Consider the following 72,089-nt stretch of genomic DNA (forward strand, 5'->3'; position numbering starts at 1 on the left):
CTCTTGGATTACTTGCTCTGGGAGAAGCCAGCTGCCATACTGTAAGCTAGCCTATGGAAAGACTGATGTTGTCAGGAACTGAGGGAGGCTTCAGACCAACAGCCATTGAGTATCTGAGACCTCCTGACAACAGCTACATGAGTGGGCCATCTAGGAAGCAACTCCTCCAGCCTAAGTCAAGTCATCAAATGACTGAAGCCTCGGCTGACAGCTTGGCTACAACCTCGCGAGAGACCCTGAGCCAGAACCACTGGCCAAACTACTCACATATTCCTGACCCTTAGAAACTATGTGATAATAAATTTTTGTTAAGTCACTAAATTTTGAGGCAATGTGTTACACAGCAACAGATAACTAAGACTCTCCAAATGTAATTCTGAGTAAATGATTCTGAACTCTGGGATTCCATCTCATTTTGAAACACACACACACACACACACACACACAGCCTTGAATACAATTCTCTGGTCATGATATCTGGTGAAACCAGGATTAAGATCTCCCAATTCTATTATATCACAACTACATTTCTTGCATTTATTCCCATATTCATTCATTCAGCAAACATGATCAAGCACTTACTATGTGCCAGGCAATGTTCTAGACACTGAGGATACAGCAGTAAGCAAGACAGGTGAAAACCTCTGCCATCATGGGACTTCCATACTCGTGAAGGATAAACAAACAACAATATATAGAATGTTAGGTAGCAATAAAAGCTAAGGAGGTAGAACAAAGAGTGAGTTCAATCAATCAAATTTCACTTCTAGCTCTCAAAATAGTCTAGGGCAGTTTCCCTCTGGGCGGTGATCCAGAGACAGGCTCCTTCCATCTTCTGGTTCTACCTCCGCAGGGTCTCAGGATCCTCTGAAGATGACCAGCCAATGAGGACGGGAAGGGAGGAGAAGGTACACTTGTTTCTCAATCGCCTCCAACCGAGAGTGGCCACATCCTTTCCACTCACAAACCACAACAGTAAAATGTTACGTTGTCCCACCGAGATGCAAATCACTCTGGGACATGTAGCCCCAACGAAATCTCTTTGCTACAAAGGGGAGCCGAATCTCTACTAGGGAGCCATTTTTCTCCACTCCAGTCTCATTGATCTACTCCAGCTCTGCCTGTTCTACCTGCTGGGCCAGACTTAAGCCCAGGCCCAGTCACGCCAAAAGGAGAAAGTGTCTCCCACCTTGATATCGAAAATCCCACCACAGAAAATTCCATTCTTTTTCTGAGTCATGTCTCTATTCTTTAACACCTTGCCGAAAATGCAGTCACCTGGAGTGGTGATGTATGGCGTTCTCAAGCCTTAGAGAGGCTTATCGGATTTCCTTTTTCATTCCCTGAGATAAGAAATACCAGCTTAGCTGGGAACTCCGTGAGTTTTAATGAGGGAAGAGAACAGAGGCAGAGTGGGCCAGTGCCAATAACCACTCACAGCTTTGCTGTGAGTGAGTGGTTGGGTTCTCCATCACCAGCTTGAAACTACTCCTGGCATCACCTTAACTGCTTAGCCACAGCTCCTCTCCCAAGTCCAGGGAACACTTGACAAACGTATATTAGCTGCATATAGTTCTCCTCAAAGAGAAAAGAAGGGCCCCAGTTAATTGCACAAGCAGCCAAATGTCAGGGGTAATCACTGAGATGAGAGTGGTTCATCAAAGCAAGTCCGGAAAAGAGTCTATTTAAAAGCTAAATGCGACTTCCGGGCTGATTTTATTTTAATGCAAAGATCCATTCTTTCCTCTCACTCCCTATGATTACTTTATACAAATCGCATTACATCAGTCGCTTGGGAAATACAGGTGTAAGCTTCATTTCCACTTCCTGGGACTGAAAATGACTTTGAAGGGGCCAAATTCGATTTTTTTTGCTTTAACATTCTTTAAACCTTCCTATGTTCTGCAAGTAACAGATGCAAACGCAGAGACGCATTGCCTTAGGTGACATTCTCAGTGTATCTAACTTCAACCTGTAACCTTCTATGCTAAAGAAATTTGTTCACCCAAAACAATTTACCAACTTCCCCTTGAAAAGGCAAATCATCAGCATATTTCTATAAAAGTGAATTAATTTGTTAACCCACAAGAATAAAAAAAAAACACCCTGGGTTTTTATTAGCAATCACATCTGTTCCAATTCTGTCTTGGGAACTGAATGTGTAAAATGTCACTACACAGACAGAACACTGTAGGCATTTTAACCCAGGCGACACTAGAATACATGCTGGTCTTGGTGTTTCTGTCTGTGACATTAGAATCAGACACTGCGCAAGGACAATACTCTCATCCCAATGATGCTTCTTCAAGCCATTCAAGGGCTCTTCCTTGGAAACAAGTTTGCAACTTGGTCAGGACTGTGTTTACCATTGACGAAGGCTTCAAGAGGGGATATGTCTAAAGAATGAGGCTGATTTTCCTTAGGTGGCTTCAAAACCATCTTTGAAAATGTATTAGTTTTCTAGGACTTCTGTAAAAAAAAAAAAAAGTACTACAAACTTGGTGGCTTTTTTTTTTTTTTTCAATCAAAGTACTGTAATGGGACCCATTGTAAAGCGGATGTAATCCTACGTAATTGAAACTGCCAAACAAAAGAGAACATTCCAAGTTCTTAATGCTCAAAATCATGTTATATTTTGGTGTTCAATACGTAGTCTATGAGTTTCCTATTCAGCTTTTTGTTCTCTAAAGAGTCTCTAATTCTATTTCTTATTACTGGCAGCAAAACACCCCCTTGGTGGCTTTCAACAGCAGAAATTTATTCTCTTCCAGTTCTGGAGGCTCGAAGTCCAAAATCAAGATGTCAGCAAGGCCATGCTCCCTCCGCAGTCTGTAGCAGAGAATCCTTCCTTGTCTCTTCCAGTTTCCAGCAGCCCCAGCTGCTCCTTGGCTTATGGCAGCATCACTCCAACCTCTGCTTCCATCTTCACCTGGCCGTCTTCTCCCTGTGTGTCTTCGTTCTTCACTGTTTTCCCCTTCTTATCAGGATGCCAGTCCTAATGGATTAAGGCCTGCCCTAATGACCTCATCTTAACTTCCTTAGATCTGCAAAGACCCTATTATCCACACATTCCAAACCCTATTTCCTCACAATCACAGGTACCAGGGATTAGGACTTCAACCTATCTTTTTAGGGGGACACAATTCAACTCAGAAGTTACTCCAGAGAAGGGGTTCAAAGCAGTGTTGGAAGATCATAAACCCCTCCAAGCTACTACAAGGACTTTGCGAAGTAAAATTTGCAGAGCCTGGAAGCAAGAATACAAATGGAAGGCCACATTCCATAACCCTAAAGAAACAGCACTTACAAACCAAGCTAGAGCCACAGCCTGGCCCACGTTCCCACCCAACGCCCCACGGCCTGGGGGCCTCTGTTTACCTCAGGTAGGCTGACGGAGCTGAGGTTCCTCCAGCAGCAGCCCTACTGTCTGAGTCTACACAACAGAATGGTTCTCACGGGGTAGGGCGCAGTGGGAGCCAGACCCAGGGTTGACTGGACCTGCCCCAAATCGACCAAGTCCCCAAGGAGCCAGGGGGCCGTTCTAAGAATTTCCCAAAACTCCACCAGCTGAGCAGAAGGGAAGGAGGGAACACAGTTACCTGGGGAATCCTGTTTGCCTAATCACCCACATGGAATGACTGAGGGTGGTCAACTTTAAATGAAAGCAGCCACCCTTCTTCAGGTTTCCTGGGGCAGAGGCAGTGTTTCCCACATAAACCCCACCACACACACACACACACACACACACACACACACACACTTACAGGCTCTCAGCCTACCATTCTCTGGCCCGGGGCTTGCGGGGGGGTGGTCTTTCTGGCCTGGGGAGCCTGGGTCAGCCAGTGCATCTCTCCCATAATTCCCAGTAACTTAATCAGTTACCACACTTTTTAAAATGTTCTTAAACCTGTAAAATTCATAAAACTTGTTTAAACTTTCAAATTTTATGAGTTCAGAAAAATTCCAAAAGTCATTGCCTTTCATTGCTTATGATGTGGGGCACAGAGCAGGGGCCCCTCGTGCCCTAGTCTGAGGGCAGCACTGAGGCCCGGTTGTTATGCATTTGTTTAAGAGAAGAATCCTTGGGCTTCCCTGGTGGCGCAGTGGTTAAGAATCCGCCTGCCAATGCAGGGTACACGGGTTCGAGCCCTGGTCTGGGAAGATCCCACATGTCGCAGAGCAACGAAGCCTGTGCATCACAACTACTGAGCCTGTGCTCTAGAGCCCGTGAGCCACAACTACTGAGCCCACGTGCCACAACTACTGAAGCCCGCGTGCCTAGAGCCCGTGTTCCACAGCAAGAGAAGCCACCGCGATGAGAAGCCCGTGCACTGCAATGAAGAGTAGCCCCCACTCGCTGCAAGTGGAGAAAGCCTGTGCGCAGCAACGAAGACCCAACGCAGCCAAAAATAAATAAAATAAGCTTAAAAAATAAAAATAAATAAATAAATAAATAAAAAGAACTAGGCTAGGCTTGATATAGTTCACTGTAAGAAAAAAAAAAAGAAGAATCCTCGTTCCTTTATAAGCCCCAGAGGGAGGTACAAATCCTGCCAGGCCCCCACTTTGGCGGGAAGGCAGGCCACACTCATCTCACCACTAGGGGGCGAGGTGGTTACTGAGGCACTTCTGACCCCACTGACAACTGCCACCAGCCAAGCCGGCCAGGTTCTTCAACTATCCAAAAGCAAAACACCTGTTCCACTTATTTCCTGGGCAACCCCGGTTGGAACACTTTAGCGGAGGCAAGAAAGTTCAGACTGGGCCAGGTTGTGAGGCTGTGACATCCGAGGCTGACAGAAGTTATCTTTGAGGGGACTCTCGGTTTTCCTTTGGTTTCTCTCTTAACCAGCCTCATCACCCTGCTTTCTGCTCCCGAACTCATTTCTTCTCCCCCAATTCCCACCCCTTCCTGGGCCCAAGGCCTTTTGGGCTTCTCATCTCCTGTCAGGAAAGTACGCTGTCTGATAAACACATTTGTACTGACATGTTAGTAAATTTACACATTATTCTTTCCAAGGTTAATGACTTTTAAAGCAGAACATGGGAAGAGGGGCAATGCTTAACCCCAAGGGAAAATTCTGGTGATTGAATTGTAGACATCAGAAGATGTATTATGTTTATATTGGGAATTTTCCCAGCACTTCTCCCTTTATGGCATGTAAATCATTACCCACTCCACTGAAGGTAAAGCCTGTCCTTGTTTTATTATTATTATTTCAGTATTTACATAAAATATTAACTAATTGATTATATTATTATCATATAAGCTTGAATTTATTAGGCTTAGAGGGTAAGCCATTTTAAAACTCTAACTCCTTAGAGGAAGTTATATCTCTTTAATGACAGCTACAAAATGTTACCCAACACACACAGGGGATGGTGTAAGAGCAGAAGCAATAGTTCTTCTCATCTAATAAACCTTGCATTTCTAGTTTACACTTGGACATCTGATCCTGGGAGCAACCCTGTATAACGTATGCTGGATACTTAGTATGATATGTATTCCCATTTTACAGAAGAGGAAATTGAGGCTCAGGGAACTTAAGTGCCTTGCCCACGTTCATATAACTTAATGAGGGGAAGAGGTGAGGTAGGGCTCCAACTGGTCTCTTCACTTCAAGCCTGGGAGATATATACTAGCATACAGATCAGAAGGGAGAAATTAGAAAATATGATGTAAATAGGTAACTCCTAAAAAGTAGGCATCACAATGTGAACATTGTAGACAGGATTTTCAGAGGCCTAATAATATCTCACAAAGAAACTGAGGCATCCTCTTGAACTTTATCTGAAAGGAAAGTCTTTCCAGTTATAATAAACTTACAAACTAGAAGAGCTCAAAAAGTTCTCCAGCTTTTTTAGTGAAAATAGATCTGTCTTTAAGTGGCACAGGCCATGTCCTCCTCTCTCAACTCAAAGTACTCCAGGACAAGCAGGAAAAAACGGATCTGCAATCTGATTACTTTTTTTCAAAAGAGAGAAAATCAAAAAGAAATGTGAGAGTAGCTTGCTGGGAGTCCTTTACAGAGTAGTTCCTCTTAGAGATGGAAAATGAGAAGAAAGTTACTGTCATCTGACACACATTAGCTTAGACCAGACACAAATGAAACTCCTGCTCCTCCTGAAAGGTACATTTCACCTATAGTGCCCTCAGCCACATGATTAGAGCCTGTGGTAGACTGATTGCACCAATTCTCCACGACTTTTGTCATGTGGTTTTGTAGTTCATCTCACTAAAGACACAGAGTCTATTTCCTCACTCCCTTCAATCTGAGCTCACCCAAGGGCTTTGGACAATAGATGAGGCTTAGACCACAAACAGGAAGCCTTGCATGTTCCCACTTGCTCTGAAATTGCCATGAGAACCTGCCCAGGATAGCCTGCTGGAGGATGAAAGACTCATGGAACACAACCACAGTCAACCTGGCTGAGGTCAGCCTAAATCAGCCAAGAGTCAGCAGACCCCCAGACAAGAGAGCAAGGTCTCAGAACTCTCAGATATGTGGGTGAGCCAAGCCCAGCCTACAGGAACCTACAGCCAGCCAAGCTCCAGATGTGGAAGTGAGCCCAACCAAGAGCAGGAGAGCCACCTGCCCAACCACCCCAGGTGTGCGAGCAACAGCTCTTGTTGTTGCTTAACGACTAAGGTTTGGTGGTGGTTTGTCATGCAGCATTACTGGAGTAATAGATAACTGATACAGACTCCTAGCTTTTTGGCTCCACTCTTATTAGAGGAGAGTCTAGAAAGCCAAAGACAGCTTCATGATACCTGACCACTCAAAAGTTTCACGGGGCAGCCAACCAATCCACTTCTTGTAGCATCCTCCCTTTGTCCCTGAAAGGATGCAAGCCTGTGGGTAACTCTGTAGGTAACCTCCCTTGGTATCTTTCATTAGTAGGCCAGCCCTGACCACATGAATCATGTAGATATAAAACAATGAGGAAAGTCTATGCCTGTTAAAGATACCTGGTGGTAGCACAACATAGTTTCGTTTATGTAAAAAAATTATAATAAAATATATACATATGCATAGAAAAAAACCTCATACGACCTTACATACTGAGGCTTCCAAAACGTTTTTTTCCTGGGAAGCTAGGTGGGATTATACGTTAATATTCTTCTTTTGCTTATCCAATATCTGATTTTCCTGAAATGAACATGAATTTGTTTATAATTTTAACAAGGAGAAATATAAACCATGACAGAAACAATAAAACTTTAAAAGAAAAAGAATATTTAAATTTATTTTCAGGGGTTGAGCAGGTTATTATTTATAGTTTGCCAATTATGCAGAACTCTCAGATGAAAATTAGCTGAGACTTTAAAAGCAGAAATCAGGGGGAAATTCTGAAAAGCAGACAAAATTACTTGCAGACATATAAATAGTTGCCAGGTGCACCCAAATTAGCAATGCTAAAAAAAAAAAAAAAAAAAAAAAAAAAAAAAACCAGGGGCTGGGTATAAGCCTTTTCCGATAAATTTCTGCCTAGAGCAGGGGTGAGAAAACTATTTCTGTAAAGCGTCTGATAGGAAATATTTGAGGCTTTGTGGGCCAGACTGACTGTTACAACTACTCTGCCACTGTTACACAAAAATAGCCACAGACACTCTGTGAATGAATGAGCGTGCATGTGTCCCAATAAAACTTTATTTATAAAAGCAGGTGGCAGGCCAGATTTGGCCTTCTGCCATAGTTCGTCTACCTTTGGCGTAGATAAACCGCTGCCATAACAGTAGTAGCTAATGATCATATTGACCATAACTTACTATGTCATCGTGATGAAGTGTTCTCTGCACCGGCAGGCCCTGACCACCTTTGCCTGATGTCAAATCCTTTTCCTTCTTTATGTCTCAGCATCCTCTTCAAGAAGCCTGAGACTGTTTATCTTAGAAGAATGTTCTAGTCACCTATTTACTTGTCCTTCTCCTCCATTAGGCTAAGAGCACCTAACAGCAAGATAATATCTAAATCACTTTTATATCTCCAGAGCCTTGTGGAGAACCTGGACCACAGTAGATGCTCAATAAATGAATGTGAAGTGAATGATTCAGCAAAACAACAGTCATGTCAAGAGAATGAGAAGACAAGCCACAGCCTGGGAGAAAATATTTGCAAAAGACATCTCAGATAAGACTGTTACCCAAAACATACAAAGAACTCTTAAAACCCAACAATAAGAAAATGAACAACCCAATTAAAAAATGGGCAATAGATCTGAACAGACACCTCACCAAAGGAGATAGACATATGGCAAACAAGCATAAGAAAAGATGCTCAACATGCTATGTCTTTAGGGAATTGCAAATTAAAACAACAGTGAGATACCACTACACACCTATTAGGATGGCCAAAATCCAGAATACCAACCACACCAAATGCTGGTGAGGAAGTAAAGCAACATGAACTCTCATTTATTGCCGGTGGACATGCAAAATGGTACAGCCTCTACGGAAGACAGTTTGGCAGTTTCTTACAAAACTAAACGTACTCTCCAAACAATCCAGCAATACTCATTGGTATCTACCCAAAGTATTTGAAAACTTACGTCCACACAAAAACCTGCACACAGATGTTTATAGCAGCTTTATTCATAATTGCCAAAACTCTGAAGCAACCAAGATGTCCTTCAGTAGGTGAATGGATAAACCGTGGAACATCCAAACAACGGAATATTAGTCAGTGCTAAAAAGGAATGAACTATCAAGCCATAAAAAGATACGAAGGAACCTTAAATGCATATTACTAAGTGAAGGAAGCCAGTCTGAAAAAGCTACATACTATATGATTCCAACTATATGACATTCTGAAAAAGGCAAAACTATGGAGACAGTAAAAAGATCAGTGGTTGCCAGGAGTTGGGGACAAGGGGGAAGGATGAATAGGTGGAGAACAGAGAATTTTTAGGGCAGTGAAAATATTCTGCATGATATTATAATGATGGATACATGTCATTATACATTTGTCAAAATCCATAGAATGTACAACACCGAGAGTGAACCACAATGTAAACTATGGACTTTGGGTGATGATGATGGGTCAGTGCAGGTTCAATGATTGTAACAAATGTACCTCTCTGGTGGGGGATGTTGATCATGGGGGAGGCTGGGCATGTGTGGGGGAGGGGGTCTATGGGAAATCTCTGTACTTTCCACTCAATTTTGCTGTGAACCTACAACAACTTTAAAAAATAAAATCTACTTAAAACACACACACAATCACATCATTATTGCAAGTGCTTACTCAGGCTCTTCTATGTCCTTTAGGAGACATTAAAAGCTAATTACCTGTAGGCAATGGTTTTGTAGATCTAACACCAAAAGTATAAATAACAAAAGAAAAAAATAGATAAATTGGACTTCATTAAAATGTAAAACTTTTGTGCTGCAAATCAAGAAAGTCAAAAGACAACCCATGGAACTGGAGAATATTTTTTACAAATCATGTATCTAATAAGGGACTGGTATCCAGAATATGTAAAGAACTCTTACAACTCAATAATAAAAAGGCAAATATGTCGATTTTAAAGTGGACAAAGGATTTAAATAGACATTTCTCCAAAGGTATACAAATCCACATTTCCTAGTACAAGAGTGAAATACCGCAATAATAACAATGACTGATAATACTATTAATTTTATGTTAAAAAGCAATTATTAAAATCTTTCAAATAAATAAATAGGGAAAGGGATTGACAATAAAACTGACTACTGGGAGAATGCATTAACTGGATACGTTTAAGAAAACCTTTATAATGGTTTATCCCCACCAATGTTATACAGTTTTAATAGTGATTAGATTATACGTAATTCTAATTTTTGCAGAATTGTTCGATGGACATTCAGTCATAACATTAACCAAAATAAGCTTTAAGAATTGTATGTAGGGACTTCCCTGGTGGTCCAGTTGGGTAAGACTCCCGCTCCAAATGAAGGGGGTCCAGGTTCGATCCTTGGTCAGGGAACTAGATCCTGCATGCTGCACCTTAGATCCCACATGCTGCAACTAAGACCAGGCACAGCCAAAATGAATAAATAAATATATATTTTTTAAAAAGTTGTATTTAATTTTCTGTTATTTAAATGATGTCTCAAACCACTGCAGATATGAAAACACAGTGGGGAACTTCCAGGCCAATTTCTGCAGGAAAGCTTGACACTGAAGAGGTAAGTGGAAAAGCAAAGCCTCAAGCTACTTTAGTCCTTTGACTCCTAATTACTAACACAAACACTTGCCCTCAATTCCAAGACCATTCCAGTCCAGATGAACTGAGCCGGAGCCCCGGGCACAGAGAAAGGGGGACTTGTGGTAGGTAAGAGTGGGACCTGCCCGTCCCTCCCTTCCCCCACACCGTCACCAAACCTCTGCAAACGGCATGGATCTGAGCCAGAGGAGGAGAGGGAAGACATCCCAAATATTAAATCAAGATTGGAGGAGCCAGCTCTGGGGGATAATCATCTACTTAAAATTGTGGATGTTTTAAAAATACTTGAAATTAAAGTTATCACCTATAATCCCTTCTCAGCCATCTGAAATCCTTTTTGGACTAAGACAGGTTTAAATGGATCATTAAAGTAAAAATTGTTCGTTATATATATACATTTTTTAATTTTAGAAATGACAATATCAAAAGTTCAACTTTTGGAGAGAAACCAAGATGGCGGACTAGAAGGACATGCTCTCTCTCACTCCCTCTTGTGAGAACACCAGAATCACAACTAGCTGCTGGACAATCATCGACAGGAAGACACAGGAACTCACCAAAAAGGATACCCCACATCCAAAGACAAAAGAGAAGCCACAATGAGATGGTAGGAGGGGCACAATCACAGTAAAATCAAATCCCATAACTGGTGGGTGGGTGACTCACAGACTGGAGAACACTTATACCACAGAAGTCCACCCACTGGAGTGAAGGTTCTGAGCCCCACGTCAGGCTTCCCAACCTGTGGGTCTGGCAACTGGAGGAGGAATTCCTAGAGAATCAGACTTTGAAGTCTAGTGGGAATTGACTGCAGGACTTCGACAGGACTGGGGGAAACAGAGACTCCACTCTTGGAGGGCACACACAAAGTAGTGTGCACAAAGGGACCCAGGGGAAGGAGTAGTGGCCCCAAGGGAGACTGAACCAGCCCTACCTGCTAGTGCTGGAGGGTCTCCTGCAGAGGTGGGGGGGTGGCTGTGGCTCACTGTGGGGACAAGGACACTAGCAGCAGAAATTCTGGGAAGTACTCCTTGGTGTGAGCCCTCCCAGAGTCTGCCATTAGCCCCAGCAAAGAGCCCAGGTAGGCTCCAGTGTTGGGTCACTTCAGGCCAAACAACCAACAGGGAGGGAACCCAGCCCCACCAATCAGCAGTCAAGTGGATTAAAGTTTTACTGAGCTCTGCCCACCAGAGCAACAGTCAGCTCTACCCACCACCAGTCCCTCCCATCAAGCCTCTTAGATAGCCTCATCCACCAGAGGGCAGACAGCAGAAGCAAGAAGAACTACAATCCTGCAGCCTGTGGAACAAAAACCACATTCACAGAAAGATAGACAACATGAAAAGGCAGAGGGCTATGTACCAGGTGAAGGAACAAGATAAAACCCCAGGAAAACAACTAAATGAAGTGGAGATAGGCAACCTTCCAGAAAAAGAATTCAGAATAATGATAGTGAAGATGATCCAGGACCTCGGAAAAAGAATGGAGGCAAAGATCAAGAAGATTCAAGAAATGTTTAACAAAGACCTAGAATAATGAAAGAACAAACAAACAGAGATGAACAATACAATAACTGAAATGAAAACTACACTAGAAGGAATCAATACCAGAATAACTGAGGCAGAAGAACGGATAAGTGACCTGGAAGACAGAATGGTGGAATTCACTGCTGTGGAACAGACTAAAGAAAAAAGAATGAAAAGAAATGAAGACAGCCTAAGAGACCTCTGGGACAACATTAAACGCAACAACATTCGCATTATAGGGGTCCCAGAAGGAGAAGAGAGAGAAAGGACCAGAGAAAATATTTGAAGAGATTATAGTCGAAAACTTCCCTAACATGGGAAAAGAAATAGCCACCCAAGTCCAGGAAGTGCAGAGAGTCCCATACAGGATAAAGCCAAGGAGAAACACGCCGAGACACATAGTAATCAAACTGACAAAAATTAAAGACAAAGAAAAATGATTGAAAGCAACAAGGGAAAAACAACAAATAACATACAAGGGAACTCTCATAAGGTTAACAGCTGATTTCTCAGCAGAAACTCTACAAGCTAGAAGGGAGTGGCATGATATATTTAAAGTGACGAAAGGGAAGAACCTACAACCAAGATTACTCTACCCAGCAAGGATCTCATATAGATTTAACGGAGAAATCAAAAGCTTTACAGACAAGCAAAAGCTAAGAGAACTCAGCACCACCAAACCAGCTCTACAACAAATGCTAAAGCAACTTCTCTAAGTGGGAAACACAAGAGAAGAAAAGGACCTACAAAAGAAACCCAAGACAATTAAGAAAATGGTAACAGGAACATACATATCGATAATTACCTTAAACATGAATGGATTAAATGCTCCAACCAAAACACACAGGCTCGCTGAATGGATACAGAAACAAGACCCATATATATGCTGTCTACAGGAGACCCACTTCAGACCTAGGGACACATACAGACTGAAAGCGAGGGGATGGAAAAAGATATTCCATGCAAATGGAAATCAAAAGAAAGCTGGAGTAGCAATACTCAAATCACATAAAATAGACTTTAAAATAAAGAATGTTACAAGAGACAAGGAAGGACACTACATACTGATCAAGGGATCAATCCAAGAAGAAGATATAACAATTATAAGTATATATGCACCCAACATAGGAGCACCTCAATACATAAGGCAACTGCTAACAGCTCTAAAAGAGGAAACTGACAGTAACACAATAATAGTGGGGGACTTTAACACCTCACTTACACCAACGGACAGATCATCCAAAATGAAAATAAATAAGGAAACACAAGCTTTAAATGACACAATAGACCAGATAGATTTAATTGATATTTATAGGACATTCCATCCAAAAACAGCAGATTACACGTTCTTCTCAAGTGTGCACGGAACATTCTCCAGGATAGATCACATCTTGGGTCACAAATCAAGCCTCAGTAAATTTAAGAAAATTGAAATCATATCAAGCATCTTTTCTGACCACAATGCTATGAGATTAGAAATGAATTAAAGGGGAAAAAACGTAAAAAACACAAACACATGGAGGCTAAACAATACATTACTAAATAACCAAGATATCACTGAAGAAATCAAAGAGGAAATCAAAAAATACCTAGAGACAAATGACAATGAAAACACGATGATCCAAAACCTATGGGATGCAGCAAAAGCAGTTCTAAGAGGGAAGTTTATAGCTATGCAAGCTTACCTCAAGAAACAAGAAAAATCTCAAATAAATAATCTAAACTTACACCTAAATAAACAATCTAACTAGAGAAAGAAGAACAAACAAAACCCAAAGTTAGCAGAAGGAAAGAAATCATAAACACCAGAGCAGAAATAAATGAAATAGAAACAAAGAAAACAATAGCAAAGATCAATAAAACTAAAAGCTGGTTCTTTGACAAGATAAACAAAATTGATAAACCATTAGCCAGACTCATCAAGAAAAAGAGGGAGAGGACTCAAATCAATAAAATTAGAAATGAAAACGGAGAAGTTACAACAGACACCACAGAAATACAAAGCATCCTAAGAGACTACTACAAGCAACTCTATGCCAATAAAATGGACAACCTGGAAGAAATGGACAAATTCTTTGAAAGGTATAACCCTCCAGACTGAACCAGGAAGAAATGGAAAATATGAACAGACCAATCACAAGTAATGAAATTGAAACTGTGATTAAAAATCTTCCAACAAAAGTCCAGGACCAGATGGCTTCACAGGTGAATTCTATCAAACATTTAGAGAGGAGCTAACACCCATCCTTCTCAAACTCTTCCAAAACATTGCAGAGGAAGGAACACTCCCAAACTCATTCTATGAGGCCACCATCACCCTGATACCAAAACCAGACAAAGATACTACAAAAAAAGAAAATTACAGACCAATAACACTGATGAATGTACATGCAAAAATCCTCAACAAAATACTAGCAAACAGAATCCAGCAACACATTAAAAGGATCATACACCATGATGAAGTGGGATTTATCCCAGGGATGCAAGGATTCTTCAATATACGCAAATCAATCAATGTGACACACCATTTTAACAAATTGAAGAATAAAAACCATATGATCATCTCAATAGATGCAGAAAAAGCTTTTGACAAAATTCAACACCCATTTATGATAAAAACTCTCCAGAAAGTGGGCATAGAGGGAACCTACCTCAACATAAAAAAGGCCATATACGACAAACCCACAGCAAACATCATTTTCAATGGTGAAAAACTGAAAGCATTTCCTCTAAGATCAGAAACAAGACAAGGATGTCCACTCTCACCACTATTATTCAACATAGTTTTGGAAGTCCTAGCCATGGCAATCAGAGAAGAAAAAGAAATAAAAGGAATACAAATTGGAAAAGAAGAAGTAAAACTGTCACTGTTTGCAGATGACATGATACTATACATAGAGAATCCTAAAAATGCCACCAGAAAACTACTAGAGCTAATGAATGAATTTGGTAAAGTTGCAGGATACAAAATTAATGCACAGAAATCTCTTGCATTCTTATACACTAATGATGAGAACTCTGAAAGAGAAATTATGGAAACACTCCCATTTACCATTGCAACAACACGAATAAAATACCTAGGAATAAACCTACCTAGGGAGACAAAAGACCTGTATGCAGAAAACTATAAGACACTGATGAAAGAAATTAAAGATGATACCAACAGATGGAGAGATATACCATGTTCTTGGATTGGAAGAATCAATACTGTGAAAATGACTATACTACCCAAAGCAATCTACAGATTCAATGCAATCCCTATCAAATTACCAATGGCATTTTTTACGGAACTAGAACAAATCATCTTAAAATTTGTATGGAAACACAAAAGACCCCGAATAGCCAAAGCAGTCTTGAGGGAGAAAAACAGAGCTGGAGGAATCAGACTCCCTGACTTCAGACTATACTACAAAGCTACAGTAATCAAGACAATATGGTACTGGCACAAAAACAGAAACATAGGTCAATGGAACAAGATAGAAAGCCCAGAGATAAACCCACACACCTATGGTCAACTAATCTATGACAAAAGAGGCAAGGATATACAATGGAGAAGAGACAGTCTCTTCAATAAGTGGTGCTGGGAAACTGGACAGCTACATGTAAAAGAATGAAATTAGAACACTCCCTAACACCATACACAAAAATAAACTCAAAATGGATTAGAGACCTAAATGTAAGACCGGACACTATAAAACTCTTAGAGGGGAGCTTCCCTGGTGGCACAGTGGTTGAGAATCTGCATGCCAATGCAGGGGACACGGGTTCGAGCCCTGGTCTGGGAAGATCCCACATGCCGCAGAGGAACTGGGCCTGTGAGCCACAACTACTGAGCCTGCGCGTCTGGGGCCTGTGCTCCGCAACAAGAGAGGCCGCGATAGTGAGAGGCCCACGCACTGCGATGAAGAGTGGCCCCCGCTCGCCGCAACTGGAGAAAGCCCCCGCACAGAAATGAAGACCCAAAACAGCCAAAAATTAATTAATTAATGAATTAAAAAAAAAAAAAACACCTCTTAGAGGAAAACATAGGAAGAACACTCTTTGACATAAATCACAGCAAGATCTTTTTGATCCACCTCCTAGAGTAATGGAAATAAAAACAAAAATAAACAAATGGGACCTAATGAAACTTCAAAGCTTTTGCACAGCAAAGGAAACCATAAAGAAGACGAAAAGACAACCCTCAGAATGGGAGAAAATATTTGCAAATGAATCAACGGACAAAGGATTAATCTCCAAAATATATAAACAGCTCATGCAGCTCAATATTAAAGAAACAAACAACCCAATCCAAAAATGGGCAGAAGACCTAAATAGACATTTCTCCAAAGAAGACATACAGATGGCCAAGAAGCACATGAAAAGCTGCGCAACATCACTAATTGTTAGAGAAATGCAAATCAAAACTACAATGAGGTATCACCTCACACCAGTTAGAATGGGCATCATCAGAAAATCTACAAACAACAAATGCTGAAGAGGGTGTGGAGTAAAGGGAACCCTCTTGCACTGTTGGTGGGAATGTAAATTGATACAGCCACTATGGAGAACAGTATGGAGGGTCCTTAAAAAACTAAAAATAGAATTACCCTATGACCCAGCAATCCCACTACTGGGCATATACCCAGAGAAAACCACTATTCAAAAAGACACATGCACCCCAATGTTCACTGCAGCACTATTTACAATAGCCAGGTCATGGAAGCAACCTAAATGCCCATCGACAGATGAGTGGATAAAGAAGTTGTGGTACACATATACAATGGAATATTACTCAGCCATAAAAAGGAACGAAATTGAGTCATTTGTTGAGACGTGGATGGATCTAGAGACTGTCATACAGAGTGAAGTAAGTCAGAAAGAGAAAAAGAAATATCGTATATTAACACATGTATGTGGAAACTAGAAAAATGGTACAGATGAACCGGTTTGCAGGACAGAAGTTGAGACACAGATGTAGAGAACAAACGTATGGACACCAAGGGGGGAAAACTGCGGTGGGGTGCGGATGGTGGTGTGCTGAATTGGGTGATTGGGATTGACATGTATACACTGATGTGTATAAAATTGATGACTGATAAGAACCTGCAGTATAAAAAAACAAACAAAAACAACTAATACTAAACTTTGTTTTATTTGTATGGAAATATGTTAATATAAATGTTTCAGACATTACATGAAATTTCTAAAAATCTTATATGTTCTGGTATAATATTACAAGTCATAATTCTAGTTATTACTTTAAAATGTATATCTCAGAAATAACTAAATTTCCTTGTCAATTGCATTATTATGAACTTTCATCAAATCTTTAACCATGGTCATTTTTAAGTCTTTTGTCATGTACAGATAGTTCTGGGTGTACTCTGATGCTTTTGCAAAAATGTTCCTATAAAAGGGTTTCATCTTCAAGGAATTCATGGAAAAGACTCTGACAAGTACAGGTTTCTGGTAACTGTACTGCTGAACTGAATGAATAAGCATTTTCAGAACTCTAATGAAAAACTGATGAACTCATAAAAGTGCTAACAAAAGATCAAGATAAAAAAAAATTAATTACATGGGACTGAGTGAACTGATGAGGATGATTATAATTTTTGTGACTTTCTGTTAGAATAAAAAAAAAAATCCCACAGGACTCAGAGGCAAAAAATATACAAATCAATTTTCACTGCAAAGTAAAGGAGCTGTTACAGTGGAGGATTACTGGACTGAATGTCAACATTATGACATAGTATGAGTGTGTCTCGTGTTTGGTAATTGCAATCATTGTTGCTTTTGTTGTGGTCATCCACTTACAATGCTTGGTGTCAGTTTATTTATCTCTTGTAAAAATAAAATAGAGTGTGTGTGTGTGTGTGTGTGTGTGAAAAAAAAAAAGAGTTGATGTTGGAATGGGTTAAGATTTGGGGGGATGTTGGGATGGGGTGACTGTATTTTGCATGTGAGAAGGACATGGTTTTGGGGGGCCAGAGGGTGAACTGTTATGGCCTGAATGGTGTCCCTCCAAAATTGCATATTGAAGTCCTAACCCCCAGTAGATCAGAGTGTGACTGTATTTGGAAATAGAGTCTTTAAAGAGCTGATTAAGGTTATCTGAGGTTGTTAGGATGGGCCCTAATCCTTTATGTCTGGTGTCCTTATAAGAAGAGGAGATGAGGACAGGGACGCATACACACAGAGGTCCATGTGTGAAGACACAGAGAGAAGATGGCCATCTACAAGCCAAGGAGAGAGGCCTCAGGAGAAACCAACCCTGCCCACACCTTGATCTCAGGCTTCTAGCTTCTTAGAATTGTGAGAAAATAAATTTCTATTTTTAAGCCAAAAAAAAAAAAAGTTCAACTTTTCCTACCTACTTCATAGGTTGTGGGTTCCATTTCTCAACAGACATCCACTAATTAATTTTTGTCAATCTCCATAGCAAAGTGAATAAATACAGAATTGTAAAAAGAGCGCTCCACCGTTTTTTCCGAGTCTGTCTCCAAAGTCCTTTTATTTAAACAGAAGAAGAACTGATTTCCTTTAAAAAGAAATAGCACTTTGAAAAATCAAAAATAAGGAATGAAAAAGTTGTACTAAATCCGTTAACCAACAGCCAGGTTTTATTTCTAGCTAATTAAAAAGTAGAAAAGAATCTGGTTTCCATTCAATTATAATTGTGTTCCTTTCAACAACAGTATGATAAGCTAAGGGATCATGACAAAATGCTATTACTTAATTCTAATATTTTCAATCCTCCAAATGTGTTTGATTCTATTCTATACATTTCCAAAAATATACGCCTTACTCCCAACATTTTAACTTTATTATTGGGGACCTCATAATTCCTAAAGCATTGGTTTCTGGTTTAAGTGTGCATTTTGCAAATATATTTTGTCCATATTAACTAGAAAAGAAAAAATAATCCTATTACAATCACTTAGGACAGTAACAAAAGAATATACAAAGATGCTCTTAGGAAAACTTGTTGAAGACTTGGAAAAGGGCAAAAGATAACTGAATGTCCTTTCAGTGGAGTGCTGGGTATTTTCCAGCTGACCCTCCCAGGATTATTTAATTCTATAGGCATGTGCACCTTTGATTGACTGCCATTACATTGATTAGGCAATTTTACAACTCCGTAAGGGTAGAAGTTGTAGAAAACTGTAAGTAATGCAAATTAATTGCTATCCATTGAAATGCATATTAATTTTGTCTAGTAGAAATATAATGAATTCCTGCCCTGTGGAAAGAATGATCTCAAACATTACGTTTTGTTGCCATATAGGATAGCCCTTGTTTTATATATATAAAACAAGCCATAAATGTAATTTTATATTTTCTAGTAGCACATTTAAAAAGGTAAAAAGAGGTGAAATTCATTTTAATAATATATTTTATTTAACTCAATATATCCAAGATATTATCATTTCAACAAGTAATCAACTTTTAAAATCCTGAGATAGTATACAAAAAAAGAATATAAAAGAAGTCTTCAAAATCCAGTGTGTAGTATATTACATGTACAGCACATCTCAATGCATACTAGCCACAATTCCAGTGCTCAAGAGCCCATTATGGTTAGTGGCTACCATACCGGATGGTGCAGCTATAGTTTTTGTGTGTGTGCCTAGGTCTGGATGGTTTGACTATTACATCTTCCCATGCAACTATTTGCTAAAACACTTTTGGCATTAACCCTAGATACTTCTTTAGCACCTACTATGTGTCTGGCTGTTCACTGCTTACTAGGACAGGTATAAAAACTGTGTAATGGATTTCCTCTGCCCTTAAAGAGTAAGGTGAGATAAGACATATAATTATTAAAAAATTAGAAAACAAGACATTATAGAAATGAATTCTTGAATTTAGCGGATAATAGAGAAGCAAAAAAATCAATCCAGATAGGCATAGTCAAGGAGGAGGAGATTTGGAAGGGAAGAAAGGAGTCAAGGATATTCCAAGGCTTAATAAACAGGATGAGAAAGGAAAGAGGTAAGTTGGAGCTTAGACAAAACAGGAAGTTACTGGCCTGATTTTATCAAAGACTCTATTTGTTTGGCTTAGATCATGGTTTTCATAATGTATGCTTGCTCTTTGGTGGCTTGGCCCTTGGATGACTGGATTGATTATGGTGGGGTAGAGGATGATCGTGCTTCTTTGAAGTTTGTTATACCTTTCATTTTTTTCAATAATCATGTGACATCTTTATAATTGGAAAAAATTATTTACTGTTTATAATGTGGAAAAAAAGTTGCACTTATCTGATGGCTCCAGAAATTCTGAAATGAGATTGAACAAATAGGTATGTCTTAACCACTCCAGTATGATCTCCTGAGGTTTTAAAAACTCGAACAAGAGTCCAGGGCTTTTCATATCACATAGTTCAGAACAGAGGGCTATTGGACTGATACACAGTGGAGTAGGCTTTCCTCCATTTTCCATGAATGTTGTCTTGCAACTACGAGAAAAGTCAAGCACTGCTGAAGTTAATACGTGGCCATCTACGGCTGGTTTTACTTTTGGACAAGCAGTTTGCTAAAAGTGACTGCCTCATTGTTTAGTAAGGTTCACGGCTAATGGTTTTGACAGGGATGGCTGTTGAACTGCCTGTGGATGTTCACTTGATCACTCATCGTCTGCTGGCCACGAAACTGATGGGGATTTTAAACACAGCTTTCAGTCCTTGACCTTCGTCTTTATGATTCAGCTCACAGAGCACACTGTTGTCTTATTTTCCAGTCAACTTGATCAAACAGCTCTTGAAGAATCACTGGATCATTTACTTTCACTTTGCCCACCTTACCTCTAGCACCGCATTAAGTATGTCTTATCGTTATTTGCTTTTGATATTTACTAATTACTATTAACCATTGCCCTGTGTCTTAATTCATTCTCTCATTCTGACTCTTTCCACCTACTCAGCTATTTCTCGTCCTTCCCATGTATTCTCCTGCTTTAGCCCAGTAGTTTTGAGTTGACTTCTTGAAATACATCTGGCACATTTTCAAAATGTTAGGACACTTAGTAGACTCATAATGAGATGGCTGTTTAAGTGTAATAACTCCTTATCAATCAATAAAGTTAGCAATTTTTACTGACCAACCACTGTATTTATGGTTTTGTGGTGCTATAGAGACTTTTTTTAAGCAAATGTGGCCCTAAAGAAGTCCTAAATAGCTTGCTTGTACTCATGGGGTCAAGCAGAGAAAAGCACAAACTATAGAAAATAGCATACAAATATATATATATGTGTTCATTATAGTGTTCTTTATGCTAATGAAAATGCTGGAAACAACCTAATTATCCAATAGGGGAATGATGGGGGAAATTATATATATATATATATATATATATATATATATATATATATTACAGTGAAATATCATACAACTATTTGAATAGTGATTATGATATCATTTGAGTAAAGAGTTACTAAGAATAGCCTTTTAACATGACTTGCTTTAATATATATGATCCCACTCACTTTCCTGTCTCTGGATCTTTAATGACCCTCTGTTACCTGGATGAGATACCTTTCCTCTCCCCTCCCTGCCAATCTCCATGTCTCCAAAACCAAGTGCTACACGTTCGTCAACAAGCATTTACTGCGCACCCTGCCAGTTGGCCCTTGCTCTCATGGGGCTCATGGTCAAATAATTACATAAATAAATATATGATTACAACTAGAATGAGTGCTGTGAAGTACAGTAAGTCCCCTACGTATGAATGAGTTCTGTTCCGAGAGCGCATTTGTAAGTCTAATTTGTCTGTAAGCCCAACAAAGTTAGCCTAGGTACCCAACTAACACAATTGGCTATATAGTACTGTACTGTAATAGGTTTATCATACTTTTCACACAAATAATACATAAAAAACAAACACACACAAAGAATAAAGAAAACATTTTTAGTCTTACAGTACAGTACCTTGAAAAGTACAGTAGTATGGTACAACAGCTGGCATACACGGGCTGGCATCGAGTGAACAGGCAAGAAGAGTTACTGACTGGAGGAGGGAAAGGAGGTGGGAGATGGTAGAGCTGAAGGATCATCAGCAGTAGGAGACGGAGGGTAAGATGCAATTTCACTCACACCTGACGTGATTGGGCATGGGAAAACATGTTCCCATCTTTGAAAGTTCGCAACTTGAAGGTTCGTATGTAGGGGACCTACTGTAAAGCAGTGGGTGTAAAAGACAGTAATCGAGGGAAGTCTTCCTTGGGGAAGTGACATTTGAGCTGGGACCTAAAGAACAAGTAAGATTGGGACTTCCCTGGTGGTGCAGTGGTTAAGAATCCACCTGCCAACGCAGGGGACACAGGTTCGATCCCTGGTCCAGGAAGATCCCACATGCCACGGAGCAACTAAGTCCATGTGCCACAACTACTGAGCCCGTGCGCCACAACTACTGAAGCCCACGTGCCTAGAGCCCAGGCTCCACAACAAGAGAAGCCACAGCAATAAGAAGCCTGCGCACTGCAACCAAGAGTAGCCCCCGCTTGCCGCAACTAGAGAAAGCCCATGCACAGTAACGAAGACCCAACACAGCCAAAAAAAAAAAATTAAAAAAAAAAGAACAAGTAAGATTTATGAGGCAGTGGGGGCGGGGGTGGGGGGATCAACATGTGCAACGACCCTATTACAGAAAATGCATGGTGTTTTCAGAGAACTGAAAAAAGGTCAGTGTGGCTGCAACACAGGGAATGATAAGGAAGTAGTTTGAGATGAAGTGGAGAGGTAGACAAGACTGTGACTATATAAGACTGTGGTATTTCACAGAGCAATGGGAAGTTACTGAATAACTTGAAAGTCAAGAAGTGAAAGGATGATGTTATCAAATTTGCACTCTGAAAAGATCATACGGGCTTCAGTGTAGAGACTGGATTGGAAAGGACCTGGGTGGACACTGGGAGACCATTTACGAGTCTAGCACATTGATCTGGGTGACAGTTCTAGCTTGATCTAGGAAGCTGGCTGTGGAGATAGAAGAAAGGAGACAGATCTGAGGTATTTAGAGGATACACTTAGTAGGGTTTAATAATAGACCAGAATGGAGAATAAAGGAGAGAAGGGGCCAGGATGACTCATAGGTTTCTGGCTTATGGAACTCGATGGACAGTGGTGTCATTCATTAGAAGATGAGCTTCAGGATCGATGATCATGAGTTTGTTTAAGTTTGGCCCTCCCATCACGGACTTATAATCACTGAAGCCATGGGCATAGATGAGACTGTCTAGGAGGAAAGGATACAGGGAGAAGAGAAGAGGGTCTGAACTGAACCTTAAGGGAACTCCAACATCAGATGGAAGATGCGACTGCAGAGGCAGAGAAAAAACAAGAGAGGAAGCAGCAAAATCACAAAAGTGTGGTGTCTCAAAACCAAGAGAGAGTGAGTCAAAAGTCTTCAGTGGTGATTTGTCAGCCCAAAAACTTTAACTAAGCATTTTTTATAGTACATTTTCCTTTTTACTTTATATTCCTTTCCACATATATATTATGGCTATTTGTGTGCATATCATATTACCACCATTTTAGTGTAGGATCCTTAAAGACAGAGGCTGTGCCTTGTTTATCTTTGTGTCTACAACAAATAGTGCAGAGTATTGATTATGTGGTATGCTCAATAATTATTTGTTAAATGAATGAATGAATTGTGGGATGGTAAGCCATTCAAAATTTAGTCAAAGAACTTTTGTAGCATCCAGTGATGTTAATGGCTCCCTTGGAAGTGAAGTCTTAGAGATGCACCATATTGCACCCTACTGAGAGGATCTAAGATAAGATGTTTTAGGATGTGCAGTATTTTCAACAATTCTCATCAATGTCAGGGAAGTAAAAGGAAAGCCAAATCTGTAGTCTACCTATAATGAATATAGTTATGGTCCACAACACTTTCTGAAATGGACTTCTCCAAGGTTGTTGGGACCAACAACACTGATAAGGTGCAGTGAAAACGGATTGTAATAGCCATGTGGTCAATTTACATAACATTCCCTTCATTAAGAAACTTTGAAAACTGTGGTGGGAGGGGATTGCAGAAGTTGTTTGGGGTGGGGAAGTGGGAATTGTTCAAATCACTGGGAATCTATGTCCAAAGCACTGATGCCATTAGATTAACTAAACTATAGGAAGTTGTCGATGGGTTTCCATATAAATAATCTGTTTATTTTTCTACATTCCCAGCCTTCTCTCCCCACTGCTGGCTCCGCTTAACTACCATTCAGAAACAAGGTCCAATCAACCAGTGTGGCTGGAGCATTTATGGACAGCTCCATGAAACAAGAAGGACCTGAGGTGGGGCCTGAAGAATGGGAAAACCTTTGACAGGTGGTGTATGAAGGAGAAGAGTCAAGCACATGATTGCTGAGCAGTGGAACTGAGAAGGAGTACGAGGGGCCTGGCATCCAAGAGACCCTGACCTGGCCACAGTCATGAGTTCAGCTGGGAGGCAGTGCCAGGTACAGTCTGGGGAGCCACATTAAGAAGGTTCTTACGGACTTCCCTGGTGGTCCAGTGGTTAAGAATCCACCTTCCAATGCAGGGGACGCAGGTTCGATCCCTGGTCAGGGAACTAAGATCCCACATGCCATGGGGCAACTAAGCCCACAAGCCACAATTAGAGAGCCTGCGTGCCACAACTACAGAGCCCACACGCTCTGGAGCTGGCACGCACCACAACTAGAGAGAAGCCCTCACGCCGAAACGAGAAGCCCGAGTGCCACAACTAAGACCCAATGCAGCCAAAAATAAAATTAAATAAATAAAAAAAAAGAAAGTACTCTCAAGAGGGTTGACTGCTTATCCACCAGTATTTATTAAAAAAAAAAAAAAAAAAGAAGGTTCTTAAATGTTTGATGCTTGAGTTTAAATGTTATTCTGAGTCAGTGGCAAATCCGTGGTGCAACTGGATATGAAGGGAGCGGGGGAGAGGAGAATATCAGCATCACACATGCAACTCTTCCAAACTGCACACAGTCTCCCTCGCTGCAGCTGCGAACTATCGCTATAAGAACACAGCCCTCAGATAAAACCCTCAACAGCACAGAAAAACTCTTGCTAACTGTGATAAGAAATTAACCTGCTCACCCCTGAGCTTTGTATTCACTTCCTGTCCCCTCATTCTGATGGCCTCTGTACCTTCTCCCTCATACTCTAGCTGAAAAGCAACTCAGGGAAAATCTTTTTCTTTGTATTTCCATGCAGAGTGGAGACAGATTGACATTTTCCAAAATTACATTAGCAACCACTAAGAGAAATAAAACAAAAAGATAAGAATAACACAAAAGAGTCAATTTCCCAAGTAAGGATTTGGGGTCCAAAATTCTCCAGGCCAAGTAATGTCACTGGAGCAGTGAGCCTGAGGGGCCCTACTGTTTAAGGAGCACCTTCCAAACAGGAACCCTGATCCCTACATAAGGGAGTCCAACTCCATACAGAGCATACAACTCTTATTAAAGCCCTCTCTTCTCTCCAATTTTCAGCATCCCCAAATTCCCAGGAGCTTTTCCTTATCTAACCCGAGAAGTTACTCTCTCATCCACCCCATCCAGCCCCACCATCCTGCTCCCTTGACTATTTCTCTTTTCCACAAACCATTCCATATATCACCACCACCCCCCCAAACAAATATCACAAAGTTTGTGCTACAAACTCTGTTGCAGGCAGGCAAAGACCAAAGGCTGTGAATGCCTAAATGTCATACTTTCATCTGAGAGCCATTCTTCCCAGTTACTCATCTGACCCTACGTTCTGTGGTGATCAAGCTCTGCATGTTCTTCAGCACCCAGGAAAAATGTCAATGTTCACAAATCCAACCTTATTCTTCTTCAAACCTCCCTTATCTGCTTGAGGCCTGTTGCTAAGATCCAGGTTCCTGACGGAGGTACATACTTACTTCACACCCAAAGAAGGGCAGTGGTGACCAGCACCCTTGAGCACCCAGTAAGTGATATAGATCATGAGCCCAAAACTACTTGGTCTGCCACCCTTGAAATGACCCTCTCAACCTACTCATCCTCCTCTACTCCCAGGCCCCCAACACTCCTAGCATGTACCTGGAAAAGATATTCTCATAGATTTTCACAGTACAACAATTTTCTTAACTTTATTAGAGACTAAGATAGATTATGAAAGAAAGCTGGCAAACATTAAGAGGAAGGAAAAGGAGAGAGAAATTTAGGTAACAACTAGTGGCAAAGGTCTGTTTTGAAAAGGCCCTAAAAGTGTTTATGAACTTCCCTTTCAGTAGACTTGCTCGGCAAAATATATTAAAAGTTATAGGTACTACAATTCCCTCAGGAACTCTTAGCATTCACCTGGAATTGAGGACCAAGCATAGTATCCTCTCAGAGTGTCCTGCAGAAGACTGTAGTACGTGCAGCCCAGCTGAAAAGAGAAATCAACTCTTGTGGTGGATCACTTCCAAAGATGGCCACCAAAAATTCCCTCCATCCCTGTACACACATGCCACTCCTCCCATGAAGAGGTGGACCCCTTTTCTCCTGGACTGGTCTTGTAACTTGCTTTGGCCCATAGAATGAGGCAGAAGTGACATTCTAGTACTCCTAAGAACTACAAGAACTTTAAGGCCTTAAGAAGACTTGTAATTTCTGCTTTTGCCTTTTGGGGAATCAGTTGACAGGTTAAAAAGCTCAGGCTAGGCCACTAAATGAGAAGAAAGAGGCCTAGCTATCCCCCAGCCATTCCAGCTGAGGCCAGACATGTATGTGATACTGTCTTAGACATTCCAGCCACAGCTGAGCTCCCTGCTGAGTACAGGAACACCATATCTAGCAGAAGAACTACCCAGTGGAGCCCAGCCAACTCAGACAATCCATGAGAAATACTAACTTGCTATTGTTTTAAAGCCACTAAGTTTTGAGGGAGTTTGTTATACTGCCATAGAAAACTGAGATCTGTTTATCAATTCAACCCATCTCAGTCAAGGATATCAACAAATCTGGATCCCAGATCAGCTCTTAGTTCTCCTAGTTTTTATGTTTGAACTGTCCTTTTGTTACTTGAGTGTTCTATATTGACCTCAACCATGCATTCCAGACAGTTTCAATTTCAAATGTTATGCCCCATCATTCCCATAAGAACAGTCAAAGTTATTAGAGCTTACTTTGAGTTCAGAAACTCTGAACATTTTATCTGTATCACTCCTTTAATACAGTTAATGCTTTAACTTCCTCTTTGATTCTGAAGATACTTTGGATTTTATTATTGACATGAATTTTAAATTTTACTTTCAAAATGTCCTGTGTCTATATTTGCTGTGATTTCCTTTTGAATGTGTTTAGCAAGTTTATTCATGCTTTTCAAATGTAAATTCAATGATGTGAGAGCAATGTGTATTCAGACAATAGCATTCTTCAGATGTCACCACTGAAATGAAAGGATTCTCCAGAGATTCAACTCTAATCCTTCTCTCTTCCTTACTCTACAGAATCTCAGCATAACTTTACCAATGTCAATGACTTCAATTAGCATCTGTAAAATGCTAACTCACAAATCTAGACTTCCCATTTGGACTTCTCTCCTTAGATTCAGATATCCTTCCAACTGCCTACCAGGTATCTCTACTCGGATGCTCTACAGGCTTCCCGAACTCACCATCTCCAAAGTGGAATTCGTTATCCCCCAAAACTTATTCTTCCTCCCTTAATCCTTCACTCAATGAATGATAGCAGCATTCTTCCAGAAATCTGGTGTCAGAAAGGAAAAAATTTTCCTCTACCCTTCTAGGTTCTTCTGGCTGGTCTAAGAACTAAATTGACATGAGACAGATTAACAGGAGAAAATTAAACAGAAGTTTAATAGCGTGTATACATGGGAGAGACCCAGGAAAACTGAGCACCTTGCCAAAACAGCTGAAACCCTTAAATACCATCTTCAGCTAAAGACAAAAGAGGATTTTGGGGGTATGGGTTTTGGACATCAAAGTGGGGGAAAGGCAATTGACATGGAGATGGAAAAGCAAACAAATGTTTGCTGGGCCATGCAGAGACATTGGGACAGAGAGAAGAATTTTAACAAACAGACTTTGCTGGGTTCCTCCCTGTATACACACCTAGTTCATATTACATTTATCTATGCAGATAGCTCCCTTCCTGGAACAGGTCCTCTATCTATGATCTTTAGGCAGCTAGGGGGAAGGTCAAAAGTTCTTCCTGAGTCTTGAGCCTTGATTGTTTTCACCTCAAAATGATCCACATTCCAAAGAGACATTTTGGGGTGGCAAGTTTTTTTTTCCCCTACAAATGTGGGTCTCCCCACCAGACCAGAAGCCCTAGGTCCCATTCATTGCTACATCTCCAAATCCTAGCATAGGACCAAGTATATTGTTGTGTCCACTAAGTGTTTTTTCAATTAATAATGAGTGAACAGGGCTTCCCTGGTGGCGCAGTGGTTGAGAATCTGCCTGCTAATGCAGGGGACACGGGTTCGAGCCCTGGTCTGGGAAGATCCCACATGCCACGGAGCGGCTGGGCCCGTGAGCCACAACTACTGAGCCTGCGCGTCTGGAGCCTGTGCCCCGCAACGGGAGGGGCCGCGATAGTGAAAGGCCCGCGCACCGCGATGAAGAGCGGTCCCCGCACCGCGATGAGGAGTGGCCACCACTTGCCGTAACTAGAGAAAGCCCTCGCACGAACCGAAGACCCAACACAGCCAAAAAAAAAAATAAATAAATAAATAATTAAAAAAATAAAAATAAAAATAAAAAAAAATAATGAGTGAACAATGTTTCATTCTGGTTCTATTAATCCCAATAAGAAATATAACCCCTGTCTAGGCCAGCTAAATGTGCCAATACTTTCAGCACCATCTAGTCATGTCCAAGGTAAGACTTCATGAGGAACCTTGTCACCACCAGTAAGAGGAGTAGGAACCAAATGAGCCACCACAGGCCACATATGCTTGGGAAAATCTTGGCCTCCACATGCCATGATATACAGCCTTCCTTACCAGAACTGACAGAATTCCTTTGAACAAGTTGCATGATGGATCCACTGCCTCAGTTCCTAAGCCACTGTTGAACTGGAGCTCCATTCCGAGCAAAACACATCACCTTCCTAATTATAGGAATGAGACAGACCTCTTTCCAGTCATTCATGCTGCCATGCCCCCATGGTATTCCTGTACTTCACAGCTGCACAATATCAAATGGCTCTACTTTTTGGAAAACAAGATTTTAACATTTTTTTCCCCTGATTACAAAAGTCCAGCCAGTTCTAAGTAGTTTAATGTCAACTCAGTTCAAATCTATGGTTTCTTTAAGGCACCATGTTGCAGATGTTAATCCCTCTTTCCTGTTGGGTCACGTATACAAACCCATGTCCTGCCTGGTTCATTGTGCCCCACTTCCTTTCTGTATAGCTCCTGGAGGTCCTGCCTGCTTCAAATCCAAACCAGTCTGGGTCACAGGCATTTTGAGCCTGTCTTTGTGGCCTGAATGTCTTTCATTCTCTTGGTAGGATCATGACTGACAGTTTTGTGGAAAATATTTTTAAGATTTATGCCTGAATTAACTGCTTTTATATTCAAGATTAATTTATAGCATCTTAATTATTTGATCTGGCAATTTCTTTATGAAATCAAGCACAATCACAGCTATACATGAGATATCCTCTGGGTTTATAATTCTAGACTCTTCTTTTTTTTTTTTTTAATTTATTTATTTATTTATGGCTGTGTTGGGTCTTCGTTTCTGTGCGAGGGCTTTCTCTAGTTGTGGCAAGCGGGGGCCACTCTTCATCGCGGTGCGCGGGTCTCTCACTATCGCGGCCTCTCTTGTTGCGGAGCACAGGCTCCAGACGCGCAGGCTCAGTAATTGTGGCTCACGGGCCCAGCTGCTCTGCGGCATGTGGGATCTTCCCAGACCAGGGCTCGAACCCATGTCCCCTGCATTAGCAGGCAGACTCTCAACCACTGCACCACCGGGGAAGCCCTATAATTCTAGACTCTTAAAAGTAACTCTACTTTTTTTTCATTCAAGCACATTTGCTTTTCTAGAGTTTGGGGTGATTATAATGGGTTCATTCAAAAATAATCTTTATTAAAACAGCACTTCCCAAATCATAAAATCTGAATAAAAAAGCAATTTAATTTCCCTGAAAACAATTTTTGGCATTAAAATTCATTATATCTATTTACATAATTAGAGCAAAAGCTCAATGAAAACTACCAATCTATTTAACATCTTGTGCTTGATGAAGCACATTAGAACATGAATATACAGTCAAAAGACAGGTTCTTTTATTACCAGGCTGTGTTACACTACTTCCTATAACAAATCTTATCACCCCCCTACCCATCCTTTGCCTTTCTGTACATAGTCTATAAAATTAGTCTATTATAAGTTAAACTAACTAAGGAGGGGAGATTTAACACACTTGTGAAATGAGAATTATAAATAAATCAATGCCAATGTGTTATCAGCAAAGGTCTTAACATATCTATTTTACTTAATAAAGTAAAACAAACATATTAACAGTTTGCAAGAGAATGGATAATGCTCAAATATGAAAAAAAAAACAATTCAGTTCGGCAAATCTTTTCACTTAAGCCTAAAAGTAATCTTCGGATTTATAAATTCAATGCACTCCCTATCAAAATTCCAGCTGCCTTTTTTTTCTTGCAGAAATTAACAAACTGATCCTAAAATTCGTATGGAAATGCAAGGGACCCATAATAGCCAAAACAATCTGAAAAAGAAGAACCAAGTTGGAGAACTCACATTTCCTGATTTCAAAACTTACTGCAAAGTTACTGTAATCAAGACAGTGTGCTACTGACATAAGGGCAGATATACAGATTAACAGAACAGAATTTAGAGTCTAGAAATGTACCCTTACGTTTATGGTCAACTGATTTTTTACAAGTGTTCCAAGACAATTCAATAAATGAAAGATAATCTTTTCAACAAATGGTTCTGGGACAATATGCAAAAGAATGAAGTTAGACCCCTACCTCACACTATACAGAAAAATTAACTTAAAATGGACCGTAGACCTACATGTAAGAGCTAAAGCCATAAAACACTTAGAAGAAATCATATAAGTACATCTTCATGACTTTGGATTAGGAATGATTTCTCAGATATGACACCAAAAACACAAATGACAAAAGAAAAAAATAAGTTGGACATCATCAAGATTAAAAATTTTGTGCTTCAAAGGACACCATCAAGAAAGTGAAACAACAACCCATGAAATAGGAAAAAACATTTGCAAATCACATATCTGACTGGTATCTAGAATTGTAAAAATCTCTTACTACTCAATAGTAAAAAGACTACTAACTCATCTAAAAAATGGGCAAAGGATTTGAATAGACATTTCTCCAATGGAGACAAACAAATAACCAGTAACTACATGACAGAATGCTCAACATCATTAGTCATCAGGGAAATGCAAATCAAAACCACAATAAGATATCACTTCATACCCACTAGGATGGTTATAATAAAAAAGACAGACAATAACAAGTGTTGTAGAGGATGTGGAAAAATCGGAATGTTTATACACTGCTGGTGGGAATGCAAAATGGGATGGCTGCTTTGGAAAACAGCTTGGCAGTTCTTCAGAAAGTTAAACATTGTGTTACCATACGACCCAGCAATTTCACTCTTGGGTATATACCCAAGAAAAATGAAAACATATGTCCACATAAAAACATTTACACAAATGTTCATAGCAGCACTATATCAAAATAAGCAAAAAGTGGAAACAACCTAAATGTCTATCACCTGATGAATGGTTAAAGATTTGGTACATCCACCCTTTCAGTATTCTTGGACCACTTCCAACGTGTGTGTCTGGGTGGGTCTCCCACACAGCACCAAGCAATTCTTGGACAAGAGCAGTGTGTTCGAGAATTCAACTCAATTCCGTCACTATCTGCCCAGAGATAGCTTCAGAGTCTACAGGTTAGAGGTTCAGTCCTACAAGAATGCCCCGTCCCCCACTTCAGACACCATCTGCAAGCCCAGGTTATCTGCGCTTATGACCGACTGACTATAAATCAGAGGTCTCCATGACCCCCTCCTTGGGTTCAATTAATTTGCAAGAGTGGCTCACAGAACTCAGAGGAACATTTTATTTACTAGATCACCAGTTTATTATAAAAGGATATAATTCAGGAACAGCCAAATGGAAGAGTTGCATAGGGTGAGATATAGGGAAATGGCACGGAGCTTCCATGCCCTCTCCAAGCATCACCCCACTCTCCCCAAATCTCCATGTGTTCACCAACCCAGAACTCTCCGAACCCCATCCTTTTGGGGTTTTAAGGAGGCTTCATTACATAGGCATGAAATTAACTAAATGATTTAACTAAATCATTGGCCATTGGCAATTGATTCAACCTCCAGCTCCACTCCCTTCCCAAGAGGTCAGGGGTGAGACTGAAAGTTCTAACCTTCTAATCACGTAGTTGGCTCCACTGGAACCAGCCCCCATCCTTAGGTGCTTTCCAAAAGTCACCCCATTAACATAGTAAAGACACCTTTGTTACTCTCATCACTTAGGAAATTCCAAGGGTTTTAAGAGCTCTATGCCAGAAACCAGACGAAGACCAAATATATTGTTCTTATAAATCACCATATCACATCCATGCAATGGAATATTATTCGGCAATAAAAAGAATGAAGTACTGATGGGTGCAAGTGCTAATGAAAAATCCAGTCACAAAACACCACATACTACATGGTTCCATTTATATGAAATGTCCAGAATAGGCAAACCTATAGAGACACAAAGCAAATTAGTAATTTCTTAGTGCTGGGAAGGACAGATTGGGGTGGGTAATGGGGAATGACTATTAATACAACCCAGATTTCTTCTAGGGGGGATGAAAACTAGATTGTGATTATGGTTGTACATTCTGTGAATATAACAAAAAAATTTAATTATACACTTCAGGTAAATTGTGTGGTATGTGAATTATATCTCAATACAGCTGTTAAAAAATAAAAAGTAAAAGTAACCTTCATCCCACCTCATGTCAAAATCATTACAAAATCTGAATTAGGAAATGTGAATTAAGAAAGTTTTATGAACTTCCTTTTTTTCCCTTAATAGTTTTGATCTGTAGCTGAACATTTTGTAACTGAACTGTCTGCTGAATTGATCCTATTCCTCTCCCCAGTGCTAATCTCATCAAATTTCCCTTCGACTGTTCTTTGCCCCATTGAGATCAGTACTCTTGTACTTAAAAGATGCAATCCCAAATGACTCTTCATTTATCTCTTGAGTGGCAAGCAGTGTTGCCACAAGAAACCATTTTTCTTTTGATTCAGAAGACTTAGCCAGTCTGCAATCTACATTCTGCTTCCTGATACACTGCTCAGAGAATATTTCTTTACTTTTGTCAGGAAAACTTGTGAAAGACTTTGAAACGGAGGAAAAAAATGTATTTTCTGGGTGTCTGGATGGTGCATCTTTCCACGTTATCTGATTCTATAGGGGTTGTGCCTTTCAGTGTTTGAGCTATTTTACAACTCTATGAACTATAGAAAAATGATAATGATGTTAATGATTCACATCCATCGAAATGCAAATGAATTCTGTGGAATGGAAGGGATTATTGCCAGTGGATATTGACCAGTTTTGCATCTATTTCTAAATTCTTGGAAGCATTCCTGATTGCCTTTATATGTGCATTCTCTTAATTCTCCTTTGAACTGGTGGTACCATCTTACTGGTTCCCTCAGTAATTAATGAGATAGATATTTCATATGTGTTCATTTTATATTTGTTATGGGTCCTAATTTTAACATTTTTTAGTATCCTTTAACACTTCTACTTTACACACGGTATAGTGAAATTTGGTTTCCCCCAAATTAGTCCCTAAGAAAGTGACAGATAATAAACTAACTAATAATCCATAGTTCAGTACTAACGCAGTTTTATTGTATCACAGGTGGGCATATAATGTTAGCACAATACCTAATATATAATTGATGCTCAATAAATTTTTGTTAAATAATACTTTTTCTCTTTTGCTACATATCTGGAAGTCTTATCTATTGTCAGAGAAGCCCCCTCATGTGCATTGAGTTCACGTCTTCCTAAATCAGCTCTATGATGTTGGCACTGCCTTTCACCAAGAACGTCGCACACAGCAGATCTGGCCCCAATTCGTGTGATTTGAGGACTTGCATCCTCCATGCCAACCCCATTATCTTCAGTCTCAGTAAAAATGCACCAAAACCAGGGAGAAAAGATGTCAAAATAAATAACTCTGTAACTGAAGAACACAGCTGTCAGCCCACCGCCCAACTCCCCAGTCGTCACTAGCAGGGATGGGAGAAAGGTACAATTTCCCATCTAACAACTTCATTGTGCCTTTGTAAATTAATTTCCAGTCTTCATGAAGCTAAAGGAGTTGTCATTAACGGGATCAGTGATTCAGCCTTTTCTCATTTTTGGCAGGTCTAAGGGGAGAAAAGAAGGCAAGGGGCGGATGCATAATAAAATGAGGTGCTAACTCTATTATAAATAAAAAGGAGCAGCCTTACAACTATAGAGCAGTTAAGGAAAAGTCTATCTTCCTCATCATCGAGTTTTGACTGTAGTCTGAGAACTAAGGCTTGTCCTTAAATGATGTGTTTATTCATTCATTCAATCAACGTTTATTAAGCACCTGCTATGGGTCTGGCACCTTGTTGGGCAATGTAGCAGATACTAAAGGTGCCCTGCTCATAGCCCTCAGACCTTCCCAGAGGTCACCTGCAGAGAATTCCCTCACAAGCTACAGGACTGCCCTGATGGCCACTAAAGGAATGTGCTCACATGCACATCCTAGAAGTGCCAGGATGGGAGTGGGTAGATGAAGACCCCCTACTTTCTACTCCTACTCCTCAGGGCACTGTGCCACAGTCTCTCTCAAAGTCCCCAGAGGGTTTGAGCCTCTGTTGCCCACAGCGGTATCCTGCTCATTCATGCACCTCGGTACCCCCTTTCTACCTTCCCTGTCTCTCTTCCTGGAATCATCTCCAAAACAAACCACCTGTACCCAAATCCTTGCCTTGGCGCCTGTTTGGGGGAAAACCCAAACTACAACAGGAAATGTCTGTACGTGTGGTTGTTACCAAACTGCACTTGGGTGGGCTCACCCACAGCCCAGTAAAGCCAATCTACTGACATGGGGTTGTGTTGTGAAGGAAAGTATAGCGTTTGTTGCAGGGCCAAGCAAGAAGAAAGGGCAGCTCATGCTCAAAAGACCCAAACTCCCCCGATGGCTTTCAGGAAAGGACTTTTAAAGGCAACATGTGGGGTGAGTGTTGCAGCTCATAGATTTTCTTCTGATTGGTTGGTGGTGAAGTAACAGGGTGATGTTTCTGGAATCTTAATCCCAGCCTTCTGGTTTAAAACTCCTTCCTTCACAGGTTGTAATTCCCTTTACTAGTCTTCGACCCTTCAAAGGTACCCTTTTAAAGCCTGATTCACCCACAGATTTTTGTGAGAGGGTGCTGTGAAGGGCAGTGAGGGACAGGGTCATGAGGGGAGGTGAGTCCTGACCATATCCCCCCTTCTCCCCTCTGAGGACACTCTGGTTAGAGGCAGCAATGGGGTTATATCCAGGAAGACTGCACCTTAATGCAGATCAGCAGCTCAGGCCACGCCCAGCTATGGTCCATGATGGCACATCAAGCCACACAGCCCTTGGAGGATAACAAGGAGGGACCAAGGGAGGCTCCCCTCTTTCTCAAATGCACCTGAGCAGCACTGCCCAATAGAAATAGACTGTGTGCCACAAATGCAAGCCACACACAGAATTTAACATTTCTTGTTAACATATAAAGTAAAAAGAAATAGGTGAAAATAATTTTAATTATGTGTTTCATTTATCCAAAATATTATTTCAACATGTAATTGATATAAAAATTATTAATGAGATCTTTTCCTTTTTTTTCCCTAAGTCTTTGAAACCCCGTGTGTATTTTACACTTACAGCACATTTCAATCCCGCCTAGCCACAGTTCAAATGCTCACTAGCCACATGAAGTTCATGGCTACAGTATTGGATGCCAGTGGCCTAAGGGAAGGTGACCCTGACAGAGAACAGTCCCTTAGATAATAACCCCTCATTCACTATGTTTCATGTAACAGTTGAACTAGGGCTCTCAATAGCAATCAGAGGCCGAGGCGAGCAGGAGTGAACCATGGCAGAGGAATAAGGAATGAGCCGGAAGCCAGCCCTCCTCTGAGAGAGAATTGTGTGTAGGCAGCCCCACTGTCTGGGCCACATCTGCTGTGTCAAAACCCAATTTGGATTCTTACTTTCTACTGTGTCAGGAACAAGTTGTACTTCCTGGTCTCTTTATTTCCCCCTATTATTCCTTCTACAAATTTCTCTTTTAAAATAAGAAAAAAAAAACCTGGCTCATTCTGCTTTTGTGCTGTGTGCCATAAAGTCCCCTGTCTCTGCTCTCAGGATCTTATGTGTTCTGCCAGCATCCATGTAACTGTGGTGGGCTAGCTTGTTAGGAAGGGTAAAATTCCAGATCTGCTACAGTTCTTGACATTGTCAGCCCATCCCGCAATGTCTAACCAAGGTCTAACTCCTCCAATGTGACTTTACTAACCTCTCAGGGCTCTTAACACTTCTTGTTTCTACTCAGCCTTTAGCATTTACCATAGAGAGAATATTTTGTTGTAATTTTGTATGTGTCTCATTTTAACATCTCCAACTCCCCCGCCACACACACACACTGCTCTATGCCCAATATTCCTTTAAATGTTTGCTTATTAACTCACTGATTTTTGTCCCATAAATGTGAAACATCAGAAAGCTTTGGCACCATGTGACGATGGTGCATGTCCTCCTCTCCTCCCTCGTGTACCCTCCTTCCCTCGTCCATCCCTTCTCCTTCAGCATCCCTTTCCCCTATAGTCACTTCCTGTGCTTTCCTTCTCATAATGCTAAAACCCATCAACTCAGCGAAATCCAGCCCGCTGAATCTGGAGTCATGGGACACAGAAGCTAAAGAACATCACTTTTTAATGGAATCAATGAATGCCCAAAACACATTTGTCTTCAGAATGCCTCAGGAAAAAATTCTTCCCTTCACCAATGCAAACCCCTTTGGAAGGAGGCTGCCCTAATGGGACTAAAGTTAATAGATCTCTGGTCCTTTTCCTCATAGGAAAATGAATCATTACGGCATGAGTCCACCAACAGATGCAGGATATTAACCATTTTACTGCAAATAATTACACCACAAAATTCCAATGATTTTAACCTACCCACCACTTAACATTTGAAAAGGTACAGAAATAATCATTTACTCTCTAGATTTAAGTGATCCTTTTCTCTCTTTCTTCCCTTCCTACCTTCATTTTCTTTCTTTTTTCCCCTCCCTTTCTTTCTTCATGTTTGTTGTGTTTTCAAGCCGATAGCATTAAACATGCATTTTTCAGAGCTTTTCAAATTGCAGTGGACAAATGTATAATGAACCCTACTACCTAGGTGGGGTACACGGTAAGCTGGTCAGATTAATCTGTAATATCAAAATACTATAGCTTATCTTAGTGGCATAGAATTGCTCTCAGACCACAAGATTCGTCTATAACCTGATTAAAGGTCAAAGTATCTATGTGAAATGGAGTATTGTCAGCTGTAGAGGGAGTGGGAAGATAAGGTGGATTGAACTGAAACTTCTTCCCCACACTCCCTTCCTCCATCATCAGGGTTAGAGGTAGGAAGAACACTGAACTTTAGAGAAGAACTTCACTGCAGTGCCGTTCACTGTCATTGTCATGGGGAAGTTGCATCCTGAAGCTCAAGACGGGTAAGCACTGAATAGAACACTAGCATGTTAAGGATTAGCTCCAAAGCCATGTTGCCACTACTATGCAATTTTCAAATCGTCTTTGGAAGGCGATTAGTGCCCTAGGTGACGAATGGTGTTCAATTCTTAGGAACCTAAGAGGGAAATCATCTGTAGCTTGCCATTTTTTGCCCACCCCATTCATAAAACCAGAGCTTCCCACACTGTAGTACCAGCTGAAGCTGAGGGAAAAGGTCTTCACATATAGTAGACTACTGGGAGGTTTGAATTCAAAACTCCCAAGAAGAGATAGGGGCTTTATTATTCTACAGGGAGGGTTAGCAATCCCTGGGCATGTGCCAGAAAGGGGCCCCTTCAATGTGGAAGCTCTTAAAGAGAGAGGATTTGAGAGGTGGGAGAGCTAGAGAACAAGGGGACATTCACATACTCCAAAGACAGTGAGGACTTTGCCTCTATGTATAATACAAAGGACCAAGGAAGCCTTGGTCACAGCACTTGATCTCAATTCCTCCCCATCTCACACCATCCCCCAACTCTACACATTGGGATCATTTCCTAAACCACAAAATAAAGAACTGCTCACACCTCCATAAGATGCTGTATTTGTTTTGGGGAAGACAGAAAGAACAGGACCCAGAATGGACAGACGATGACCCCGCTCGATAGTCATCTGAGCACTGGCTCACCATCACCGGGAGGAATCGCAACCAGCCAACCTAGATGGACATAAGGCTATCTCCCCAACCTCTCCCTTCCCAAGAGGGCAGCTAGATACCCACCCTGTAGAAAAGAAAGTAGCAGCAGAATCAACATCATCACGCCCAACCACCAGCCAGATGAGAATGTGTCCAGACCCACAGGACTCATACATTCCTGGTGTGTCTCTAGGCTGGAGTAGGAGGCAACAGGCTTACTCAGCCTGATCTCACCGGTGGTGAACATTTGTTGTTTTTGATTACAGGACTTCCAAATACCCTTCCGTTTGTGGCGAGCCCTCTGATGGCAGGTCCTCCCACCATGGAAGTGCTGCTCTATTTAACACCACACTGTTTGGTTAGGCTGACACTTTTTCCAGAGCCAAGTTTTCTCGATGGAGAAAGCACTAAATTGATTAATATTCGAGCACAAGTTCTCTGCTTCATCACAAAATAAAAAGTTAGTCCATAGCCTGGCACCAGTCTGCAGACTACGCTTTGTGAAGCACGGATCTGGAGCCATACATTACCTCTTTTAGGATTCAGCCAGGTGTGTAGATGCACATGACCTAAATTCAGTGACCAGATGCTCCTACCTGGGTCTTTGGATCTCGAAGGAGAGAAACAAAGACGCAGGGACAGTTGAGAAGCTACACACGGTGGTGTGAGCATTTTCAGAAGACCAGCAGGAGTATCAGCCTTGAAAGTCCACAGGTAGCAGCAGCATTAACTGCTCAGGTTGGGACAACAGTGACACCCTAAACAGACGACAGCATGTCCTGCCATGTTCGCCACTTACAGCTTCTCTTGGTTTCCATTTTTCTGAGCCTGGTTCTCCAGCTTACCCATCATTTCTGTGAGCTACCCAAGAGCTTCCAATAAATTCTTTTTCTGCTTAGGTGAGCCAAGAGAGGATTTCGTCTCCTGCATCCAAGAAATCTGATTGATAAACCCTCTCACATTCCAATCAGATGACTGGTGATACCTGTGTGTGTACCAAGGTCACCAAACAATTTTCTGATTGTAATTTGGCCTCTCCTATGTTAACTAGAAAACTCTGGGCTTCTTGGTAACTACAGTTCTCATTGAAAATTAATTAACTGACATTTAGGTCTAAATATCAGGTGATAAGTAGGGATAATGTGAGTCCACTCCAGAGAGAAAGATCGATACTCTGTAAGTTGATAAACTTGGACTTCATATGCTACAATGGTGACACTCAGAACATGGGTTGTGGCAAATTCACCACATGTGTATCTGTGGAGACCTGGCCTGGGGACCCCTTCTGCAGAGTTAAAACTCCTACTCTACCCTCCACCACCCTATGGCTTTCTTACAGAGTTATTGAAGATTAAATCAGACTTATTTACAGTCTTCTTAGTCTGAAACAGGCAATAGACTGAACAGGTTCAAATTAAGCTCTTAGAAGTTCATAACTTGCCAGCAAGGCAAGTTATGAATCCTTTTTTTAAAAATAAATTTATTTATTTATTTTTGGCTGCGTTGGGTCTTCATTGCTGCATGCGGGCTTTCTCTAGTTGCGGCAAGCGGGGGCTACTCTTCATTGTGGTGCGCGAGCTTCTCATTGCGGTGGCTTCTCTTGTTGCAGAGCACGGGCTTCAGTAGTTGTGGCACGTGGGCTCAGTAGTTGTGGCTCGCAGGCTCTAGAGCACAGGCTCAGTAGATGTGGTGCACGGGCTTAGTTGCTCCGCAGCATGTGGGATCTTCCCGGACCAGGGATCTAACCTGTGTCCCCTGCATTGGCAGGCAGATTCTTAACCACTGCACCACCAGGGAAGCCCCAAGTTATGAATCTTGAAATAAACTTGTGCATGTGCATCACATTGGCACAGTTCCCCATTTATCACCCGTAAGCATCCCATACCAAAACCATATGGAAAGAAATCATTATCAAAAAGCAATCTGTGAATTTTAAAAAATAATACATTTTTTTAAAAAAGCAGCAATCTGTAAACCCATATTGACTACATCTCATTAATTTCTGGCTTGATTCTCTCTAATTTGTATCATTAAATATTTGCTTGTTGGTTTCATTTCTTTAAACATGAGTAATAATAATTCTACCTCCTTATACTTAACAATTAATTCATAACAATTCTATATCGCATAATCATTGTTTTATCCAAAATATCTGGATGAAGGTACCTGCAAAATATTCCAATATTATCCCACCACTGTCAACAAAGGTACTGGACAAATAAATCAGTGCTGTCACCTTACTGCTAAAAACAATCAAACAATTTTCTACCAGACAAATCTTAAACCTATGAATAAGTAAACTTTGGATCTCCAATAATGTTATTAATAAATCAACTCTCAGTTTGATGTTTTATACTCTCCTGATTCTACAGGACCATCTCTTCATTATCAGGAAGTATCACCTGTAGGATCACGTACAGCACTTGACAGCTTGCACAGCACTTTTATGTGCATCTTAATTCTATGAACACCCAATGGAGTGGTATAGCATGCAAGCATTTTTATCTCCATTTCACAGATGAAGAAACCAGGGCTCAGGGTGAGCCAAGGCCTTTCTCAAAATGACTCGTCTCAGAACTGCCAGGGCCAAGACTGGTTCAAATCTCAGAACCACCACCCTTCACCACACCTGCATATAAAGCATGAAGACCTTCACATAAACCCCACTGGGCATATCCTTTCTTCTCTGAGCAACAGATGGCGTGACTTTACTGCCTTCATACAGCCATCCTATTTTTCTCTGAGTCTCCTTTCCTTCACAGTTGCCTCCTCCAAAGGATTAGTGCAAACCTGTTCTTAATAGCTCCTTTTCTTCCTGCTCATTTTATGGGCTAGTTATGAAGATTAGATTTTTAAATGTCTGTAAAAGGACTTTGCAATCATGTGCAGCACCAGCGTGTACAGCAAAGTGTCATTATAATAATTACGACTTACTCACAAGCCAACGAGAGCAGCTCTCCTTCCTCCTCCCTTCTCCCCCTCCTTCCTCCCTCTTCCCTCTCCCTCCCTCCATCCTAAATAATTCATAGCAAAAAGCAGTAATTCATCGAATCAACAGCCAACATAGACACCACAGGACACAAAATGCCAGGAATATAAAAGATCACCGTCTCCTGAGGCAATAAATGGCTCTGAGATTGGCCTGAGTTCAGGGCATGGCTGTGGCCGCATAAATCTGAGTCCCCATTTTCTGCCCTGTTTTTGGGATAAGCTAAGGGATGAAAGGCAGTAAAATGAATATAATATGCTTAGATATCAATGAAGTATTTTGTACACTGTTCCACCAAATATCAAATTTGAATGTAATCAAATTAACTCAGATAAAATATTAGAGAAATAATAAAATACATACTTTTTCTCTAGAGGACAAACGCAGCCTTTATCTACACACCTCAGCTTTCGAACATCCCAGAAAGAGAAGGTCCCCAAATTTTGGCTTTGCCAAGGGCAAAACGAGTATGACCACAGAACAAGAACAAGCCCTTCTTGAGCACAGATTATGACATATTCTTTTTCATATGTTAATTTGTACCTCAGTACAGGCATACCTTGGAGATATTGTGGGTTCGGTTTCAGACCACAATAAATCAAATATCGCAATAAACCGAATCACGAATTCTTTGGTTACCCAGGGTATATAAAAGTTATGTTTATACTATACTATAGTCTACTAAGTGTGCAATAGCATTAGGTCTAAAAAAAAGATGTACATACCTCCATTACAAAATACTTTATTGCTAAAAATGCTAACCATCATCTGAGCCTTCAGCGAGCTGTAATCTTTTTGCTGGTGGAGGGTCTTGCCTTAACGTCGATGGCCGCTGACCGATCAGGGTAGTGGTGGCTGAAGGTTGGGGTGGCTGCAGCAGTTTCTTAAAATAAGACAACAGTGAAGTTTGCCGCATCGATTGATTCCTCCTTTCATGAACGATTTATCTGTCTGCTGTCTTATATGGATGCAATTCATGACGCCCAACACAATTCCAATAGTAACATCAAAGATCACTGATCACAGATCACCATAACAAATATAATAATAACGAGAATGTTTGCAATATTGCAAGAATTACTAAAATGTGGCACAGAGACACAAAGTGAAAAAATGCTACAGGGAAAATTGTGCCGACAGACTTGCTCTACGCAGAATTGCCACAAACCTTCAATTTGTAAAAAATGCATTATCTGCAAAGCACAATAAAGCAAAGCACAATACAACAAGATATGTCTGTACATACAACAGTGTTAAAAAGATATTATTCTTACCTTACACATTAGAAAAAGTGAGGCACAGAAAGGGAAGTTACTTTCCACTAGCCTCTAATGCCAAAGCCAAGGTCAAATGGTGATAAACAGAGTGAAGTGGAAAATCAAGAACGGAAGTGGGAACAGAGGAGGCAGTAGAAGTTTTCGGGTTTGTCAGCAGGAAAATCCAAAGCAATAACCAAAGCAATGTCAAACAGCAAAACTAACAAACTAGAAGACCCTCCACGCCATAGGAGTAGCAGGTGCCATCTGCAACCCACCATATCCCCACAATTACCATTTCCATGCGCACCAATCTGGCTTCCAATGTCAGCGCCTGCAATTCTCTTCTGCGGACTTTCTTTGGCTGCCAGAGCAGGTCTTTCCACTGGAGGTGCTGAGGGACTAACATCGCCCTGGGAATAACAAGAGTGGGTGGATTAATACCGCAGCTCTCATACCTCTCAGGAGAGATGACTCTTAGCTGTGTGTTCTACACTGTTTCCCAGGGTTTCCCCACTGATATTGCACACAGGTTGCCCACAGTAGTAGCTGACTTAATAACCCACCTTTTATTTGCTACCTTCTTTTCCCTGCCTCGCTTCCCCACTCCCTACCAGTGTTTCTTGGAATTAACTCAGCAATGAACTATTTGCAAAGAATTTTGGTCTCAAGGCCTTCTTCTTGAGGGGACCCAGACTAAGAAAACAGCCTATCTTATGAATCTAGAACAGTGACAAACTTGTATTGGAGTCATCTAACTCCAATAAATTCAGGCAATAGAATTCATTCAAGAACTAGTCTGGAAAAGATGAGTTTCTACACCACACATTTCCTGGGCTGCACTAGCTAGTGGGGAATCTGCAGAACATGAGCCACATCTCACCCTCTCTCATCCCTACATTCCAGGCCCCCCTAAGTTATTTTCAGGAATCCCTGAATGTGTCTCATGTATGCTGCAAACAAACCAATCAGGTTCCTGCCACTTGAGCTGGCTCTATCCCCTGCGCACTGCCCTCAGTAAGGGTCACCATCAAAAAGGAGGCAAGAATATACAATGAGGAAAAGACAGTCTCTTCAGCAAGTGGTGTTGGGAAAGTTCGACAGTCACATGTAAATCAGTGAAGTTAGAACACTCCCTCACACGATACACAAAAATAAACTCAAAATGGCTTAAAGACCTAAGTATAAGACACCATAAAACTCCTAGAAGAGAATGTAGGCAAAACATTCTCTGACATAAATCGTACCAATGTTTTCTTAGGTCAGTCTCCCAAGGCGATAGAAATAAAAGCAAAAATAAACAAATGGGACCTAATCAAACTTAGAAGCTTTTGCACAGCAAAGGAAACCATAAACAAAATGAAAAGACAACCTACTGACTGGAGAAAACATTTGCAAATGATGTGACCAACAAGGGCTTAATTTCTAAAATATACAAACAGCTTATACAATTCAATAACAAAAAAACAAACAACCCAATCAAAAAATGGGTAGAAGACCTAAATAGACATTTCTCCAAAGAAGACACACATATGGCCAACAGGCACATGAAAAGATGTTCATCATCTCTAATTATTAGAGAAATGTAAATCAAAACTACAACGAGGTACCACCTCACACCAGTCAGAATGGCCATCATCAAAAAGTCTACAAATAACAAATGTTGGAGAGGGTGTAGAGAAAAGGGAACCCTCTTACACTGTTGGTGGGAATGTAAATTGGTACAGCCACTATGGAGAACAGTATGGAGATTCCTCAAAAAACTAAAAATAGAGGTGCCATATGATCCAGCAATCCCATTCCTGGGCATATATCTGGACAAAACTATAATTCAAAGAGATACATGCACCCCTATGTTCATAGCAGCACTATTTACAATAGCCGAGACATGGGAACAACCCAAATATCCATCGACAGATGAATGGATAAAGAAGATGTGGTACAGATATACAATGGAATATTACTCAGCCATTAAAAAGAATAAAATAATGCCATTTGCAGTAACATGGGTGGACATAGAGATTATCATACTTAGTGAAGTAAGTCAGAAAGAGAAAGACAAATATCACATATCACTCATATGTGGAATCTAAAATATGACACAAATGAACATATCTCTGAAATAGAAACAGAGTCACAGACATAGAGAACAGACTTGTAGTTGCCAAGGGGGAGGGAAGGATTGGGACTTTGGGATTAGCAGACATAAACTATTATATACAGGATGGATAAACAACAAGGTCCCACTGTATAGCACAGGGAACTATATTCAATATCCTGTGATAAACCACAATTGAAGAGAATATGAAAAAATATATATGTATAACTGAGTCACTTTGCTGAAATTAACAGAGCAGAAATTAACACAGTGTAAATCAAATGTACTTCAATAAAATGTTTTTAAATTAAATTAAATTAAAAAGTAACGGTCACCATCCCTTCTCCGGGGTTCTTATTGCACTGAGGTTACACTGAGCTCCATAGGAAGGGAGAAGAATGTCCTCTTCCCTGCCTTGGTCACACTTTGTCACATGGGCACCTACATGGTACTGTTTGTGCTCCTGAGTCACATAAACTCTTTGTGAAAAAGCCTTTCTGGCATCTGCTGCCTGCAGCCCCTCCAACCAGTGACCTCAATCATGATCCCATGGGGCCATTTTGGAGAGCATCTCCAAGACAGGACCATGCTGCGCTCTCTTAAAGTCTTTTCCCATAATCATCCCTGAGCTCCCTTGATCTTACTCCTCCCCAAACTCCTCTGCCCTTAGACCCTTGATGCCCCATTAGTTACCTCTTTCCAGGTATATATGAATTGCAGGACTGCTCACAGCTTGGGCCTCAGCAGGAATCCATACTTCACTTACTATCTAACACAGACACATACACATCATCCACACTCTCTATCTTTACTCAGTTGACCTAAAAAATCAGAGCTAAAATGACTTTGGACCTGGAATCAATTGGATACAGTGATGAATTGGTCTGATAGTTCACATCATAAAACCAACTCTATAATATGTGGTCATAGACTCAGTGGCTTTCATTCTGTTCTGTCTGAAATTCTATAACATTTTCTAAAGAACATACTGTACCTTTACTTTGCCCTGGAAATTCTACAAAGGCTATTGGTCCAAAGTCATAAAGTTCTGACCTGATTAGACTTGGGTAGCTGATGGGAGAAATCAGAAGTCCAGGAGTTCTGAAGTATTTCAAGCAGAGTATAATTGGAATGTTAAGAAAAGATCAAGATGTAATGAACTGAACATAGAAACACATGAAATCAGGAAGATGCTCCAATGCCACATCCTCTTTAAATCCCATTCTGTTTCCTGCATACGCACGCATGCATAGTCACGCATGCACACAAGCAATCACTCGCTCACTTGAATAGGCACATAGCACTTGGCTCAACACAGGCAGGGTAGCATGCCGATTCTGAGACTGGACTCTCTGGGATCAAATCCCAGATCTGCCACTTATTACTTCTGTGACTTGGATGAATTACTTAACCTCTACGTGCCTCAGTTTCCCCATATGAAAATGAAGATAGTAATTGTCTAAAGTCCTAATGAATTAGCTATTTTTAAAGTGCTTAAAAGAGTGACTCACAGAGTAAGCACTCTATATAATTTTATTTGCTATATTCTGTTTTATTTTTAGTTACCTGACCATTTGTCTGACCCTTTCTCCTAAATTTTAGATGACAGAGAACAGAAATCACATCTTCATACTAATATTTCTCCTGCATTTGCAAGATGCTTGACGATAAATGCTTACAGAATTTGATATGATTTAGTGCCCACCAAAACTGAGGCCTCCTCTAGGCCCATAGGGAATATTTGTTATCATGACATGATACCACAATGATGAAATTAACTCAGTATAAAAAAAGTAAATAGAAAAGAAGTTTGAAATGATATGCAAATGTACAACTAAGATGAGGAATCAACTGACACTAAACACAAGTAATGGTAAGGACCACGTCTGAAGCCACAGAGATTCCCCTAACAATCCCAACAATGCTTGAGGAGACCCGGTTTCCTTGTATTTCTCACAAGATAAGCCAGAATCTTCAAACTGAATACTCATTACAAAACTAAGAGGAAACAAAGAACCTAAAAATCCATTAAAGCATAAGAAATTTGTGTATTTTGCTTGTACCAAGAGAACAGAATCTTCCAAATTTATCAAAGGTCTCTCATACCTTGGAATGAATGAAATATATTCATTCATTCCTACAGCTCTACCACGACCACCTGCAATAACAACAGCTACCATTGATTTTGTACCTATTCTGGGTCAAGCACTTTAAATTATATATATTCGTACCTTCCAAGTTAACGTGACATATTAAATACACATCTAACCTTGTTCCTTCCCCAAAATCACACTAAACTTAGCAAAAAGGGAAGTTTTTTTTTTTTTAAGTAGGGGGAAAGGAGAAGAGAAAACATCAAATTTTTGAAAGTTGGCCAAGCAAGGTACTGGAGGACCTTTTTAAAAATCCTACTATTCAGAGTGAATTTGAGTGAATAGGCTGGGTAACTAAACTTTTACATTTCTGATTTCATTTGCAGCGAAATGGTCTATGGTGTGGAACAAAGTTTTCAATGCCTGAACAGAAAACTAATATTTAATGGCTTATCAAAAAATGTTAATTTAATTATGAGTGAAAGTAATTATCTTTCTGTCACCATCACTACATCATTTAAATATCTTTACACATCTGTGAATTGCAGACGCAAGGTTCACAGCTTAGGGAACCATTTGTAAAATTTCCTTAGCCAAGGATCTAATGGACAGTAACACAATTATAGTGGGGGACTTTAACACCTCACTTACCATCAATGGACAGATCATCCAGATAGAATATTAATAAGGAAACACAAGCTTTAAATGACACAACTGACCAGACAGATTTAATTGATATTTATAGGACATTCCATTTGAAAACAGCAGATTACACTTTCTTCTCAAGTGCACATGGAACATTCTCCAGGACAGATCATGTCTTGGGTCACAAATCAAGCCTCAGTAAACTTAAGAAAACTGAAATCATATCAAGCATCTTTTCTGACCACAAGGCTATGAGATTAGAAATAAATTACAGGAAAAAAAAACTGTAAAAACACAAACATGGGCTTCCCTGGTAGCGCAGTGGTTGAGAATCTGCCTGCCAATGCAGGGGACACGGGTTTGAGCCCTGGTCTGGGAAGATCCCACATGCCACGGAGCAACTAAGCCCGTGAGCCACAATTACTGAGCCTGCACGTCTGGAGCCTGTGCGCGTCTGGAGCCTGTGCTCCGCAACAAGAGATGCCGTGATAATGAGAGGCCCGCGCACCACGATGAAGAGTGGCCCCCACTTGCTGCAATTAGAGGAAGCCCTCGCACAGAAACAAAGACCCAACACAGCCATAAATAAATAAATAAATAAATAAATAAATAACCCCCCCCAAAAAAAGTTTAAGATTGTCTCCTTTAAAAAAAAAAAACACACACACAAACACATGGAAGCTAAACAATACGCTACTAAATAACCAAGAGATCACTGAAGAAATCAAAGAGGAAATCAAAAAATACCTAGAAACAAATGACAATGAAAACACGATGACCCAAAACCTATGGGATGCAGCAAAAGCAGTTCTAAGAGGGAAGTTTATAGCAATACAATCCTACCTCAAGAAACAAGAAAAATTTCAAATAAACAATCGAACCATACACCTGAAGGAACTAGAGAAAGAAGAACAAACAAAACCCAAAGTTAGCAGAAGGAAAGAAATCATAAAGATCAGAGCAGAAATAAATGAAATAGAAACAAAGAAAACAATATCAAAGATCAATAAAACCAAAAGCTGGTTCTTTGAGAAGATAAACAAAATTGATAAACCATTAGCCAGACTCATCAAGAAACAAAGGGAGAAGACTCAAATCAATAAAATTCAAAATCAAAAAGGAGAAGTTACAACAGTCAATGCAGAAATACAAAGCATCATAAGAGACTACTACAAGCAGCTATATTCCAATAAAATGGACAACCTGGAAGAAATGGACAAATTCTTAGAAAGGTAAAACCTTCCAAGACTGAGCCAGGAAGAAATAGAAAATATAACAGACCAATCACAAGTAATGAAATTGAAACTGTGATTAAAACTCTTCCAACAAAGTCCAGGACCAGAAGGCTTCACAGGTGAACTCTATCAAACATTTAGAGAAGCGCTAACACCCATCATTCTCAAACTCTTCCAAAAAATGCAGAGGAAGGAACACTCCCAAACTCATTCTATGAGGCCACCATCACCCTGATACCAACACCAGACAAAGATGCTACAAAAAAAGAAAATTACAGACCAATATCACTGATGAACATAGATGCAAAATCCTCAACAAAATACTAGCAAACAGAATCCAACAACACATTAAAAGGATCATACACCATGATCAAGTGGGGTTTATCCCAGGAAGGCAAGGATTCTTCAATATATGCAAATCAATCAATGTGATACACCGTATTAACAAATCGAAGAATATAAACCATATGATCTCAATAGATGCAGAAAAAGCTTCTGAAAAAATTCAACACCTATTTATGTTAAAAAGTCTCCAGAAAGTGGGCACAGAGGGAACCTACCTCAACATAATAAAGGCCATATACGACAAACCCACAATAAACATCATTCTCAATGGTGAAAACCTGAAAGCATTTCCTCTAAGATCAGGAACAAGACAAGGATGTCCACTCTCGCCACTATTATTCAACATAGTTTTGGAAGTCCTAGCCATGGCAATCAGAGAAGAAAAAGAAAATGAGTATGAACTGGAAAAGAAGTAAAACTGTCACTGTTTGCAGATGACATGATACTATACATAGAGAATCCTAAAGATGCTACCAGAAAACTAGTAGAGCTCATCAATAAATCTGGTGAAGTTGCAGAATATAAAATTAATGCACAGAAATCTCTTGCATTCCTATACACTAACAATGAAAGATCAGAAAGAAAAATTAAGGAGACAATCCCATTCACCATTGCAACAAAAAGAATAAAATATCTAGGATTAAACCTACCTAAGGAGGTAAAAGACCTGTACTCAGAAAACTGTGAGACACTGATGAAAGAAATCAAAGATGACACAAACAGATGGAGAGATATACCATGTTCTTGGATTGGAAGAATCAATATTGTGAAAATGACTATACTACCCAAAGCAATCTACAGATTCAATGCAATCCCTATCAAATTACCAGTGGCATTTTTTACAGAACTAGAACAGAAAAATCTTAATATTTGTATGGAGACACAAAAGACCCTGAATAGCCAAAGCAGTCTTAAGGAGAAAAAACGGAGCTGGAGGAATCAGACTTCCTGACTTCAGACTATACTACAGGGCTACAGTCATCAAGACAGTATGGTACTGGCACAAAAACAGAAATATTGATCAATGGAACAGGATAGAAAGCCCAGAGATAAACCCATGCACATATGGTCACCTTATCTTTGATAAAGGAGGCAAGAATATACAATGGAGAAAAAACAGTCTCTTCAATAAGTGGTGCTGGAAAAACTGGACAGCTACATGTAAAAGAATGAAATTAGAACACTCCCTAACACCATACACAAAAATAAACTCAAAATGGATTAAAGACCTAAATGTAAGACCAGACACTATAAAAGTCTTACAAGAAAGCATAGGAAGAACACTTTTTGACATAAATCACAGCAAGATTTTTTTTGACCCACCTCCTAGAGTAATGGAAATAAAATCAAAAATAAACAAATGGGACCTAATGAAACTTAAAAGGTTTTGCACAGCAAAGGAAACTATAAACAAGGTGAAAAGACAACCCTCAGAATGGGAGAAAATATTTGCAAATGAATCAACGGACAAAGGATTAATCTCCAAAATATATTAACAGCTCACACAGCTCAACATTAAAAAGACAAACAACCCAATAAAAAAATGCACAGAAGGGGCTTCCCTGGTGGCGCAGTGGTTAAGAATCCGCCTGCCAGTGCAGGGGACACGGGTTCGAGCCCTGGTCTGGGAAGATCCCACATGCCATGGAGCAACTAAGCCCATGTGCCACAACTACTGAGCCTGTGCTCTAGAACCCACAAGCCACAACTACTGAAGCCTGTGCACCTAGAGCCTGTGCTCCGCAACAAGAGAAGCCACCGCAATGAGAAGTCCACGCACCGCAACGAAGAGTAGCCCCTGCTCACCACAGCTAGAGGAAGCCCGCGTGCAGCAACAAAGACCCAACGCAGACAAAAATAAAATAAATAAATTTATTTTAAAAAATGGGCAGAAGACCTAAATAGACATTTCTCCAAAGAAGACATACAGATGGCCAGGAGGCATATGAAAAGCTGCTCAACATCACTAATTATTAGAGAAATGCAAATCAAAACTACAGTGAGGTATCACCTCACACCAGTTAGAATGGGCATCATCAGAAAATCTACAAACAATAAATGCTGAAGAGGGTGTGGAGAAAAGGGAACCCTCTTGCACTGTTGGTAGGAATGTAAATTGACACAGCCACTATGGAGAAAAGTATGGAGGTTCCTTATAAAACTAAAAATAGAATTACCATATGACCCAGCAATCCCACTACTGGGCATATACCCAGAGAAAAGCATAATTCAAAAAGACACATGCACCCCAATGTTCATTGCAGCACTATTTACAATAGCCACGACATGGAAGCAACCTAAATGCCCATCAACAGACAAATGGATAAAGAAGATGTGGTACATATATACAATGGAATATTACTCAGCCATAAAAAGGAATGAAATTGGGTCATTTGTAGAGACGTGTTTGGACCTCGAGACTGTCATATAGAGTGAAGTTAAGTCAGAAAGAGAAAAACAAATACCGTATATTAATGCATATATGTGGAATGTAGAAAAATGGTACAGATGAACTGGTTTGCAAGGCAGAAATAGAGACAGAGATGTAGAGAACAAATGTATGGACACGAAGAGGGGAAAGAGGGGGGTGGTGGTGGGATAAATTGGGAGATTGGGATTGATATATACACACTAATATGTATAAAAAGATAACTAATAAGAACCTGCTGTATAGCACAGGGAACTCTACTTCACTTCGCTGTACAGTAGAAACTAAGAACATTGTAAAACAACTATACCCCAATAAAAAAAATTTTGCACTAATGCCACGCATATGATACATATTTAATAAATGAATCTGCTCTTCTCTCTAAAAAAAAAAAGAATATTTAATGGCTTATCAAAAAATGTTAATTATGAGTGAAAGTAATTATCTTTCTGTCAGCATCAATACATCATTTAAATATCTTTAGACATCTGTGAATTGCATAGGCAAGGTTCACAGCTTAGGGAACTATTTGTAAAATTTCCTTAGCCAAGGATCTAATCTACTATGTCCAGCAAGTTTAAATGATCATGAAGATTAGGTTGCAACCCCCAAATATATTTGCCAGTAACGAAATATAATTTTTTATCTTCCAGTTTTATTGAGATATAATTGACATATAGCACTGTATAAGTTTAAGGTATACAGCATAATGATCTGACTTAATACATCATGAAGTGATTATCACAGTAAGTTTAGTGAACATCCATTGGAAATACAATTTTTAAATAGCATAACAAATTATCTGATCCCCTTATGTTTAAAATCCGTATATTGCTGTGGCCACTAAAATCTGAGAAATACATTATCTATGAATTAACTTAATCAGGTTTATGGATGGCGAGAAATTTTCCCTCTCTTCCATGGATAAATTTGTAGAAAGTAGTTTATATTCTAGAAAAAAAGTTGATCTACTTATAAATATATGTTTAATTTCTTAGTTGCAACTCCATCGTCCCTGGTAAGTTAATTCTCTACATATAAGACTTTGAGATAGAAGTGGGGCAGAATGTGCCAGCCCAAAATATGCCTCTTTGCCATAAGAATTATCTTGAAGCCGATTATTTTTAAGGACCAGCAGACAGAGAAGAAGCTCTGAAAATAGAGCAGAAGTTACCCTTTTGTCAGAGACATTTACATTTATAGGGGAAACCTCTATTTGTAAGGATGTCTCTCTCTCTGTACCAGGAAAAGGAGGATGACTAAAATTCTAGAAACTCTTATCAATGGAGAAGGCTTGGAGCTAAATCTGTATTAACAACCTTACTCTTGTTTGCTGTGTTTTTCCTGACATCCTCCCATAACTGGCTCCCTTCTCCCAACGTTTACTTTTGTCTTTAGCTGGAGCTTGTATTGAAGGTGGTGGCTTGGGCCATTTCAGGGAGCTACTCAGCTTCCCTGGGTCTCTCCCATCTATACAGCAGGTGTACATGTTATCAAACTTCTGTTTGCTTTTCCCCTGTTAATCTGTCTTTTATTAAAAAGGAGTCTCAGCCAAGAACCTAGAAGGGTAAAGGGAAAATGACTTTTCCTCCCCCACAAGATAATATTTATTAAATATATATGTGCTGTGTCAGTAAGGACATTTCTCATTACTAGTGATAATAAAACCAACTCAAACTCGTTTTTATTAAAAAGGGAAATTACTGGCTTGATTAATTGAAAAGTAGAGGGAAGGAATTCTAGTTTCAGTCACAGTTGTATCAAACAATGGCATCAGGACTCACTACAGTCCATGCCTTGACGTCCTCACATCTATACACACCTTTCTTTTCATACACAATTTTAAAAATGTCTCCTTCCAACATTATTCAACTATTTGATGTCCCACCAAAACTGCACTCACTCCTTCCCAAAAGGATATAGCCCAATATTAAGTCTCATTAAGTTATTATACTCAAGATATCTAGTTATTATACTCAAGATATCTGGGTGATGTCTCCCAGACAAGTCTACATGTAGTGCCTTGTTGTCCAGAAGTCTATGGAGAGTATATTTAACCACCCTAACAGACCCAGTATACAAAGGCTGCAGGGAGAAAACAGTAGAAAACAGGACCACTGTTAGACAAACAACTCCCATTTAAAAAAAAAAAAAAAAAAAGGAAAGGAGGAAAAAAACCCACAATGATCACGAGTAATACATCCTACTTGAGAGGGATCTCAACAATGTCCTTATGTAGAAACCCAGCTGCCCTGGGTTTTGCTCTCTGGGAAAAGCCTCCTTATTCATTGTCCTCCATATATGCATCTGAGATGGGCTTTGGTGGGAGAGTCTCCTCTTAGGGGGCTGCACCTTTTAGTAGCTTGACCCCCACTGTTGCAGGTTTGGGAGACTGAACATGACCTTTCAGGTTAAACAGGAGATCACAGATTTTTGCTCACAGAATTAGGATTTTGCCTCCAATACAACCTTCTTAAAAGCCTGATTAAATTTCTGCTTATATTCATTCACTCAATTCTCTGTGCTAAGAACTTAAGTCAGAGATCTTGTCAAGTCATAGCCCATGAATTTAGACCCTAACCAAAGAATTACTGTCTTTCAGTAACAAATCTCAGTGCTCTGCCTAGCCTCTAGTCTTCAGCTTAATGGCCTCCATCTTGACATCTGATTCAGAAAAACATAAAACAGGAGCAGGATTAGGAAGGCACAGCTATTCTGGATCCCCAGGCTGCATGATCTAAACCTTTATCAGGCAGGAAACACACTGCAGAAGATGCCCAGGAGGGGCAGGAATATGGAGTGTTTCCCAGGCCCCAATTTCATTACCTACTTTGTTTCCTGCCTCTGTTTTCACTTTAGCCTCAACCAGAGAATTCACCTTTTCCAATCCTGCATGGGTCATGATACACCAACTCTCAGACAACTTGGATTGCTGGCTGTAGGCAGAAAGGCCTCTAATAGTAAATAGTCCCAAGTTGAGATGCTTTTCTTTCTTGAACTATCGGAGACCACACAAAGGCACCAGCATATTCCAGCCCCCTGACTTGTTTTCCTACAGATTCCCCCAAAGCTTCAGCCTTGCCACATAGAAGAGCTGAGACCCAAGATGCCATGGGCAACAATTTAACCAATTTCTTTGCTAACACAACAAGAAACTGCCAGCTTCCCAGCCAGGGATGGAGAATCCCTGCAGCCCACACTCATCTTGATCACCCAATTCCACTTTGAGGATCTGTCACTCATAGTCCCCATCTACTGGTGCAGCATTGACTCTTACTCCTGGTAAAGTACTCAAGGGGGCTAAGTAGAAACCTCTTGACATGCTAATTTACCACAAACAGTTCCTGTTTTAATTCAACTTTTCCCCATTTTCCCATTTCAAAGAAATGTGGGAGAGCCCCAAGAGCCATCAGTTTGGGAGCAGGCTCTTAAAGCCCAACTTACTCTTTCCTTGCAAGATTTCTTCTGATTTTCCCAAGTTCACATCCCTCCCACCACCCCATCACAGTTCTTCTGCATTTAAGGTCCTCCATGAGGCCTTTAGGTAACAATCACCATATTCCCTTCCCTCTTCACCCCCCCCGCCCCCCCCAAACACACAGGGAAAGTAAAACCACACTTCAATCCCAGTATGTAATGGCCTACTTATTACTTTAAGTGGCTTCCTACCCTCATACATAAACAGATATCTAATATGGTACTTCAAAACTCAAAAATTCAGACAAGTACTTTAAAATCAATAAGATAAAAAGAGATCTACGCTATTTTTAAATTATTAATATGTAGCTGCAGAGATTGGTTCAAGATGGGGGAGTAGAAGGACGTATACTCACTCCCTCTTGCGAGAGCACCAGAATCACAACTAACTGCTGAACAATCATCAACAGGAAGACACTGGAACTCACCAAAAAAGATACCCCACATCCAAAGACAAAGGAAAGCCACAATGAGATGGTAGGAGAGGCGCAATCACAATAAAATCAAATCCCATAACTGGTGGGTGGGTGACTCACAGACTGGAGAACGCTTATACCACAGAAGTCCACCCACTGGAGTGAAGGTTCTGAGCCCCACGTCAGGCTTCCCAACCTGGGGGTCCGGCAACGGGAGGAGGAATTCCTAGAGAATCAGACTTTGAAGGCTAGTGGGATGTGATTGCAGGACTTCAAAAGGACTGGGGGAAACAGAGACTCTGCTCTTGGAGGGCACACACAAAGTAGTGTGCACATCACGACCCAGGGGAAGGAGCAGTGACCCCAGGGGAGACGGAACTAGACCTACCTGTTAGTGTTGGAGGGCCTCCTGCAGAGGCAGGGGGTGGCTGTGGCTCACCGTGAGGACAAGGACACTGGCAGCAGAAGTTCTGGGAAGTACTCCTTGGCGTGAGCCCTCCCAGAGTCTGCCATTAGCCCCACCAAAGAACCCAGGTAGGCTCCAGTGTTGGGTCGCCTCAGGCCAAACAACCAACAGGGAGGGAACACAGCCCCACCCATCAGCAGACAAACGGATTAAAGTTTTACTGAGCTCTGCCCACCAGAGCAACAGTCAGCTCTACCCACCACCAGTCCCTCTCATCAGGAAACTTGCACAAGCCTCTTAGATAGCCTCATCCACCAGAGGGCAGACAGCAGAAGCAAGGAGAACTACAATCCTGCAGCCTGTGGAACAAAAACCACATTCACAGAAAGATAGACAACATGAAAAGGCAGAGGGCTATGTACCAGGTGAAGGAACAAGATAAAACCCCAGAAAAACAACTAAATGAAGTGGAGATAGGCAAACTTCCAGAAAAAGAATTCAGAGTAATGAGAGTGAAGATGATCCAGGACCTCGGAAAAAGAATGGAGGCAAAGATCGAGAAGATGCAAGAAATGTTTAACAAAGACCTAGAAGAATTAAAGAACAAACAAACAGAGATGAACAATACAATAACTGAAATGAAAACTACACTAGAAGGAATCAATACCAGAATAACTGAGGCAGAAGAATGGATAAGTGACCTGGAAGACAGAATGGTGGAATTCACTGCTGCAGAACAGAATAAAGAAAAAAGAATGAAAAGAAATGAAGACAGCCTAAGAGACCTCTGGGACAACACTAAACGCAACAACATTCGCATTATAGGGGTCCCAGAAGGAGAAGAGAGAGAAAGGACCAGAGAAAATATTTGAAGAGATTACAGTCGAAAACTTCCCTAACATGGGAAAAGAAATAGCCACCCAAGTCCAGGAAGTGCAGAGAGTCCCATACAGGATAAAGCCAAGGAGAAACACGCCGAGACACATAGTAATCAAACTGACAAAAACTAAAGACAAAGAAAAATGATTGAAAGCAACAAGGGAAAAACAACAAATAACATACAAGGGAACTCTCATAAGGTTAACAGCTGATTTCTCAGCAGAAACTTTACAAGCTAGAAGGGAGTGGCATGATACATTTAAAGTGACAAAAGGGAAGAACCTACAACCAAGATACTCTACCCAGCAAGGATCTCATTTAGATTTAACGGAGAAATCAAAAGCTTTACAGACAAGCAAAAGCTAAGAGAACTCAGCACCACCAAACCAGCTCTACAACAAATGCTAAAGCAACTTCTCTAAGTGGGAAACACAAGAGAAGAAAAGGACCTACAAAAGAAACCCAAGACAATTAAGAAAATGGTAACAGGAACATACATATCGATAATTACCTTAAACATGAATGGATTAAATGCTCCGACCAAAACACACAGGCTCGCTGAATGGATAGAGAAACAAGACCCATATATATGCTGTCTACAAGAGACCCACTTCAGACCTAGGGACACATACAGACTGAAAGCGAGGGGATGGAAAAAGATATTCCATGCAAATGGAAATCAAAAGAAAGCTGGAGTAGCAATACTCAAATCACATAAAATAGACTTTAAAATAAAGAATGTTACAAGAGACAAGGAAGGACACTACATAATGATCAAGGGATCAATCCAAGAAGAAGATATAACAACTATAAATATATATGCACCCAACATAGGAGCACCTCAATACATAAGGCAACTGCTAACAACTATAAAAGAGGAATTCGACAGTAACACAATATTAGTGGGGGATTTTAACACCTCACTTACACCAATGGACAGATCATCCAAACAGAAAATTAATAAGGAAACACAAGCTTTAAATGACACAATAGACCAGATAGATTTAATTGATATTTATAGGACATTCCATCCAAAAACAGCAGATTACACTTTCTTCTCAAGTGCGCACGGAACATTCTCCAGGATAGATCACATCTTGGGTCACAAATCAAGCCTCAGTAAATTTAAGAAAATTGAAATCATATCAAGCATCTTTTCTGACCACAAGGCTATGAGATTAGAAATAAATTACAGGAAAAAAGAAGTAAAAAACACAAACACATGGAGGCTAAACAATTCATTACTAAATAGCCAAGAGATCACTGAAGAAATCAAGGAAGAAATTAAAAAATACCTAGACACAAATGACAATGAAAACACGACGATCCAAAACCTATGGGATGCAGCAAAAGCAGTTCTAAGAGGGAAGTTTACAGTAAAACAAGCCTACCTCAAGAAACAAGAAAAATCTCAAATAAACAATCGAACCTTACACCTAAAGGAACTAGAGAAAGAAGAACAAACAAAACCCAAAGTTAGTAGAAGGAAAGAAGTCATAAAGATCAGAGCAGAAATAAATTAAATAGAAACAAAGAAAACAATAGGAAAGACCAATAAAACTAAAAGCTGGTTCTTTGAGAAGATAAAATTGATAAATCATTAGCCAGACGCACCAAGAAAAAGAGGGAGAGGACTCAAATCAATAAAATTAGAAATGAGCAAGGAGAAGTTGCAACAGACACCCCAGAAATACAAAGCATCCTAAGAGACTACTACAAGCAACTCTATGCCAATAAAATGGACAACCTGGAAGAAATGGACAAATTCTGAGAAAGGTATAACTTTCCAAGACTGAAACAGGAAGAAATAGAAAATATGAACAGACCAATCACAAGTAATGGAATTGAAACTCTGATTAAAAATCTTCTAACAAACAAAAGTCCAAGACCAGATGGCTTCACAGGTGAATTCTATCAAACATTTAGAGAAGAGCTAACACCCATCCTTCTCAAACACTTCCAAAAAATTGCAAAGGAAGGAACACTTCCAAACTCATTCAATGAGGCCACAATCACCCTGATACCAAAACTATACAGAGATACTACAAAAAAAGAAAATTACAGACCAATATCACTGATGAATATAGATGAAAAATCCTCAACAGAACACTAGCAAACAAAATCCAACAGCACATTAAAAGGATCATACACCATGAACCAGTGTGGTTTATCCCAGGGATAGAAGGATTCTTCAATATATGCAAATCAGTCAATGTGATACACCATATTAACAAACTGAAGAAGAAAAACCATGTGATCATCTCAATAGATGCAGAAAAAGCTTCTCACAAAATTCAACACCCATTTTTGATAAAAAATGAACTCTCCAGAAAGTAGGAATAGAGGGAACCTACCTCAACATAATAAAGGCCATATATGACAAACCCCCAGCAAACATCATTCTCAATGGTGAAAAACTGAAAGCATTTCCTCTAAGATCAGGAACAAGACAAGGATGTCCACTCTCGCCACTATTATTCAACATAGTTTTGGAAGTCCTAGTCACGGCAATCAGAGAAGAAAAAGAAATAAAAGGAATACAAATTGGAAAAGAAGAAGTAAAACAGTCACTGTTTGCAGATGACATGATAATATACATAGAGAATCCTAAAGATGCCACCAAAAAAACTACTAGAGCTAATCAATCAATTTGGTAAAGTTGCAGGATAAAAAGTAATGCACAGAAATCTCTTGCATTCCTATACACTAATGATGAAAACTCTGAAAGAGAAATTAAGGAAACACTCCCATTTACTATTGCAACAAAAAGAATAAAATGCCTAGGAATAAACCTACCAAGGGAGACCAAAGACCTGCATGCAGAAAACTGTATGACACTGAGGAAAGAAATTAAAGATGATACAAACAGATAGAGAGATATACCGTGTTCTTGGATTGGAAGAATCAATAACGTGAAAATGACTATACAACCCAAAGCAATCTACAGATGCAATGCAATCCCTATCAAATTACCAATGGCATTTTTCACAGAACTAGAACAAAAAAATATTAAAATTTGTATGGGGACAGAAAAGACCCTGAATAGTCAAAGCAGTCTTGAAGGAAAAAAATGGAGCTGGAGGAATCAGACTCCCTGACTTCAGACTACACTACAAAGCTACAGTAATCAGGACTATATGGTACTGGCACAAAAACAGAAACATAGATCAATGGAACAGGATAGAAAGCCCAGAGATAAACCCACGCACCTATGGTCAACTAATCTATGACAAAGGAGGCAAGGATATACAATGGAGAAAAGACAGGCTCTTCAATAAGTGGTGCTGGGAAAACTGGACAGCTACATGTAAAAGAATGAAATCAGAACACTCCCTAACACCGTACACAAAAATAAACTCAAAATGGAACAGAGACCTAAACATAAGACTGGACACTATAAAACTCTTAGAGGAAAACATAGGAAGAACACCCTATGACATAAATCACAGCAAGATCTTTTTTGATCCACCTCTTAGAGTAATGGAAATAAAAACAAATATAAACAAATGGGACCTAATAAAACTTAAAAGCTTTTGCAAAGCGAAGGAAACTACAAACAAGACGAAAAGACAACCCTCAGAATGGGAGAAAATATTTGCAAATGAATCATCAAAGGATTAATCTCCAAAATATATGAACAGCTCATGCAGCTCATTATTAAAAAAACAAACAACCTGATCAAAAAATGGGCAGAAGGGGCTTCCCTGGTGGCGCGGTGGTTGGGAATCTGCCTGCTAATGCGGGGGACGCGGGTTCGAGCCCTGGTCTGGGAGGATCCCGCATGCCGCGGAGCAGCTGGGCCCGTGAGCCACAACTACTGAGCCTGCGTGTCTGGAGCCTGTGCTCTGCAGCGGGAGAGGCCGCGATGGTGAGAGGCCCGCGCACCGCGATGAAGAGTGGCCCCCGCTTGCCGCAATTGGAGAGGGCCCTCGCACAGAAACGAGGACCCAACACAGCCAAAAATAAATAAATAAATAAATTAATTTAAAAAAAAAAAAATGGGCAGAAGACCTAAATAGACATTTCTCCAAAGACATACAGATGGCCAAGAAGCACATGAAAAGCTACTCAACATCATTAATTATTAGAGAAATGCAAATCAAAACTACAACGAGGTATCACCTCACACCAGTTAGAATGGGCATCATCAGAAAATCTACAAACAACAAATGCTGGAGAGGGTGTGGAGAAAAGGGAACCCTCTTGCACTGTTGGTGGGAATGTAAATTGACACAGCCACTATGGAGAACAGTATGGAGGTTCCTTAAAAAACTAAAAATAGAATTACCATATGATCCAGCAATCCCACTATTGGGCATATACCCAGAGAAAACCATAATTCAAAAAGACACATGCACCCCAATGTTCGTTGCAGCACTATTTACATTAGCCACGACATGGAAGCAACCTAAATGCCCATCGACAGACAAATGGATAAAGAAGAGGTGGTACATATATACAATGGAATATTATTTAGCCATAAAAAGGAATGAAATTTGGTCATTTGTAGAGACGTGGATGGATCTAGAGACTGTCATACAGAGTGAAGTAAGTCAGAAAGAGAAAAACAAATATTGTATATTAACGCATATATGTGGAACCTAGAAAAATGGTACAAATGAACCGGTTTGCAGGGCACAAATAGAGACACAAATGTAGGGAACAAACGTATGGACACCAAGGGGGGAATGAGGCCAGGGGGTGGTGGTGGTGGGATGAATTGGGAGATTGGGATTGACATATATACACTAATATGTATAAAGTGGATAACTAATAAGAACCTGCTGTATAAAAAAAATAAAATAAATGTATGTAGCTGCTGTGTCCCTAGATCTAATTAACTTCTCAGCAGCCCCTAAATTGTACCTTCCCTTCTAAGATATGAATAAACAGGCACATAAGTAGACAGAAGGACTAAATATATGCCAGAATAGCAATGACTATCCGTAGGTTGTGGAATGAAGGTAATTTTTATTTTCTTCCTTCTGCCTTTCTATATTTTCTAAATTATGTGAAATCATTTTTTTTTTGTAAAAAGAGAAAAAAGGTACAAAAATTTTTTAATAATTCAGTTAGCCCAGGAGGCCTTTGGGGGTCATGGGAATGTTCTAAAATTGGACTGCGTTGATGGTTACACAACCCTATAAATTTACTAAAAATCATTGAATTGTATACTTAAAATGGATGGATTTTATGGTGTGTAAATTATACCTCAATAAAGCTGTTAACAAAGAGAGAACTTCCATTTGGCTAAATTTAAGGGGCAGTAATCCCATGAGAATGGCCATGCAACAACCTCAGAGTGGTGGGAGAAAATAACAAGGAGAGGTCAGAGGAGCAAGTGATATGAACAAAGAAAGGAAGAAAGAAAGGCAGGAAAGAGGGAGAAAGAAAGAAAGAGAAGGAGAAAGAGAGAAAAACAGAGAGGGAGGGAGGAAGGGAGAAAAGAGAGAGAAAGAGAGGGAGGGAGGGAGAAGAGAGACAGAAAGAGAGAGAGAGAAAAAGAGAAGAAGGAGGAGGGAGGGAGGAAGAAGAGAGAGAAAGAGAGAGAGAGGGAGAGAGGGAGGAAGGAAGAAAGGAGAGAGAGAAAGAGAAAGAGAAAGAGGGAGGGAGGAAGGAAGAAAAGAGAGACAGAAAAAGAGACAGAGAGAAAAACAGAGAAAGAGAGGGAGGCAGGAAGGAAAGAGAGAGAAAGAGAGAGAGAGAGGGAGGGAGGGAGGAAGGAAGAGAAGAAAGAGAAAAAGAAGAGAGAAGAAAGGAAAGAAAGGGAGAAAGAAAGAAAAAGAGAAGGAAAGGAAGGGAGGGAGGGAGGAAAGGAAGGGAGGGAGTGAGGGAAGGGAGGGAGTGAGGGAAGGAAGGGAGGGAGTGAGGGAAGGAAGGGAAGGAAGAAAAGGAAAGAAAGGGAGGGAAGGAGGGAGGAAAGGAGATGGGAGAGAGAAAGTTGCTCAGAGATTAAACAGGAGTTGTCCCACTATAGCATAGCTAAAGACAGCCTAGTTGTACAGCTCCATCATTCCCACTTGGTGGGATATATGTGGAACATCGACATGTTGGTAAATGAACTTTTCTTGGCCCTCCAACACAGCAGCAGAAGGCTGGTACTTTGAAGATGTTGATATAATTTGGAAATTCTACCACCAATTCTGTCAGGTTGTCCCACATACAGCAATTTTGGCTTTGTGTCTTTGAAAGACAGAGTGTATGCAACAAACAAAATGCTCTTATGGTGTTGGTGTATACCACATGGACACAAACAACTCAGAGTGTTTGTTTCGCCTAAATGGAGAAGTGCTGTCTTCATATAATTCAACTCGACATTTGTTGAACATCTGTTGGGTACAAGGAAATCTGCTTCTTATTTTGAGGGATATAGAGATGAACAAGGTATGGTTCTTGTCCTCCAGGAACTTAAAATCAAAGAAAGTAGATACATCCTATTTGTGGGGAGCTGCCAAATTTATGAAGGAGTCAAGGCTGGAATTTTGAAGAGAATTTAAAAACAAAGAGATAAGTGAGCACCTTCCAGCCTGGGAAACAGCATTCATGAAGGTACAGAAAATGGTAGATTTAAGGTATGATTAGGAAATGGTGAATCATTTGGTTTGATTACATGCAGATTCATAAACAAATGGTAGAAAATATGCATTAGGGCCAGATGATGAAGGATCTGGGGAGTTTGATCTCTTCTGTAAAGTGGAGTCAGAGAAAATATTCAGAACAAAGTTATGTCTCAAGATACCAGTTCCTGTGAAGGCTGTATGGTAGTTTTAAAGGTATGTGAAGGTCCATAAATTCTTTTTTTAAAATAAATAAATAAATAAATAAATTTATGGCTGCATTGGATCTCTGTTGCTGCGCGCGGGCTTTTCTCTAGTTGTGGCGAGCGGGGGCTACTCTTCGTTGCGGTGCGCGGGCTTCTCATTGAGGTGGCTTCTCTTGTTGCGGAGTACGGGCTCTAGGCGCAGAGCACGGGCTCTTGGCGCGCAGGCTTCAGTAGTCGTGGCACGTGGGCTCAGCAGCTGTGGCCCATGGGCTTAGTTGCTCCGTGGCATGTGGGATCTTCCCAGACCAGGGCTCAAATCCCCTGCATTGGCAGGCGGATTCTTAACCACTGCGCCAACAGGGAAGTCCCATAAATTCTTTGATATGAATTTTGCATGTGGGAAGAAGATAAATAATTTGTGGCCAGAGGACAACTTGTGATGGCTTTAAAGATACATCCAGATTCTTCAATAGTACTCTCCTGAAGAGGTGGAAATTAATTCCCTCACCTGGACTGTGGGCTGTACTTAGTGACACTCTTCTAACCAATAAAATATGGCAGGAGTGATGGATGTCACTTTCAATGTTAGGTTATAAAAAGACCGCAACTTCCATCTGGAGAGAGCGCTCACTCTATCCACTGCTCTCTGTGCTAAGCAGCCTGTTGGAGAAGCCCATGTGGTGAGAAACTGAGGCCTGCTAAGAACCCTGTGAGTGAACTTGGAAGCAGATCTTTCCACAGCCAAGCCTCACATGACTGCGGCCCTGGATTACACCTCGATCGCAGCCTCACAAGCGCTCTCCTGATCCAGATCCACCCAGCGAAGCTGCTGCTGGGCTTCTGACCTATAGCATCTGCGAGTTTTAAGCTAAGTTTTGGGGTAATTTGCTATGCAGCAGTAGGTAATACAAATAGCCTAGAGAGAAGAGGGAGTGGAGAAGGCAAAGAGATGCATTAGGAGAGGTGGCATTAGGCAAGGCAAGAAACAATGAAAATGGAAATCAGAACAGTAATGATGAGTAGAGAAGAAGGGATCTATGCCCAGGGCCTGAGAAATTTAATTGACAGGATTTATGGGCTGATCAGATTGGGATGGGGGCGGGTGTGGGGGCGGAGTAGTACTGAGAGAGAAAGATGTTATAACGCACTTTCCGTGCCCAGTTGAGAGGATCAAGAAGAGAGCCATGTCATTCATGAAAAATGGACTACAGAAAAGGAAGCACATGAAGGGGGTAATGGTGAGTTGACTGTGTGTTGCCCTGTCTGTGTGTTTGGGTTTTAAGCATGTTGGCTCTGATATACTAGCTGACATCCGCACAGAGATATCCAAAAAGCTATTGCAAAATCATACCTGGCATGCCGAGGGCACAGCTGATTCAGGCTAGAAATGGAGATTCAAAGTTATTAACAGAGATGGGGCAAAATGGTCCATACTTTGAGCAGCAGGGTTCTAAAGCACCTTCCAGACTTTCAATTCTGCCATTCCCTGAAAATGAGGGAAGGTTGTTCAATATAATAAAGGTTCAGGGGGTCCAATGGAAGGGGATTTGGAAGGCAAACACTGAGATGAGTAGCATGCAAGTACAGAAAATGATCCTTTGTCACTGGGATAATTAGGGCTGGAAAAATCCTTCCTATATATACGTCAACGGAGTTTTCTTTTTCTAATTTGTTTGTATATGATATAGGGAATGAGGAAAATTAAAAAAGGAATGCTTCAGGACATTTAGTCCCACTACTAACAAGGTATTGGTATAAATAAATGATTTAACAATAACGTAATCAAGAAGCCAGAAGACAGAGAGGAAATAAATATGCATGACTTTCCTATAACACTTTATATCATGAACAACTTCCTACAGAAGTTTGTTTTACTTGCCTGAAAATACATATTTGTATATTTAATAGGATACATCTAGACAGCCAATTTATCCACTTAAATAAGAACCTGTGATGCTTTAAGCCAATATTTGAAAACATATCAAAGATTCAAAGTTAATATAGAGGACTCCAAGGAAAGATTTAAAAGCCTCAGGGAAAATCATGCTGCCAAAACTAGAACGATAATGAGCTGAAATTTCAAATTTTATTCTTGCATTTGTTAATGCATTCAGGCAGAAATGTTGTTTAGAATACATTTCTTTCAGTGCTTCTAATAGCCGCATGTCTTCATTTCTCAGCCTCTGCCCATTGCAAAATCACAGATCTCTCCAGTGCCCTTCTTAGGTCAGATAACCCTACAAGTTTGTTTTCTTGCCACAAGGATCTTTATGTCTCTGCTTGCTCTGCAGTCAAAAGTGGTCACATCCATCCTGGAAATCTGGTGTATCCGACCATTTCTGCTTCAACAGCTGAGTCCCTCAGCACACTACGCCAGCTTTGGGGAGCTGGATAATTATGGACAGTCCCCACACTAACAGCTACAATTTATTGGACATTTTTAATAGGAAACAGGTGTGGATCTCAGCTTAACTGTGCAACAAAGGCCACATTTCTTTGTTGTCTCGAGGTCAACCTAAATTGGACTCTGAGCCCTAGTTCCTCCTGGCTGGCAGGAAATCCAGTCTTAATCATTTGAGTCCACCTCCCTTCCCTTCCCTCTGGGTTGTAAAATGTCCCAATTCCAAATCAGTCACCAATCAGTAGTCTGCAGTGGTTATAGCTGAAAAGTTCAGTGACCATCAGTTACAATTATTTCCTGTCTGCTGGGATGCACACATTCATCAGTGAGTAATAAGGGCTAGAGAAAACTCCCTTTGCCCATAGAAGCTACCTCGATGACAGCACCATAATCTTGTTCTAACTCATATGTTACATCTCAGCCCTTTGCCTGCCCTGACTCCACATTTCCACCCAGGAAACTATCCAGATTCCTAAGCCCTTGTTGCCATATCATGAGGGATGTAGAGAACCCTTGCCTAGGATCATGGGGGCTGAGGCAAGACTGAGTATAAAGGACAGGGTTAAGGAAGCAGCCAGACCTATACAAGGGCCCAGAAGTTCATACTCAAGGTGTAGGTAGGGGTCTTGAGCAATTTAGTGGTGGGTGCCAGAGACTGGAAAGAGTCCAATGGATTGAGCAGTTTAGTAGGTCATTTGGTCACTTTGATAAAAGCCATTTCAGAGTAGTAATAGGAAGGGAAATCTGAATGAAATAGGCTTAAGTGTCTTTAAAAAGTGGAAAATGTATACAAGTTTAGTCTGTTCTTTTGAAAATTTGAGAGCTAGAGGTGATTTGGGGGGGGTCTGCCAAGGCTTGTTATAGTTCTTGTTATTTTTTTATTTTTTAAAGATAACAGCAACTTGAGCATCTTTAAAAGTTATAGTGAAGGAGCCAGGTTGAACATATAAGACGAAGTGTCAGAGGAAGCCATATCTTTATTCTAGTGGAGATGGGAGGGAAGAGACTCAAAAGCACAGAGAAAAGGGTTTATTTGTAAAAGGAGGAGAGAAAAGGATGCCCCCTATGAATACAGGAAAGGAGGCAAGGGTGGGGGCTGACTAAGGTCAGTCTGAGGTCACAAGGTGGGGAAGTTGTGGGAGCTCAGAGTCCCATTCTTGTCTGAAGTACGAGACAAGGTCACCTGCTGCGTGATGCGGTGGACAGTGGGTTTGAGGCATGAGGCAAAGATTTTAGTTTTATTTACATTTTTGTTTTTCATATAAATATGCAGGACCTCATAAAATCTACTTATTATTCTAATAATTTGAGGATTCTTTTGGATTTTCTAGGTATACAATCACAGAATCTACAAGTAATGAGTTTTTTATCTTCCTTCATAAAAGTTGTACCTCATTTCTTTTACTTGCCTTATGGCATTGGCTACAGCTGGGTTTATATTAATTCTTTGGCCAGGGATTTCCACACATGTGGAGACTATAAATTCGGGCTCCACACCTTGTACGATGCAGGCTTGGGGTTTTAGTTTCTCACAAAAGATTTATTTTTCCTCACTCCAAACCACAACTGGTTCTCAACATGGCTTCTCTCCTAGACCCATGGGCAGAGTTTTCTAGTTACCCTTCCACACAGGGGCAGCCTTCCCTGAGGGGGCCAGCTTTAGTCTGGGATTCCAATTCCCACTCCCCACCTCAACACAGACCCAGGGACATCTCTCTGTGTGTAAATGGACTAGCCTTCTGTGGCCCCAGGTATTTTTCTAGGCTGTGGATGTTCAACTTCAGCTCCTTTATCTGGGGTTGACATCCAGTCCTTTGGGACACAAGAACATCAGCTTGGAAGTTATCTTGGATGCTAATCTCCCCCACCGATACAGAAGAACACATCTGGCATGTGGTGATTTTGTACATCACATATTTTGCAGACTTTTAACTTGGGAATCCTGTGCTAAATAAACCAGAAAAGCCCAGGCAGCTTAAGAGAGCACGTGCACTAGGTGGACAAGGTCACTTTGATTCTTATTGAATCACAAAGAGCACAAGCACCCGCAGTTACCTGGTGGCTGAGCCGGGCCTAGACGTCAAGGGTTGTGGCTCTCAGTCCAGGGCCCTTTTGTGTGTCCCACATTGTGGCATCAATCTTGGAGCTGTGATGGCTTGCCAGAGTAAATAACTGCTCAGCTGGTAGAAACCTCAGAGGATAGACAATGCCATGTCCAAAGAAAACGACTTGGACAGCTGAAATCCACATCCATTCTCCCACATCAATTAGCTGATCTCACAGTGGAGGAGAAGCAGCACCATGTGGCCTCGCCTGTCTGAAACTAGGAACTCTTTTACAGCAGCACATTTTGTTTAGAGTGAAATCTTTTTTACTGAGCACTCACGGAGTCCTGATCTCATTTTCCAAAGTGTTTTCTCTCAAAACATCATCAGCTGAAAGAAACTTCTCTCTTTCCATAAATTAATTTTGTAAACAATTTTTCATGAACACCTACCTTGAAGGCTAATACTAAATGAGATACACTTATGCTGGCAACTACAATTTATCTTGCTTAGTGGGCAGTTTTGCTCCCTGGGAGGGAATTTTAATCTTCGATAGGAGCAAAGCAACTTGGGAGTGAGGAGGTATGTGTCAAGCTGTCAACAAAGAAAAGGACCAAAGAAACCAATGTAAACTAATCCAAGGACACAAGGACTATGAGAAGCACTGGGCTAAGTTGCCACCTGTTACAAATTTTTAGCTCTCCCCTTGTGATTAACTCTATGTGTTATCCCCTAACCTATAACCCCTTGCCCTCCTATTTGTCAATTTCTTTGCTCACTGTTGTAAGTGATATCTCCTAGCAGAAACCAGAAATCCCACCAAACAACCAGATTCACCAGGAAGATCTCAAAACTAGGTTGTTAAATTCAGAAGTGCTCCCATGCTGACTGGAAAACAGCTGCTGCCCCCAGCTCCTTGAGGTCTCCCCTCCCACACTGACAGAACCATCCCAGGTCTGGGGAGGCCTACGTGGGTGCTGCCTGGGTACTTGGTGCCCACTGGCCTTCCAGCTAGCACACCACAACTCCCATGTACCAGCGCCCATCTTTACGTGTCCTCCCAGCCAGAGAAGGCTCAGTCCTCAGCTGGGAAGATGCCACCCCAATCGGTGGTGCTGGCTGACAGTGGACAAATGCCCAAGGCCTCTCTAGTCCCTGAGGCTCTGGCCAATCCTCATAGGCTCGTACTCCCCATACTGAACCATCACATTAACCTGGTCCAACTATAACTTCAGGTCTTCTGGTTATTTTTACTCAGCATATAACATACTAAAATAATGTAGTTTCTGACACTCAAATGTTAGCATTAACTACTTAAAAAAAAATAACTTGATTGCTGAGCAGTTTTTATATAGTACGACTCCCAAACTATTGTTTCTCCTCAACAATAATTTCGCAGTGATTTTGATTTTGTTCTTCATCTACAATCAATAGGCAAAACAGTATTTCAGAAATGGAGTTCTTTGCTGCAATCATTGCCCAGACATTTATTAAGTTCCTGGCATTCTATTCATACATATGGTACAGGCAGACCTCAGAGAGATGGCAGGTTCAGTTCCAGACCACCGCAATAAAATGAATATTGCAAAGAAGTGAGTCACACAAATTTATTGTTTTCCCAGTGCCTTGACTATACTGTAGTCTAGTAAGTGTGTAATAGCATTATGTCTAAAAAAACAACGTACATACCTTAATTAAAAAATACTCTGTTGCCATGGATGGACCTAGAGATTATCACACTAAGTGAAGTCAGACAAAGATAAATATCATAAGATATCACTTATATGTGGAAACTAAAACATGATACAAATGAACTTATTTACGAAACAGAAATAGACTCACAAGCATAGAAAACAAACTTATGGTTACCGAAGGGGAAAGGGTGGGGGTTGATAAATCAGGAGTTTGGGATTAACATAGACACACTACTATATATAGACAACCAACAAGGACCTACTCTATAGCACAGGGAACTATACTCAATATTTTGTAATAACCTATGATGAAAGAGAATCTGAAAAAGAATATATATATATATATATATATATATGTATAACTGAATCACTTTGCTGTACACCTGAAACATTGTAAATCAACTATACTTCAATTTTTAAAAAATGCTCTATTGCTAAAAAATGCTAACCATCATCTGAGCCTCCAGTGAGTCACAGTAATAACATCAAAGATCACTGATCACAGATCACCATAATAAAACAATTAAAAAGTTTGAAACATTGCCAGAATTACCAAAATGGGACACAGAGACACAAAGTGAGCAAGTGCTGTTAGAAAAATGGCATTGATAGACCTGCTCGATGCAGGGTTGCCACAAAACTTCAATTTATAAAAAACGCAACATCTGTGCAGTGCAGTAAAGCAACGTGCAATAAAATGAGGCATGCTTGCATAAGAATCAAGAAATTTAAATAGCCTCTGAACCCAGGAACACAGATAGGCAATAATAACATAAGCAGAAATACTGATAACCAAAAAAACCCTCCTATACATTGACCTACAAACTATTTTGCTGCAATATTATTCCCATCCATATATATAAATCGTGAGGAATCAGGGGAGCATTTTTACTGTCTTTGCATAAGATTTGAAGGGTCATGGGTTCCAAGATCTGTACTCAGAGATGAGAGTGACAAACTCACCCAGAAGTAAACCCACACACCTACGGTCAATTAATCTTCAACAAAGGAGGCAAGAATATACAATGGGGAAAAAGACAGTCTCTTCAGCAAGTGGTGTTGCGAAAGCTGGACAGCCGCGTGTAAATCAATGAAGTTAGAACACACACTCACACCATACCCAACAATAAACTCAAAATGGCTTAATGACTTAAGCATAAGGGTTTCCCTGGTGGCGCAGTGATTAAGAATCTGCCTGCCAATGCAAGGGACATGGGTTTAAGCCCTGGCCCAGGAAGATCCCACATGCCGTGGAGCAACTAAGCCCATGCACCACATCTACTGAGCCTGAGCTCTAGAGCCTGCAAGCCACAACTACTGAGCCCACATGCCACAACTACTGAAGCCTGCGCACCTAGAGCCCATGCTCCGCAACAAGAGAAGCCACAACAATGAGAAGCCCGCGCACCACAACAAAGAGTAGCCCCCGCTCACCGCAACTAGAGAAAGCCCACGCACAGCAACGAAGACCCAATGCAGCCATAAATAGATAGATAGATAGACTTGAGCATAAGACATGACACCATTGGACTTCCCTAGTGGTGCAGTGGTTAAGAATCTGTCTGCCAATGCAGGGGACACAGGTTCGATCCCTGGTCCAGGAAGATCCCACATGCTGTAGAGCAACGAAGCCCGTGCGCCACAACTACTGAGCCTACACTCTAGAGCCCGTGAGCCACAACTACTGAGCCTGGGTGCCTAGAGCCCATGCTCCACAACAAGAAAAGCCACCGCAATGAGAAGCCCACGCACCGCAACAATGAGTAGCCCCCCTCGCCACAACTAGAGGAAGCCTGTGTGCAGCAACAAAGACCCAACGCAGCCAAAAAAAAAAGACGTGACACCATAAAACTCCTAAAAGAGATCATAGGCAAAACATTCTGACATAAATTGCACCAATGTTTTCTTAGGTCAGTCTCCCAAGGCAATAGAAATAAAAACGAAAATGAACAAATGGAACCAAATCAAACCTACAAGCTTTTGCACAGCAAAGGAAACCATAAACAATGAAAATGACAAGACAACCTACAGAATGGGAGAAAATATTTGCAAATGATGCAACTGACAAGGACTTAATTTCCAAAATATACAAACAGCTCATACAATACAACAACAAAAAAGCAAACAACCCAATTGAAAAATAGTCAGAAGATCTAAATAGACATTTCTCTAAAGAAGACATACAGATGGCCAAGAGGCACATGAAAAGATGCTCAACATTGCTAATTATTAGAGAAGTGCAAATCAAAACTACAATGAGGTACCACCACACAGCAGTCAGGATGGCCATCATTAAAAAGTCTACAAATAACAAATGCTGGAGAGGGTGTGGAGAAAAGGGAACCCTCTTGCACTGTTGGTGGGAATGTAAGTTGGTGCAGCCACAGTGGAAAACAGTATGGAGGTTCCTTAAAAAACTAAGAATAGAGTTACTATATGATCCAGCAATCCCATTACTGGGCATATATCCAAACAAAACTATAATTCAAAAAGATACATGCACCCCAATGTTCACTGCAGTGCTAGTCACAATAGCCAAGACATGGAAACAACCTAAATGTCCATCGGCAGATGAATGGATAAAGAAGATGTGGTACATATATACATGGAATACTACTCGGCCATAAAAAAGAACGAAATAATGCCATTTGCAGCAACATGGATGCAACTAGAGATTATCATACTAAGTGAAGTAAGTCAGAAAGAGAAA

At 40.6% G+C, this 72,089-nt stretch overlaps 1 long non-coding RNA gene across 1 annotated transcript; it reads left to right on the plus strand.

The window, feature by feature from the left end:
• Nucleotides 1-28,450: 28,450 nt before the first annotated feature.
• On the plus strand, nucleotides 28,451-47,928 carry LOC309620019. The gene is made up of 2 exons (XR_014239377.1): nucleotides 28,451-29,351; nucleotides 29,665-47,928. It is a non-coding gene; the product is annotated as an uncharacterized lncRNA (long non-coding RNA).
• The last annotated feature ends 24,161 nt before the right edge of the window (nucleotides 47,929-72,089 follow it).

This window comes from Balaenoptera borealis, assembly GCF_965194805.1.
Source record: "Balaenoptera borealis genome assembly, chromosome: X".
Taxonomy (NCBI): domain Eukaryota; kingdom Metazoa; phylum Chordata; class Mammalia; order Artiodactyla; family Balaenopteridae; genus Balaenoptera; species Balaenoptera borealis.